Source organism: Lactuca serriola, chromosome 3, assembly GCF_051521515.1.
Source record: "Lactuca serriola cultivar US96UC23 chromosome 3, Lser_US96UC23_V15, whole genome shotgun sequence".
NCBI lineage: Eukaryota > Viridiplantae > Streptophyta > Magnoliopsida > Asterales > Asteraceae > Lactuca > Lactuca serriola.
The window spans coordinates 35850729-35922817 of NC_136410.1; the positions used below are offsets into that span (position 1 = coordinate 35850729).

Genomic DNA, 72089 nt, shown 5'->3' on the forward strand with positions numbered 1-72089 from the left:
GCGAGATCCAATCCATGTATGATAACCAAGTTTGGAATTTGGTTGATTATGTGCCCGGACGTAAGACCGTTGGGTGCAAATGGATCTTCAAGAAGAAGACCGACGTGGATGGAAATGTACACATATAAAGCGCGATTGGTCGCGAAGGGCTTTACTCAAACTCCCGGAGTTGACTATGATGAGACCTTCTCACCAGTTGCGAAGATAAAATCTATTAGAGTGATGCTAGCGATTGCCACATTTCATGATTATGAGATTTGGCAAATGGATGTCAAGACCGCTTTCCTTAATGGGAAGTTGGCTGAGGATGTTTACATGGCTCAGCCAGAGGGGTTTGTGGATCCGAAGCATCCGAATAGAGTGTGTAAGCTTGAGAAGTCCATTTATGGAATTAAGCAAGCGTCTCGCAGATGGAATCTTTGCTTCGATGAGAAAGTCAAAGAGTTTGGATTTGTACGAAGTGAAGATGAATCGTGTGTATATGTCAAAGCCAGTGGGAGCATAGTTAGCTTTCTCGTTTTGTATGTCAATGACATATTACTCATAGGAAACGACATCCCGACTTTGCAGGAAGTTAAGTCCTGGCTCGGGAAGTGCTTCGCTATGAAGTACCTCGGAGAGGCTTCTTACATTTTGGGAATAAGGATAGTGAGAGAAAGAAGTAAGAGACTAATAGGACTTAGTCAGAACACTTACTTAGAGAAGGTACTAAAACGTTTTAGTATGGAAAACTCGAAGAAGGGAGAATTACCGATACAAAGTAATGCCAAGTTGAGTAAGACTCAAAGTCCGAGTACCGAAGCTGAAATAGCAGAAATGAGCCGAGTACCATACACTTCCGCAGTTGGCTCAATCATGTACGCTATGACTTGTACTTGCCCTGATGTAGCCTTTGCTTTGAGCATGGTTAGTAGATATCAAGGAAATCCTGGTAGAGCCCATTGGATTGCGGTGAAGAATATCCTTAAGTACCTTCGGAGGACGAAGGAATGGTTCTTAGTCCTCGGAGGGAGTGATGACTTGAAGGTGCGAGGGTATAGTGACGCCGGCTTTCAGACCGACAGGGACAATTATCGTTCGCAGTCGGGCTGGGTCTTTACCCTAAATGGAGGAGCAGTGACTTGGAAAAGTTCCAAACAGGAAACCGTAGCTGATTCAACGTGCGAATCAGAGTACATTGCAGCGAGCGAAGCGTCGAAGGAGGCAATATGGCTGAAGAACTTCATCGGTGATCTTGGAGTTGTACTTGCCATAAAGGAGCCCATGGAGATTTTCTGTGATAATGAAGGAGCGGTTGCCTTGACCAAGGAACCGAGGGATCATGGTAGATCTAGACATATCGACAGAAAATATCACTTTATTAGACATCGTGTAGAAGAAGGACATCTCGTAGTGAAGAGGATATCATCAGATGATAACCCAGCAGATCCGCTTACGAAGGGACTGAGTAAGGTTAAGCACTTGCAGCATGCTAGGAGTATTGAGCTAAAGGATGATATTAGCATAGATTAGATAGTAGTAGAAACGTGTAATAGATAAATGTAATTAACATTTGATGATTAAATAAAGGAGTTTTATTTATGAGTAATGTTACTGCCTTATGTTAATTGTTTAACTATTGTTTCATTTTGCATGTTTTGACTTCCAGAATAATTGAATTTATTAAGAATAATCGAATTATTCAAATTGTCCACAATCGTTCATATGTTGGAAGTAGATATGAATGAAGATTGTCATGAATTGGTACGTAGATTGTCTAAATGGTATTAGACATGGCAAAAGATTTCTACGACGTTCATGAGTGCTTATGAACTAGTTTTGAGCATTGAAACAAACCCGTGCTTGCTGGAATCACCTTATGGAATATGATATATAAGAGGGTGATCGCAAGACGATAATATCATATAGTCTTAAAACCTAGATATATGGTTTGTTATTTGTTAATTGATTGTACATTGATAATGCGAAAACGCATCAGTAACTCGGTGTTATAAAACGCATTGTTGTGTATAGTTGATTAATGAATAAGTAAATGCATATAAGTCGAAGTTTATCTGTAACTTTTATCCTAAGTAGGTAAAAGCGATATCTCGGCCGCTCGATGATTTGATTTGACTTATGTGTCGGGCCCGGTCAGAACTGAATTGATGTGTTCGATTAAGTTCTATGTCAAATAAATCAGAGATCGAGAAACCTAAATGCTTGACTAATCATTCCGTAGAATTGTAAGCATGATATCTAACAGAGGACTGTACAATCCCTTATCTAAAGGACAAGATTGATTAGATCAGAGTTTGACAGCGTCTTTGAGAGCTACGATTGCGAATCAGATTGTACTTGTGCATATAGTTACTAGACTTATCCAAGTGGGAGACTGTTGGAATAGTGTCTAAGGCTGCAACTATATTAGGTAAGTATTTGACCCGATTGTGCATGGTCCTTTTGGGTTGCCTTCACCATAGCAACTTGATAGGATGATTTATTATGAGAGAATAAATATTATTAATATATTATGAGAATAATATAAGGAATAATAATATTGTTATTTGATTAATATAAGTCATAAATTAATTAGAATTAATTTGGTGATTTAAAGAGATTAATTAAATAAGAGGGTATAAACTGTCAATTGTTTGATAGTTACACTTTAGACTGTAAATCCTTATTGGATGAAGGGTGGATGGATTCTAGGGCTAGGGATAGCCTCAAATCGTCCAATGCTTATCTAAGGAAAGGATTTGGATTGCTTTAAGGAAAGATTATCCAACTAGGGTTTAAGGTGAAACCCTTAAGGAGTCTACAAGTATAAATAGACCCCATGGCCAACGGAAATCGGCATCTCATCTAAAGTAGAGAACCCCTAGCCGATTTCCTCCTAACCTCTCTCTCAAATCATCTTCTTTGCTATTTGGTGTTTGTAAGCCATTAGAGGAGTGACAATTGTGACTCTAGAGCTCCAAGACAACAAGATCAAACAAGAGATTCAAAGGTAAACTTCTAGATCTGATTTTGTATTGTTCTTATACCTAATTAGTTATTAGAAGTCTTGGATTCAAAGCATGTTTAATTAGAGAAACCTAGATCCAAGCATTAGGGTTTTGCATGCGCACATAGGAAAGTTCTTATGGCTAAAACTCATCAGATACATGAGGATTTTAGTTTTATATGAGTAACATTGTACCTTAATAACAACCACAATCTGTTATCTGTGTGAGGTTGTTGGCGCAGGTTAAAACCAATCACATTCTAACAATATGTAATTTATTACATTGGTTTTCTCGTCCTCTGTATCAAAAAAAAAATAACAAGAAATAAAATGAAGATATGACATATGAGTGTATGAAATCAAACACAAGGTTTGAATTATACAAATAAAAAAAGATAATGGGGTTATAGGGATAAAGTGTTTAAGAAGAGACAACAAACATGATATACATTCTAACAATCTTATGAACCTCATTTGAAATAAATTTCAAATTTAAACAACATTGGTGCTTGACCGAGCAATCCGTTGTGCTTCCTCAAGGTCCTTAAGAAACCTACAGATATGAAAATATATAGGATTATCTTCATATATATATATATATATATATATATATATATATATATATATATATAGATTTGTTTTTTGTATAAAAGAGATAAATGAAAATAATTGATATATATGGTCCCACCAATAATAAAAATCACAACCTCTTGTGGCCTGCATCAATAAACAATTTTTAAGTAATAATTAATAATTGCAAATTATAAATATAAATATGTTTAATTACAAACCTGCTAAAGTGTTTAATTATGTGACAACCGTCAATTTTCGGTCAAGTCAAAGTCAACTAAAGTCAACAAGTCAAACCGGTCAACTCAATTTGCCCGTAGGTACTAGAGTTTACGTTATGTAATTTCTAAACAACTCTCTATTCTAATGAGAGATCATAAATCGAAAAGTGCGTACATCTAGATCTCCTTAACCTAAAACGGTGGTACGTGGAGAGCCAAACCGATAAAACAATGTTACATACTCATCGGGAGTATGCAAGATCCTTAAACAAGGCTTAACGGGGTTTACGGACCTTGCATTGCGAAGCCGGACACTCAAAAAGGTCACCAATGAAATCTCTCCCAAATCTCTCTTTGTATGAGAAACCTCTCCAAGAATGTCAAATCTCTCTAAGTATGTGAAATCTCTCCCAAATCTCTCTTTGTATGAGAAATCTCTCCAAGAATGTCAAATCTCTCCCAAATCTCTCTAAGTATGTGAAATCTCTCCCAAATCTCTCTTTGTATGAGAAACCTCTCCAAGAATGTCAAATCTCTCCCAAATCTCTCTAAGTATGTGAAATCTCTCCCAAATCTCTCTTTGTATGAGAAATCTCTCCAAGAATGTCAAATCTCTCCTAAATCTCTCTACGAATGTGAAATCTCTCCCAAATATCTCTTTGTATGTGAAATCTCTCCAAGTATGTCAAATCTCTCCCAAATCTCTCTAAGTATGTGGAATCTCTCTCAAATCTCTCTCAAAATCTCTCTCAACTTTCTATAATCACTCGGGGCATTCCGACCCTCAAATTTGGCGAAAACAGCCCAAAAGCGGAAGTCTACGCGAAAAACGGGCTTGAGGAACCGAAACCCCTCTTAGGACCCGAAAGTCCTCTTAGGAACCGAAACCCCTCTTAGGAACCGAAAGTCCCCTTAGGAACCGAACCCTCCTGATGAAGAAGGCTACTGAACCGAACCGAACCTCACTCAAAGAACCGAACCGAACCTTCGCTTCTGACCCTTCGGACCGAGCCTTCGTACTGAGCCCCTCGCCTTCGCTTCTCGCTTCTGGTTCGCACCGTTCGCTTCCGGCTCAGCACCAGCAGGGACCGAACCTCGGCCTAGGACCGAGAGGTCTCGCTGGGAACGCTTTTTCTCCCGGTTTTCGACTAAATTCGCATTTTAGGCCCGTTTTTAATTGTTTTAACATGCGATTTTCACCCAAAACTTTATTTTAACATATAAGGACCCTTAACTATTAATTAATCACATTTTTAAGGATAAAACCTTATCCAAAAGAGAGTGGGTGAAGTACAAAGGTAGAGTGTTGACTTTACTTATTTCTATGACACAAGCAACCACTCCCATACCCACTCCATGTCACTATTCACCACCAGCCCATCCCTAGTCACTTCATAGGTCCTTTCTCACTATTTTCAACTATTCCCACGTTCTTAGGGCTGGAACATCCATCCTCTCTCCTCACACTTTAATCATTCTCTCATTTTTACCAAGAATCACACTCCAAACTCTCTCATCTTTTTCTCTCTAATTCGAGAATTTCAAGGCATACTCCAAGACTCTTCTCCTACAATTATTAAGTATCATCATCTTTCTTACGATTATTACACATCATCCTACTCAAAATCAAAGATTGCTTACACAAACATCATCACATTCTTGTTAGATCTTCGAATCTTCAAGTGTTCTTGGGTTGAACACTTCTCTTCTTCAACACTTACCTACTGAAATCACTCAAGGTGAGTTCATACCCCTACATTTTTATGTTTTCTTAAGTTTTTAGGGGGGGGGGGGAATACAAGTTAAAACACCAAGAACATAACTAAAATTTTCTAACAACTTTTATCAGAAAAGTTGGACTCCATTCACGGACTGTTTTGGACAACTTAAACATTTTTGTTTGAAAAACTGTTTTAGGTGTAAGTAGTTCCAGTTCTTAGCTTTAAAATGACTACTTGCACATCTCCATACGATTTTTCTACAATTTATGGTGATTTTTACAAAACTGCCTATCATTTCAAACACCAATCCGGACCAGTCTGTGATTATGGACTTTTTCACCCAAGTTGGAGGTCATTAAAAATCATGATAAAAATTATGAGTAAACTAGACCCATTTTGGGAACTCTCAGAATTTACGAATTTAGTTTTCAACTTCGTATGATTTTTCTATGACTTTTCAAAAACAGTGTAAAAAGGTTGAAAATTTGTTAACAGCTTATAACTTTCATAACACTTTGTATTATGTTGAGCAAAGTGTATAACGATAAGTTCTAAATATTGAATGTGTTTCCTTGTTAGTTTATCATCATAAACTGAAATATAGTCATTCATGATAAGATTATTCATTCATTTAGAACACGTATATTAGGCTATAATGAGCATAGTTTATGGATTCATAGCATTAAAGCATTCATAAAAGAATTCTTATACATTACAAACGTTTTGGATAAACTATAATAGGTATAGTTTATGTATCATTTACTTCTCAAACTTATTTACCAAAGGTTTTCAGTTTAGTTCACGTAAATCTGTTAATGAATAAGTTTGTGAGTCATTCCCTTCGGGTTACTTCCAAAGTAACAAAGTCAAAAAGTCCTGTAAATTGTAACCAGAGTCTCTTGTAGGGAGAACGTGATAGTTGTGTATAGATCTATATTGGGTTTGACAAACCCACACCAGAGCTGCTTGCAACAGCTAGACCGGCAGGTCTGTGGTGACAAGTGTCATTTAACGGCGACGCCTGAAGAACGTCGTATTACGAGGCCGTCTATGTCAAGTATGGTTATGATAGCTCACATGTGGTATTAACAATCATAAGATTTACGGGTTCTAACTTTAAATTAGCGAGTTATGTCTATTTAGCTCACTGAAATTACTTTAAGTATGGAAAAATACTTGTACGCCTTCATATCAAAAAGGGTTTTATGTCGATTTAAAATCACTTTTTACATCAACAATTACATACTTTATTGTATACTTTTGGTCTTGGTATTTAAGACTACACATCATTCATTACGGAATTTTTCTCACATCAGAAAGGGTTTTATGCCAATTTAAAACCACTTTTATATCTTTAAGTATGACAAATAGTTGTTCATTTTCGGTCCTGGTATTTAGGACTACATAACTTTTGTAAGGAAAATATTGGATTTTTCTTGGTATCATACATCTCTTTACAAAGATCGATTTTCAAACTCTTACTGTCAAAAGCTTATGAACTCACCAACCTTTGTGTTGACACTTTTCAAAACTACTTGTATTCTCAGGAATTCAGTGAAACAGGAAATCAACCACGTTTTGAGGATGAGACGATAAATCGTCGAACAATTCATTTTGTATCATAATGTAATTGATTTGAATCATGTAAACATATACTTTGGTGTAACTTTTTCAATTATATTTATGATGGTTGTATTTACTTTGAGCACTATTATACTCATTGTTGTGATACTCTACATGAAGTCCTCCACCCCCGGACGTTTCCGCCATCCTTGGTTTGGGGGTGTGACAAATTATATCACCAATGAACTTATTTCTTATGTTATCAGTTTCATAAACTTTGTATCATTACATTGTTGAAACTATTACTTACATACTATTGTCTTTGTGCAGATACCACTAAGGAAAACTACAACATCCTACAGGTTCTTATCACAAGTTCTCAACCACTTCTCTTCCATTCTGCATAAATCTGTTACTCATGAAATACATTCAATGATAATTTTTCTGCTTAAACAGCATGTACTCATCTATCTTGTTGGCTACAACATACTACAGAGTAGCTAGATAAAGTAGGACCAACGATTCTCATTGTTTTCTTTATATGGACTATTAGATTTTGTTGCTAGTTTGCCATGGTAAACAACAAAATGGACTGTTAGATTTTTTTGCTAGATAAACAACATGTTCTCATTGTTTTTTTTATATGGACTGTTATCTATGGAATTGGAATTCAATTCCATTCCAATCTCACATTTGATATAATTTTCTAGGTTTAAAATTACCCGACTCTTCTATGCTTGTTTTTGCTATTCTACTGTTGGCATCTCAATTATATGAAATATCTTTAGAATCAACATTCATAATATATCAATTAATGATTTTTCTTGTTGGATAATGGAGGAGCTTGGATCTCGCTTTGTTGATTCTTAAAAAGAATATTATGAAAGTAGGTCTTTCTTTACTAACAAACAAACATGCATACACTTTTATAGATAATTTTGAATTTTTGGTCCTATATCTTGTTTGTGTATTAACACTCTTGTTTAAAATGACCTCATTTCTTCTAGATGTATGGCATTTTGAATGCTATAATGAGCTAATGTGTATACTATCTAGACACCCCTTTTTCCATTCCTAACATTCCTTTGAACTATGTTATAATGTGCTAAGTTGGTGAAGGGTAAAACAGTCATTTATCATACTTAAATAGTCTTTATGTATGTAATATTAATTAAAGGCATGAACTATTTCAACTTTTTCTTTGTTCCAGGTTCCAATCCACTCCACTCCACTCCACTCCACTCCACTCCACTCCAGTCCAGTCCAATCCAATCCAATCCAATCCAATCCAATCCAGGTGATAACAAAAGCATCATGTTTAAGTTTTGTGCTTTATCTTTTATACTTACTATGACATTGTAAGTTGTTGTTTTTTTTCATTTTTAAATGCAAAAAATAACAATCTACTTTCATTAAAGTATATGCATTATACTTTTAGTTTTTATATTTTTCAAAGTAAAAAGTAGGACGCTAAAATAAATAAGCAAACAAAAGTACATTGGTATTTTAAAGTAAAAAGTAGTATGCTTAAATTTTTAGTAAGATATTTCTATAATATTTGTGATCTAACAGATTTATAACTTCCTAAGTTTTTAAAATTTTAGGGAAGATGTCACAATTCTTCTTATTAAGAGACACATTGAAACGAAAGCAATATACAAGTGTATGTTTCATAAACAAACGCACTGATGATGCAAAATCTGTTGGTAATATATCTGCCCCATTATATACACCAGCATTGTCTTCATCATCATCTCGTACCACATTATCATTTGTTGGTATTGTATCTGCCCCAACATTTGTTTCACGTGTTGATGCCACATCATCAACACATGCATCATCCATACCTACATCATCCAACCAGTATTCCTTACCTACATCATCTATCCAATCATCTCCACCTGCATCTACTACATCATCTGTACCTAGATCCACAACAAATTGTAGTGAATCGATTGAGGAAAATGTTGGTGTTCAACATCAAGGGTATTTACTTGGATCTACAGGACTGGATGGGCGTCTATATATTGGAGTGCGAGATAAGGAGTAAGTTAAAATTCTTACATTTTTATCAACATTGAGCTTCATGAATTTTACAATGCGGTTGATTTTTTCTTTTGTAGGTTATTTCCTTCGGGCCCATGTTCTTCCATTATCTATGAATCTTTTGGTGAAAGAGCTGATTTAAACGGGTATAGCTGGGCAACTTTAAGTGATGAGACAAAACTCCTTTATTGGGACGAGTTTCATGTATGTATCTCGTTTATGCAATTATTTGGTACTCGTTAACTAAAAAACTCATCTATATATTTTGTATTGTAGAAAAAGTGCCATTGGGATGATGCAAAAACTCCGTTAGTCCAAGCTTGTTGGGAAAATAAGGCAAAGGAAAGGTATAGACAATATATCTACAATATAAGCTCAAAATGGAAAAAGTCGACTCTAAAAAAAACAACTAATATAACATCAGAAGTGTGGACATCCTGGACTGCAAGATGGAATACTGAAGACTTCAAGCAGAAATCGGAACAAAAGAAAAAAATAGGCGTAGATGTGTAGCTGATGGACAAGCCCTTTCTACGCATACCGGTGGATCGGCTTCTCATTCCAGGATTGCTTCTGATTTAGTAAGTACTCATTTAATTTTATATTATAGCAATCTACTTTCATTTAATTTTATCTAGTTCTATTTTGATTTTTATAAGGAATAAGCCTAAATGCATAAAATAGCAATCTACTTTCTTTTAGTTTTATATTATAGCATTCTAGTTCCATTTTTATTTTTAAAAGGACTAAGCATAAATACATAAAATAGCAATGTACTTTCATTTAGTTGTATGTTATAGTTTTTCTAGTTCCATTTTGATTTTTAAGAGGACTAATCCTAAAAAGTATGTTATTTTATTTTTCATTTTTAAAGAGTGGAGCTTAAATGCAAAAAATAGCAATCTACTTTCATTTACTTTTGTATCATAACAATCTAGTTCCATTTTGATTTTTAAATGGGTTTAGCCTAAAAGTAAGTTGCTATTTTTTCATTTTTAAATATCTAAGCCTAAATGTAAAAATAACAATCTACTTTAATATTGATTTTTTTGTATATATGTAGAAGAAGCTTTGGGGACATGATCCGGCACACTATGAACTATTCTTGTATACACACACTAAGAATCACGATGGAGTGACTTTTTTAGTTGACAAAGCTAAAAAAATTCATGTAAGTTTTATTTTTAATAATTTCATGTAAGTTTTATTTTGATTTTTTGTATAAGTTTTATCTCTACCCAATTATAAAATTATAGGATGATTTTATGGAACGATGTGATCGGTTGGAAGCAATAGGAGAGGAAATTGATGAGGACAAACTATTTTATGATGTTGTTGGGGGACATGATCGAAAAAAGAGATTATATGGATTTGGCTCATATGGAAAGCGCATTTGTTCTAGTAAAGGATCTTCTGAAATGCATCGCGAACAATACGAGGATAATAATGCTGAGACAAAAGTCGAGATTGAGAATTTGATGAAGTTAGTTGAGACGCAACGCGAACAATATGAGGATATTCAACAAAAATATGAGGATGTTCAGCAAAAATATGAGGATGCTCAGAAAAAGAATGTGGAGTTCAGCAGAAAAATGTGGATGTTCAAGCAAAGTTTGAACAACAACTCGCACAAGCAATGAATGTCATTAACACATTGAGTGAACAGGTCAAAATTTTTATTAAACAATGATAGAATATTAAGTATCGAATAATGTTTTACGTTAAATTTGTAGCGACTTTTGATTTTGAAATATGTATCTTTTGATGCATTGGATATTTCTTTTAGTTTCTATAGAAATACTTTGTTATTTTTGGTTTTATATTAATTGTATTTTTGTAAATTGATATAATAAGTCAAATTAAATAACCAAATTTTATAGAAAAAAATGGTATGGAACGATTGTTATGGAATTGACTACAAAAAAGTTGTTACGAAATTTGCTACGGAACAAATAGCTACGGAATTTGTTACGGAACGAATGGCTACAGAACAATTAGCTACGGAATTTGCTATGAACCAAATGGCTACGAAATTTACTACGGACCAAATGGCTACGGAATTTGCTACGGAACAATTAGCTACGAAATTTGCTACGGACCAAATGGCAACGAAATTTACTACGGACTAAATGGCAACGAAATTTACTACGGACCAAATGGCTACGGAATTTGCTACGGAACAATTAGCTACGAAATTTGCTATGTACCAAATGGCTACGAAATTTGCTACGGAACAAAATAGATACGAAATTTGCTACAGAATTCATTATTACGGAATTGTGATGGAAGTGTGTTGTAGTTGAAATGCTACGGATAGATGTCATAGCAATGGCCATAGCAAAATTGCTACGAAACTATAATTTCGTAGTTAAACATTTTGCTACAAGAAATTTTACTATGGAATCTCATTGGCAAATTCCGTAGCAACTTTCGTAGTTATTTAGGTTTAGCTACGGAATTACATCATTTTGCTACGGAATTTTTCCGTAGTTAAATCGAAATTTTCTTGTAGGGCAAATCTCATCCATCCAGCAAACTATTTAATTGACAAAGTTAATTTGGGAAAACCAAGCAAAAGTGGTCATGATCCGATATGATAATATATAAGCTTGGATGTTATTGTTACAGGGGAATCTTCAAAGGTGCTATATCTCGACAAGAACATGGATGGGTGATCAACAAGGATAACTATTAGTAATTATAATATTGAAGATTTTGTTCACACTCGACGGAAGTGTTAAAAGACAAAACAGTTTAATGTCTTTTATTATTTTCTTAATATATCTTTTTGGTAACATATGAATGCATGTAACTGGCGTTGTCCATTAGCTTAGGAGTTCAGATCTAAAATTTCTTAAAAATAAGCTTGTTTCTCGCCACCTTTCATTGACGCCACCTCCTGGCGTTTGACGGTCAAATTTGGTTATTTTATTTGGTTATAAAAGGTGTAACAAAGCGATGAACTTTGTCACAAAACACATACAAACAGAGACAGAAAAAGAGAGATGGCAACAGCAACATGTGTACTTTCCAGCATAAAGTGTTCGACTAATAATCATCCCAGAAGTGTTAAAGTAGGAGATCTTAAGACTGCACTCTCAAGTATTGTTATGGTATTTATATACAAAAACTCAAACTCAACTTCATCTTCATCTTCGAATGTGTTGTAACAAGGATACGCATCAACTCATCAAGATCTTCCAATCAAACATATTATATGATTCAAATATTGAGTATTAATTTGAGCACACTGCAATTAATGCATTTATATATATGTTTGCTTGTATACTGATTAGCCATCATTACAAAGGCTGGAGAAGTCAACCCTCAAAACTGAAGTTGGTGAAGCTATCAAGAATGGTTCATTGGCAATGTTAAACACCCTCGTAGATTCAATCTTTCAGTTTGTGGACCAACCCATGCTTTCATCTCAGGTACGTATTATATATTCACTCCTCTCTTCCCACCAGAAATTTGTTATTTGAAGTTTGTGGACCAACCCATGATTCCTTATTTCTTCTTGTCATTCTCATTTTTATTGCACACATTTATCGATTTTTAATCTATATATTTAAAAAACTTATTGTTTATTAAACATAACATTGTGATTTAAGAAAATATATAGTTAAGACCATTTGAAGTTATTCGTATGTGGTTTATGATTATTTATATATGAAATTAACTTGTAGGAATAACCACAAAAAATAAATATTAAAACGGGAGGTGTCATGCATGACCAATTTAGAAAGAGAATATCACAAACTAACTTTTCATATGGTAAATCGATATTTGCAATTAGCTTTGCCAAATTACATTTTGGATATTAATTTCCCATGAACACTTTTCATTTGCTATTTATATTTTCAAAATAATAGGTATGTTTGCAACCACAAAAACTTGTTGCGTCTCTTTTGTCACTTTCTCATCTTTATTAAATGATATAACATGTGTCACTTAATTTCTCACGAGATTTAAGAGATTGAATGCTTCGTCTTCTTAGACCAGAAAGGATGTACTCACAACTCATCATTCACTTTTTATTTTTCCCATCATTTTGGTTTTTTCTTCACTTTCATTTCACTTTTCAAAACCCAACCAAAGAGTCATCTTTCGCTTCCTTTTAGTTTTTAAAATTTGTAATATATATATATATATATATATATATATATATATATATATATATATATATATATATATATATATATATATATATATATATATATATTTTGTCATATTTATATATATAATTATTGTGTTTATTATGTTACTATTGCAACTCTTACTACGAATGTCATATTTGCATGTCTTCTCCCATGTTAGTTCAAAAATGTTCAAGAATGTCATATATTAATTTTAGTTTTATTCTAGTAATTTATTTTAAAAGAACAAAATTACATACTTTTGATTGGATGCATTTTTGAAAGAATGTCATTTTAATTTTAGGTATTTAAAATATACATATTTTTTTATAGAATATACATATTTGTATAATTATTATACAAACATTTTTAAACTAACACGAAGGAATAAAAGTGCAAAATATAACATTCTAGTAAGAATTGCAATAATAACATAATGACACAATAATTGTAGGTAAGAATCAATTCAAAACATTGGGTCAAGTTTTTTGTCTAAAGAAAAATGGATATACTATTGTTCATTATTTTTCGTCTCCTTTAAATAAAAATACATATTGCTGTATAAAAAAATGAATTTCTTTTTTTTTTCAGAAAAACTCATTCGTTTTTTGGTTTTTTTAAAAGTTAAGATATATCTTTTATCGAATATATATATATATATATATATATATATATATATATATATATATATATATATATATATATATATATATATATATATATATATATCGAAATTCATTTTTTTTAATTCTTTAAATATAGATTCATATTCTTGAAATAAAACATTTTTCTTTTTGAAATTTTAACTCAGATTCATATTGTGAATCTAATGAAAATTGAAATATTTTAAAATTCACAATCTTAATAATTGTAAATCAATTTCACATTGTAAATCCTCAAAACTGAATATATACATCTCCGATTCATAGTGTGAATAAATTCACTTGTGAATTTTACTAAATTAATTTACAAAAAAAAAAACTTACTTTGTTTTGTTGTTGTTTTTTAATATTTAGGTTTATTTTTTATAAAAATTATATATATATATATATATACACACACACACATACACACACACACACACATATATATATATATATATATATATATATATATATATATATATATATATTCATAATTTTTTGTACTCATAAAATAAACATTCATACTGAAGTATAAAAAATATATATTCTTTTCGAAATTAGCTCAAATTCACATTGTGAAATCTATTGAAAACTGAATTATTTTCAATTAAGATTCACAGTATAAATAATTGTAAGTCATATTTACATTATGAATTTTAAAAACCAAATTATATATAGTTCAGATTCACAATGTGAATAAATTAAATTATTGATTTTACAAAACTAATGTATGAGTAATCAAAACATTAAAATATTACCTTCTCTGTCTCATATTTATTGTTTACTTTTGACTTTTGAAGTTTTTATTCTTCAAATTTGACTTTAAATATTTTTATTTGTGTTATATATTACTTGATGAAACTTATAAAATTGAAAAGACATTTAAAACACAATCCATTCATGTAATTTGCATCAACTATTATATATCAAATACAAAAATATTTATGGAAAACTGCAATAAAGCCCCTACATATTGGCCTCATAATCGATTTAGTCCCTATATATTTTTTTATTCAATTAAGTCTCAAATACCAGTAATCGTATTTAATTTAACCCTTTGACCCGGTCAACAGGTCATCCAACTTTCAAAAATTACATTTTTGGCCCAGATTTCAAAATTTATTACAAACTTGGTCCAAAATTTATACTTTCGGCCCAGATTTTAAATTTTTTTACAAATTTGGTCAAAACTTTACCCTTTTTGCCCAAATTTTAGAATTTTATTATGAATTCATCCTAACTTTAGTTTTCTTTACAACTTTTTTTCTCAAAGAATTGTATCTAATATGTTTTTTCTTTATAAAATCATATTTATACAAAAAATTAAAACGTATTTTCACATAAAAATTTAATAATTTCTATATATAAACTTTTTTTAAAAAGTTTTTGTATATGAAATACCTAGTTATAAAAATATATATTTATTAAGTATATAAATATATACAAAACCATTTTTATAAAAAAATGTATACAAATGCCTATCACATATATATATATATATATATATATATATATATATATATATATATATATATATATATGCACACAAATAGGTGTGTATCTATATTTTTTTATAAAATCGTGTTTGTTTATATTTATTTGTATAAAAACGTGTTTGTATACATTTTTTATAAAAACCGATTTGTATATATTTATATACTTGATAAATATTTATTTTTATAATTAGATATTTCATATACAAAAAACTTTTTAAAAAAAGTTTTTATATAGAAAATATAAGATTTTTAAGTGAAAATACGTATTTTTGTATAAATATGATTTTATAAAGAAAAAAGATGTTAGAAATAAATCTTTGAGAAAAAAAAGTTGTAAAGAAAAATAAAATTAGGATAAATTCGTAATAAAATTCTAAAATTTGGGCAAAAAATGTAAAGTTTGGACCAAAATTGTAAAAAAAAAATTAAAATCTAGGCCAAAAGTGTAAATTTTGGACCAAACTTGTAATAAATTTTGAAATCTGGGCCAAAAATGTAATTTTTGAAAGTTGGATGACCTGTTGACCGGGTTAAAGGGTTAAATTGAATACGATTACCGGTATTTGGGACTTAATTGAATAAAAAAAATATATAGGGACTAAATCGATTATGAGGCAATATGTAGGGACTTTATTGTAGTTTTCTCAAATATTTAAGGTCAAAGTTGAAGAATAAAAGACTAAAGTCAAAACTGGAAAATATGTTTGGGACGGAGGGAGTATAAAATTACAAGGAAATATATTTTGATTCATATGTAAATTTCACTAAATTAATTTGTGAATGATCAAAAAATTGAAATAGTAGGTCATATTCACATTATGAATGTTAAAACTGAAATATTGGAGTTCAGAGTCATACTGTGAATCTGAATAGATCAAGAGTATTTTTTATCGATGTTAATGTATATTTATAGATGGCTAAAGTTCGAGAATTCTATTATATTTAGTTTTTTTTTTATAAAAAATAAACTTAAATATTGAAAAAAAACAACAAAACAAAGTGATTTTTTTTAGAAAAAAAAAAGTATTTTCATATATAAATATGGATCTCTATGGAAAGAGGATAAAAATTTATGAATTTTGGTGTATTCGATTTTTTCGATAAAAAATATTGTCTAAAAAAATTAAACGAAAAAAAGAAATGAGTTTTTTGACATAATTCGGTACATATCCGTCTAATGTAAAGTCTACAACTCTTTCATTGGTCGTTGATCATTATATTTTCTGAAGCTCGGTTCATTGGTTTCTTGTTAATAATGGTTTTCTATTGAACTTCACGCATATATATATATATATATATATATATATATATATATATATATATATATATATATATATATCGGCAAAAATTCAACAATGAACCATTTTAAAACATGGAACTAAGGAACCATTTTCATCCAAAGATTTTTATCACTTAAGCGGACGTGAATGCATCAGATCATAACAAAAAAAATTCACTTCTTTTTTTGTTTTTATATTTTATATATATATACACACACACATACACAAAAATTTATAATTTTTATCTTTTTTCCACAGACATCCATATTGATATACAAAAAACCAACTTTTTTTTCAAAAAAAAAAAGCTCACATCATTTTGTTAGTTTTTTTTAATATTTAGGCCTATTTTTATTTAAAAAAAATAAAATATATCAAAATTCATAATTTTTGGTACTTTTTAAATAGTCATTCATAAAAAAAAATTGAAAATTTAGCTCAAATTCACGTTGTGAATACTGAAAACTAAAGTTTATATATATCTCCCTACCTAATAAAAAAGTAGCACATTTGCCACGTGTCAATCAATTAGAGTTTCACATTAATTATTTGTCACTTGTCATTCTAAGGTTTTTTCTCATTAATTAAATTTCCACTAATTCACTCCTCCATTTTACACATATCAAACACGTCAACAAAAAATTTATTTGTAATATCTATTGCCTAATTTATTAAATTATTAATTTTTTTATCATTGCTCAATAATTACCTTATAATTTAATTAAAATTATTTTTACCTTTCTAATCCGTGTTGCCCACGGGTTATAAACTAATATATATATATATATATATATATATATATATATATATATATATATATATATATATAGTTTAAATTCACAGTGTGAATAATAGTAAGTGAGATTCATATTGTAAATGTTGAAAACTGAATTATATATAACTCAAATTCACTATATGAATAAATCCATTTGTGAACTTTACAAAACTACTTTAAACACTTCATTTTGTTGTTTTTTTATAATATTTAGGTTTATTTTTTATCTGGTAACAAAATACATACATCAAAAATCATAGTTTTGTGTGCTCTTCAAATAAATATTTATATTGATACTTAAAAAAGTTTTTTTTTTTGAAATATCTAGCTCAGATTCACGTTGTAAATGTTGAAAAATAAATTATACTCAATTTAGATTCATAGTATGGATAATATTAAGACAAATTCATGTTGTGAATCTTAAAAATTGAATTATATATACATTTCATATTCACAATATGAATAAATTTACTTGTGAATTTTACAAAAACAATTTATGAGTACTTAAAACGTTAAAATATTATAAAACTACAAAAAAAAAATACTTTGATTCAGATGTAAATTTTATTAAATTAATTTGTGAATGGTCAAAGTGTTTAAATAATAAGCCACATTTACATTGTGAATGCTAATAACAAAATTATATGTAGTTCAGATTCACAGTGTGAATTTGACCAACAAAATAAAAATACTTATATTAATATGAATGTCTATCTAAAGAGTACTAAAAATTATGAGTTTTGATATATTTATTTTATTTTATTTTTTTATAAAAGAATAAGCCTAAATATTTATATTAATAAAAAAAGAACTAACAAAACGAAGTGGGATTTTATTAAAAAAAAATCATTTTTTTAATATCAGTATGGATGTCTATGGATAGAAGATAAAAAACTATGAATTTTTGAATATTCGGATTTTTTCGATAAAAGAATAGTCACAAAAATAAAGAAAAAAATGTGAGTTTGTTGTTATGATCTATTTGTGTCCAACCTCTTAATATGATCTTCTATTTGACCCTTAATCATTATCTTTCTAACTGTCAAGATTAGTTTCTTATTAAAATTCTCAAATAAGATTATTACAAATAAATAAATAAGAATTCTTTATATAGGATATGTGTTTATAAATTGCTATTTGTATATAAATAATATTTGAGTTACTTTTATAAAAGAATGAAATAATCTATATAAAAAGTTGTAGTAGACATGAATACGAACATGTGGATATAAAGAACGTTGAAAACATTGCTTGTATAAAAAAGTTATGATTTTTCGAAGTTACGCGTTACAACACATTGCATTAGTATTAGTTAAAAAATATAAAACGAAAATATATTACTTTTTAGCCAAAGTAGTCTTGATAAAAGTTCTAGTGCACGAAATTACAAAATTATGGATATAAAGAATGTCGAAAATGAAGCTCGTATGAAAAAGGTACGAGTACCCGAAGAAAAAAATAGCTAGCAGCTGACACGTGGCAACACCGGAGCCAATCATTGCACCAACCTCAAGGACACGTAGCAAAACCGAAGCCTTTAGATCCAACAAACCATGATGGTATGGCATCACAGACAATGCCATGTACGGCACGGTGTGCTTGTCGAAAAAAATCCTATAAATAGCAAATCGAATCCTCATTCATGCCTTGCTAATTTCGATCGAATTCTCTCTCTACCCTCGTGATTTGATTTATTCGTTCTTTAGAATCACTTAGCGAAGCGTTGTAGAATCTTTTTAAGAAAAAGGATTCAACGTCAAAGTCACGCTCACGGAATTTCAATTTTTCGTAGACGATCATGTATGGTGAGTTGCACTTACTATGCTTGTTAAGTGTGATTTGTATTATGTTCATTGTCGTTGTTATGAACCTATAAATAAGATTTATCAGTAATATCAGTTATAAGACTGATTAATCTACATACGAGCGTGGTGTCTAGGAAAGATCTTAGTAAGGTGTTTAAAGTGGATTTTCCAAACAATATATTTATATATCAAACGGATCCTACCTCAAATATCATCTTACTTGGTCATTCCTTATTAGATAAAAATTGGTATCTTCTGGGATTAATGAAGAGTCTAGAAAATAGTTAATATTATCCTAAATAATATAAATGTAAATGAAAACTAAAACATAGTAATATTTATATTTAGGTCATTTAAAAGAGAAAGCTTTGTTTTAGACAAAAAGCTAACTTACCCGCAAATCTTCCATCTTTAACAAGGTGAGTATGTAGTTACTTTCATGGCACATATTTATATTAAGGTATTAAATGTTAGCTGAATGCTTATATATGTATTGAATGTTCATTATCTGGAATATGTGTTAAGTGTATGTTTGATAATACTACATGACATGTACTATGTGTGCCATATATGGTTATATATTGTGTAGTTAACATGCTACATTTATTATTTTGGTTATCATGCTTAGATTACATTTACGTTGGATACTGAGTAATCTCATATTAGGGGTGTGTGAGAGATTTGAACATATAGGAGAGCTCTGTTCTATGGGATTATTACGTGACAGGGCACTATTACGTACCAAAGTGTGGTACACACTAAGTCATTTAACGGAGTAAGATGACAACCACTGACTATTTTAGACAATCTTGTGGAATATTATCCAGTGTTCATTCTTGTATATGTTGTGTACTCTATCCCCCCATGGTTGTCTTTATTGACTTATACTTTCCAAGGATTCCCCGAAGTAGTATAGTCTACTCATTACTTACAGTAATCCATTAGGATAGATCCCATAGGATCATTGTTATAGGATCGGTGTAAGAATCAACGGGTTTGGTAACTAGTGGCGTATTATCATAGAGATATATCATATATTTATTGTTTGATAATGTTTGTATTTGCAGGATAAGTATAATAATAATTATGGATTGAAAACCCTATGTGTATCACCAGGTTCTCAAACATGACCCACTCGAACTTTATGTATCACAAGTAGTAGTATTAGGATTAGTGGAAAATTATAAGAATGTGTTGAATGAATAAGAGATTTGTTATGTATTATGACTTGTAAAATATTATGCTTGAAACATATGTTTGTGATAATTATTATGACATCCTTAGATGATTTGATATCCAAAAATGTTTAAGTTTATCTGAAACTTTCCGCAACAGAGTTCTATAAAAGACTACCATTTTCAAAGCATAAAAGAATTTTTTTTTTCAAGCATGAAATTAGGGGATGTCACCGCAACATAGTTCTAAGCATGCGCCACAACACCCCTACCTTGTGCTAAGCATCTCGCCAAGAAGAGGTTGTCATGCAGGTAGCGACAGGAGAGCAGAGAGAGAAAGCAAAAATGTAACGTCCCATTTTCACAACCAAATTTTTTCATTTTTATTAAGATAAAACTTTCCAATATATTAATCCCTTATTTAAGAAAAACCATTTATTCGAAATTACATTTATTAAAAATCATAATATCATAGAAAACACGGAATCTCCAAAGTTGTTGATGAGTGTGTACAGTCCCGCCTTCGCCTTCCCGCAATCACCAATGATACCTGAAACCATAAACAACTGGGTAAACATAAAGCTTAATGAGTTTCCCCTAAAATGCCCCATACGATAAACATACTAGCATGCATAACTGCCGCTCCTTCGCCTTCGGCCTGACTGGGACGCCTCGCAGACCTTTAGTCTACCCAGGCTAGAATACCAGGGTTTGTTGGCCCACCCCCTCAACCCAACCGCTCCTCCCGAGCCTTCGTGCCTTCGGCTTATAGCCGAACTGCATAGGGTATCTTGTCCTACATCACAAAACTGGACCGCCTTAACCCACCACTACCATATGTCGATATGTAAACAAACAAGGATCAAGCAGGCACATAAACAGGCGAACAACAATCACATAACCCACTCCTACCTACTAGTCCTCTCACAACACACAGTCCAGCTACCAGCTAACCTCCATGAAATGTGTAACCATAAGTAGAATGAGGTGAGATAGCCACCCGAACAGATGATCCTACTCTATAGCCACAATCAAACGAGGAAAAGGCAAGAGAGCCTAGACCAAGAGTTCTCATGCTATCCTACATAACCACAGACAGTCCCTAGGTCACTCCACCAAATGATAACCAGTAAGTACAGATAACATACCGATCCAATAGTGTACTATAGCATAGCAACATCTTACATACCAGGATACCGATCTAACATATCGCTACAGCATAGCAACATACTCGATACGAGGATACTAATCTAACAGATCACTACAACATAGCAACATACTCGATACGAGGATACCGATCTAATAGATCGCTACAGCATAGCAACATACTCAATACCATAATACAGATCTAACCGATCACTACAACATAGCAACATACTAAGTGGCAACAATCTAAGAAATGCATGACCGCATATAATCAGAGGTGAGATAGCCACCCGAACAGATGATCCTACTCTAGAGCCACAACCAAACGAGGAACAGGCAAGAGAGCCTAGACCAAGAGTTCTTAGGCTATCATACATAACTATATATAGTCCCTAAGACATCCCTCTACTAACATATAACTGAAAATTAGTGGGTCGACATTGGTTCCTTCGACCCACAGTACAATGAGGCAAAACTCACCTGAAATAAAGAAACCCGAGAATACCATGATCCGCTCCCTGCTGTACTGCTTGCTCCCACGGATCCACTAACATTAGAACAAGATAGAATCTCAATCAATAACCCAAAATCTTCAAGTTTGACCCAAAGTCAAACTTGGCCAAAAGTCAACGGCCAACGGTCAACAAAATTCAACGGTCAGCAAGCCCTCACGTCGTCACCATTTATGGCCCATGTCGTGAGCCACTACAGGACAAGATAATTGAAGCTTTCAACCCTCACAACATGACATGCATCTCCCTTACGTCATGAGATCCTACGTATGCCATTTTGATCCAAAAACCTCTTAACCCGATAAGCTACCAATTCATCTATTCCACAAGGCTTCCTAGCACTCCAAGGGTCATAAAAACCGATGCTTTAAGGTCTTGTATGTCCAATACAAGACATAAGCCAACTTTATGGAGTCCTAATGTAACATCCCAAAAATCAAGGATAAAAAATTAATTTTTATTATAATCAAAGCATAGATGTAACTTGATCCAAACATTTAAAAAACATTTCTAATTAACACAATTATCAGAGTTGAATCCCAAAATCACATATTGCGGAAAACACGGGTGTATGCGCTGCGATCGAGTCGGGCCCTTCACTTTCAAACTGGAAGTACCTGAAACCAAAACCACAAACTGTAAGCACGAAGCTTAGTGAGTTCCCCAAATACCACATATAATGCAAACATACTGTCAGGGATATCTAGGTCGGGCATATATGGGTGCTCGACCAACCCTTGTCAAGCATATCTGGGTGCCCGACCTACCCTTATCAGGCATATCAGGGTGCCCAACCCACCCTTATCAGGCATATATGGGTGCTTGGCCTACCCTTTAGTCTTATTTCAACCAATTACGGGGTCTATCCCACCCCTACAACTACCATATAAAATCATGCATATCTCACATAAACATCAAACAATACATACCACCTTAATAATTATCATAAAGAAAATCATTAAGCTATATCAATACTAGTGGGTCGGCCTTGGTGCCTTCGACCCGCAGATTCTACGAAGGGAGACTCACCTCGAATGCAAAAGCTCACTGAAAGAAATCCTTAGCTATTGCCTTGATGAATTCCCAAGCTATCAATACCAAAATATCACCCAATTAGCAATTAAGTTCTAAACCATGATCCATAATCGAATCTTGGGGAAAAATGACCATTTTTCCCCTGGCCCAACAAGACTATCAACTAAGACCCAAGCTCGAAACCAAACAAGCCCAAAACCATAAGATCCATAAAAGCCCACTAATAGCCCAATTTTCCAAATTGGGCCCAAACCCTTACATGGGCATTCACTAAAGCCCACTTGCTTTTTCTAAACCAAACACATAAGCACTTCAGCCCTTGCTCCAAACTTCTTCGATAAGCACTTAATCACTTCATCCCTTGCTCCAACTCTCCAGTCAGATTCCTATGGATGACTTTTCACATAAAGTTGGCAACTTTACTAGGTTGCATGTCTTAATGGGACTCTAGATCTCAAAAGAGCTTAATGAATGGTCTTAACTCATGCATGAACTCAAAAACTCTACAAAGCTTGCATCTTTATGAATGAGGGGCCCTTACAATGTCCAGATCTACTAGATTGAGCTCCTAAAACAACCTTAGCTCACCAAGACCAAGAAAAGGGACTAAAATGGCCAAAACCCAGACCAAAGTAGATATATGAAATGAGAAGATAAGATCAAAGCTTTTTACCTCCAATGGACTGCAAAAAATGGAAAACCTCAAGATTTACAAGCTCCTTTCCAGGTGGTGATTCTTCAACAAGCTCCAAGCTCTTCAAAGTATACAGAAATTCTCAAAAATCCTTTACAGTGACTTAAATGATCCAAGATATGGCTAAAGGTCGTCTTCTAGGGTTTAGGAGGATGAGGGATGGATACAAGATGAGGCTCATGAAAGAAATGAGTTTTAAATAGGGTCAAGGGTCTTAATTTAAGGTTTCATGGCTGAAGGGAGTACACCCCACGTACCCCTTGGTACACTGAGCGTACTCAAAGACCACCCACGTCCATTTTCCATAGCTACGGCAGGCGTACCCCAGCTTACGCTAGGCATACTCACGCGCATGCCACTTTACATGCATGGGACTAATTTGCCAAATGTTTCCATTAAGGTCCAAAACTGTCAATAACTTCAAAATACCATAACTCCCTCATCCTAGGTCCGTTTCTAACGAAACTTATATCTACAAAAAGGTAGCGAGAATCCCTACGCTCCTAAGAACACACCCACGCCTTAAAACCTCCTGAACAAAACCCAAAAAACATAAAAGATCGAGATATCCAATTACGATTATATCATTGGCCTTTGAAGACACAATCAAACACTTGGATCACTTATACTATGACACCCACATCCGAATTGGGCCAAATCCTTCCTTGCCCAAGGCCCTAAGCCTCATGAAAACTGATGATTGGGCCGCAACACCGATCAACGAAGCAAATCTAAAACTGAGTGTTACACCCAACCCTCCAACTCTTTAAATCTTGGATAAATATGCATAAAACCTTAGATCTAGCAATAAGGAAACATAAAGCTTAGATCATGATTACTCATATTGGTCTATAAGTGTAGCTAAAGGTTGCAAATGAAGCTTCCAAACTGTAACTATGCTTCCATGGTGATCTCTTCTTCTTCAAACCTCCAAAATTCCACCAAAAGCTCAAGAACCACAAGGAGAGACTAATGTTAGGGTTTTACTAAGTTTAAGGACGGAGGAGGTTGGTTTGGAACCCTAAAATAAAGGTTATGGAGTTTAAATACCATGGAAACCCTAAAAGATCGTGGGCTTGGGTTGCAGCGTATCTCACGTCATGAGCTCAGTTTAAATCAAAGTCTTTATTGATCACCCCTCATGTCGTGACCCTTCAATGGTCACGTCGTGAGCCCTGATTTTTCACAAAAAAAAGGCCTGTGACTCCTTGAATCCTAAAGTCGATGATCTGGAAACGGTGTGTTACAGTTCTCCCCCACTTAAATTTAATTCTGTCCTTGAAATCTCTTCGCTTGTTCCTATTCTAGATATTACCTTGCGAGGGTTCTTCCCGCCCGATTTCATAGATATAGTCTGGAATTGCCAGAAGCCAGGACTTGCACCTTTAAAAAAATCAAAATTCAAAGCTAGGATCATAAGTCAAATTAGCAGAGATTCATTGGCCAGAGACACAATTAATGTAACACCTCAACACAATTGTTCACCTCCCAATATCCATGCAGATCTTACAAGGAAGAAGCAACCTGATGTCACACCCCCGAACCGGAACGGTGGAGATGTCCAGGAGCGGATGATGTCATGTACATTGAGTTCAATTCATTGTTTGACTCCAAAAACATACGACAAAAATAAAATACATGACACTGCTACGCTCCATCTTCACAAAACATGTGTGAGTACCTATCTACTAATTCCCTAAGAATACAAGTGGTTTTGAAAAGGTGTCAACATTTAAGTTGGTGAGTTTATAATCATTTTGTATGAGAAAGATATGTCATTGTTCCTTGAAAATGATGGTGTGTTCTTCCAGAAAATCCAATATTTTCTTTTAAAGTGAATTGTAGTTTTAGGAACCCTAAGATTGAAAATGTATAAGTATTGTTGTACTCTAAAGTAATATAATGTAGTTTTATATCTTTATAAAACCATTTGAATGCATGTCTCCAGAAATGTAAACTGTATTGTACTGGAAAATAGTGTAATGTAGTTTTATCTAAGTAAAACTATTTGAAGGTATGTACGTATTCGTAAACCAAATGTATTGTTAATACCCCTTGTGAGTTATTATAACCATGCTAATGACCTAGGTGGCTTGTACGGCGTTCTTCAGACGTCGGAATAGTACGACATTTGTCACCCCAGAAGTTTAGGTGCGGGATTTTCAGTCCTGTATAGATCTATACACAAGTGTCACGCTCTCTTACGGGAGATTCTGGTTATAATACAGGAACTTTAGTATGTACTTTGATAAGTACGGTGAAGGTATGTCTCACAAAGCCATATTGACAGTTTACATGTCGTATAATGAAAACCCATTTTGTGATGTGGAAGTATTATCCTTCCATAGTAATTACGTGGTGTAAAATAATTATGCCTTTAAATAGTTATTTTTGTATTGTATTCCGAAATGGTATTTTTATATACCTATTATAGTTTATAAAAATGTTTCGTTGTATTGAAGAATCCTTTGTATGTACGTTATCATTTTTACTATGATAATAAAATGGAATTAAATAATTATATATGTATTTTTATATAATTATACCCTTTTGCTCAACATATTATAAAATGGTTAAAGTCTTACAAACTATATTTATAAAATTTACTATTGTAATCTAATTTGTACCCATATATATTTTGTAAGAACAATATATGTAATGGTTTGTATATTAACACAAGTTTCTTGTCTTTTACTTGTATTCCTCCCCTTAAAACATAGAAAAATCTTGAAAACTGTAGGGGTATGAACTCACCTCGAGTGTGTTCTTGGCTGGGTAACGAAGTGATAGCGATGATCTTCGTGTTAGAACACGTGAAGATAGTTGTATCCTAATAGTCTTAAACACATAATAAATTGTGTAAATTAGATGAACTAACAATGAAAGCGTTGTATAACAATAGATTATGTAAGGAATACTTACAAAGATTCCTCATACTCAATTGAAGAATTTGTTTTCTGGGGATATTTGAAAGTGTTTCTAGGCAAATACATGAAGATTTGAAGATGTTCTTGGGGATAAACGTATGAAGTTGAGTTCGTTTCTTGAAAGAAAATTGAAGGAAATTTTGAAGTGTAAATGAGAAATGTGATAGTGTTTTCGGCCGTATAAATAGAGAAGGTGAAGACTGATGTGATGTTTGCATTGGTATGTGGATTATATCACATTGGGAAAAGCATCACCATTTAAAACTAGTGATTTCGGCTTATCTTCTCCGAAATCACTTTAATTTTGGTCCAAGTGAAACTGAGAACTCCAAGTCTTCGGTCTAGTGTGTTTTCGGTTCAAAGAGATTTCGGTCTAGGTGTGATCTCGGTCCTAAATGATTTCGGTTCTATCATGATTTCGGTTTTCTTCCACCTACTAAAGGGTGATTTCGGTTCTTGACATGATTTAAGACTCAAGGTTTTCAGTCCTAGCTACTTAGCCGAGAACCTAAAAAAGCAATGTATAATTTGTTGATTTATGTCTTAATTATTTGACTTTCATTTGATTGCTTGACTTTTATTGACTTGGTTGACTTTTGTTGACCCGAAATAGCTAGTTGTCACACCTTACGATGACAATTCCCCACCACATCGTTAATCCACAAGAGAAAAATTCACTCTTTCGACCAGAACCTTCATGCAATTGATCCTCCCCGCTGATACTCATGCTACACAAGACTTCCATCCTAACCCGACAAAGGTCTCCCGACCTTGCATCGGTCGACAATATCTTAAATAAGAACTTCATCCCACATTGTGGTTGCCACCCACACATACTGACGCATCAGAGAGAAATCCTAACACAAACCCAACAGATAAGGGTAACCCATGATCCTATTAATTATGTTGTCCGAAATCCACAGATTGATCGGTCCTAATTCTACTCGGCCAACTGCCGCCCTACTAATCCCGCATGAAATGCACCAACATAAGGGAACCAAACAATCCCATACAAAACTAGATCGGGCTCCCATTTGGCTCTAACAGCCCTACCCATCTATCTACTGACCATACTCAGGTTCACCACTGATCCACTAGTCAAAGACAGCACTCGGGCTTACCCCCGATCCCCTAACCAACATTAACACGCATACAAAGCCTTCAGCATGACTAGACCGCCTCACCGCGCCTACAGCCTATCTGGACCACTCTCTGGGCCTTCAGCTTGACTGGTTCGCCTTGTAGGCCTTCAGTCTATCTGGACAGCCATGGGTATCATGGCCTTCGGCACATACAGATGATCAAATAGATCCAATAAGACTTAGCAGGTCCTACCAGGTCTTCAGGCCGTGACTCGGACTTACAAGCCCTAATCAAATAAGAACAGGCAAGGAAGCCCTCATCCCCACCCTCAACTTGGGCTTCTAATATCCTATAGCCTAAAGCCCAACACGACCTACGTACGACGCCAAAACTAAAGCTAATACGACTTGAAGGGAATCCAATAGCCGACAAGGATCTTAATGCGAAACCTAAAGATTCAGCAGCTGCACGGAAATCTTGAACCTGGAGAAATTCAACTTAGAACCGAACCTTTGCACAGGGCTTTCCTAATATGAGGTACCGCTCTCCCCCACTTGAGATATGCTAGAGTTTGACAACTTCACAATCCTTCGATATACATAGTAACTTGAACTCCACCGCTTGATCCCAACCACTGATGTCCTGGTACACAAGAAGATCTAAATCCTCACTACATTCATAAATTTTAATCCGCATACACTCAAGGGCAGAAATGATGAATCCATTCATAACAAGAAATCAATTTAAACAAGGCTAAATAAAATAATTCCTTACAACTGAGCATCCGAGATTACAACTGAAATTGAAACATAAATGGAAATTACAGATGAATACCAATACTACCCCGAATGCTAAGAAGAAAAACTAGCAATCTCAGCTCTCGGTCTCTAGTACTTCGTCCGCCCCATGAAGACCATCGGGAAGCTGCCAAGCTAAGGTTGTAGGATTCAGCACCTTAACGAACGTAAGAATAGGACAACTTACTCTGAAGTGGCCCTCCTGGCTACAATGGAAACAAACTCATGCACCCTGCCTGCAATCTCTGCCCAAATGGCCCTCCCTGCCACACCTGCGACACACAAGAGATCTATGCCTCCTTTCAAACGATTTTGAACTCTAGCCGGCGAGCCTAAACCACTTCGATGTCGGATATGACTGGTCTGGAGTTTAACATTGCTCTGTCGTCTAGGTCTCTATCTCAATCTCTCGTTTCCTTGTGGCATCTTGCAGCCCAGCGAGAGAACCATAAATCTGGGTGGACACAAACTATCGAATATCCGACTTGAGCATGCTCAAATACCGAGTCATCTGAGTCTGCTATGAAGCAGTAAACTCAAGACTGAACAAAGCCCTCTCAGTAAACATATTGGTGATCTCTGTCACCAACTCGGTCGTCTGTCTCAGATCCATGTACTCTTGGGCCAGTCTCTCCTTCTCTACCAGGGGTACATACCTTACCCAAAACATCTCCGAGAACTGCTCCCAAGTTATTACGGCCATCTGTGTAGGAGTATAAAAACTAGCCACCAGTCTCCACCAATCCATTTTCCCCAACCTAAGAAGGTTCAGGGCGCACTTGACCTTCTGGTCATCTGGACAAGAACATGTGAAGAAACAACCCTCCACATTAGACAGCCATCTCATATCCATAATCGGGTCCGAGACCCCATCAAACTCCGGGGGCATCGTACGATCCAAGTCCCGATACTGGAAATCTCTCTCTCCTCGAATCGTAAAGGCAGCAATAGTTGCGGTGGTTGCAGCAACAGCAACCTGATCAGAAAGGGTGGCATATCGGTCATCGAAGTACTCCATCATAGCGACCTTGACCATCCCGAACAACTATGGTATCTGCTCCCGTACAAAAGAAACAACCTTCTCACGAATGATCTCCCTAACCCGGTCCTCAGTCAATCATGGCCCATCCTGGCCACCAGCTCCGACTCCTGATCCTGAAACTCCAATAGTCGCTATACTGAAAATATATCAAGGAAAGATCATACATCAAAACACAATGTTCAACACACCAGGCCCTAATCCTATTAGTCACTTATCAACCTTGAAATTCCTCCTGAATTTCATATGGATCTTGTGCTTTCAGTAGTACGGGCTCATACTACCTTCCACACCTATCCGTAGTCGATCCAGAATACCTCCCAAGGTCCTAAGTCACTACACTAGACCATTCCTAGATATGCTAATGCCACCCCCACTATGAGCTACAACTAACTTCCTAGGTACTCTTCCTAGGATCACCCACGCTCTCGCACCATCAGTTGCTTTTGTGCATGCTTGGTGTACACAACACGAGATCAGATAGACTGTCGAATAATCGACTCTGCCTTAAGTCCACAACCAAACAAGGAACAGGAAGAAAGGCCAAGTCGATCATTCTAGGGCTATCCAATTCGGCCATATACAACTAATCAACATACACGCGACAATCACAATCAACTAATATACATCAAACAAGTAACTACATATCTCATAAGGCATCACAGAAATCAAGAATTTCTATCTAACAGTTTCTAAAGTAACCTTATCTACTAGCATGCTTTTCTAAAAATTCACATGTCAAACTTAGAAAACATAACCAGATGGGTATTTTGGGAGCCACTCTCCTGTTCGGGCTCTGACTGATTGTACACACCGCATCCTCCTGAAAAGTCAAGGTTAAGCAAAGACCCACATTCTCGATCCCAAGCCAACAATCAAACAAGAACATGAAAAGAGACCGAGCCCATGTCCTTAGCCCAAGACTTTTTATTACAAGTTATTTCTTTCAAAAACTTTGTTTTAAATTCTTGGATCCTAGTTTGAGACTGGATTCACACGAGTGTTCCTCCAATTCACTCAAACCAGGGCTCTGATACCAACTTGTAACGTCCCATTTTCACAACCAAAAATTTTCATTTTTATTAAGATAAAACTTTCCAATTTATTAATCCCTTATTTAAGAAAAACCATTTATTCCAAATTACATTTATTAAAAATCAGAGTATCATAGAAAACACAGAATCTCCAAAGTTGTTGATGAGTGTGTATAGTCCCGCCTTCGCCTTCCCGCGATCACCGATGATGCATAAAAACATAAACAACTGGATAAATATAAAGCTTAATGAGTTTACCCCAAAATACCCCATACGATAAACATACTAGGATGCATAACTTCCGCTCCTCGGGCGTCGGCCTGACTGGGACACCTCGCAGGCATTCAGTGTACCCAGGCCATAATACCAGGGTTTCTTGGCCCACCACCTCAACCCAACAGCTCCTCTCGAGTCTCTATGCCTTCGGCTTACATCCAACCCGCACAGGGTATCTTGGCCTACAACACAAAACAAGACCGCTTCAACCCACCACTACCATATGTCGACATGTAAACAAACAAGGATCAAGTAGGCATATAAACAGGCAAAGAACAATCACACAGCTCACTCCCGCCTACTAGTCCTCTCATAGCACACAGTCCCGCTACCAGTTAACCTCCATGAAATGCGTAACCATAAGTAGCCAGAGGTGAGATAGCCACCCGAACAAATGATCATACTCTAGAGCCACAACCAAATGAGGAACAGGCAAGAGAGCCTAAACCAAGAGTTCTCAAGTTAACCTAAATAACCATAGACGGTCGCTAGGGCAACATACCGATCCAATAATGCACTACATCATAGCAACATCCTACATACCAGGATATCGATCTAACAGATCGCTACAACATAGCAACATACTCGATACGAGGATACCGGTCTAACAGATCGCTACAGCATAGCAACATACTCAATACTAGAATACAGATCTGATCGATCACTACAGCATAGCAACATACTAAGTGGCAACAATCTAAGAAATGTCTGACCGCATATAATCAGAGGTGAGATAGCCACCCGAACAGATGATCCTACTTTGGAGCCACAACCAAACGAGGAATAGGCAAGTGAGCCTAGACCAATAGTTCTCAGGCTATCATACATAACTATATACAGTCCCTAAGACATCCCTATATTAACAGGTAACCGAAAACTAGTGGGCTGGCATTGGTGCCTGCGACCCACGGTACAATAAGGCGAAACTCACCTGAAATAAAGAAACACGAGAATACTGTGATCCGCTCCCTGCTGTACTGCTTGCTCCCACGGATCCACTAACATCAGAACCAGATAGAATCTCAATCAATAACCCAAAATCTTCAAGTTTCACCCAAAGTTAAACTTGGTCAAAAGTCAACGGTCAACAGTCGATGAAAGTCAACGGTCAGCAGGACCTCACGACGTGACCATTTATGGCCCATGTCGTGAGCCACTACAGGACAAGATAATCAAGACTTACAACCCTCAAGATGTGACATGCATCTCCCTCATGTCGTGAGATCCGTTTGTAGGCCATTTGATCCAAAAACTTCTTAATCTGATAAGCTACTAATCCATCTTTTCCATGAGGCTTCCTAACACTCCTAGGGTTATAAAAATCGATGCTTTAAGGTCCTATATTTCCAATACAATACATAAGCTCAAAATGGGACATTCATAGAGAAAAAGAGGATCAATTCTCATGCATGAACTCCAACATCATCTAAACTTCAGATCCATGACATATAAGCATCTAGGGACCCTAAGGACCCGTAAAGTTGCCAACTTTATGGAGTCCCAACACTCCAACTCTTTAGATCTTTGATAAATATGCATAAAACCTTAGATCTAGCAACAAGGAAGCATAAAGATTGGATCTTGATTACTCACATTGGTCCAGAAGTGTAGCTAAAGGTTGCAAATGAAGCTTCCAAGCTGCAACTATGCTTCCATGGTGATCTCTTCTTCTCCAAACCTCCAAATTTTCAGCAAAAGCTCAAAAAACACAAGGAGAGACTAAGTTTAGGGTTTTACTGAGTTTAGGGACGAAGGAGGCTTCCTTGGAACCCTAAAATGAAGTTTATGGGGTTTAAATATCATGGAAACCCTAAAAGCTCGTGGGCTTGGGCCGCAGCGACCTCACGTCGTGAGCCCTTAATGCCCACGTCGTGAGCTCAGTTTAAATCAAAGTCTTTATTGATCATTCCTCACGTCGTGACCCTTCAATGTTCATGTCGTGAGCCCTGATTTTTCCCAAAAACCAGGCCTTTGACTCCTTAAAGCTTAAATTCGATCCGATTTGGAAATGAGGTGTTACAAGAAAGGTGGGTTCTGATTGGTGCTTGGCATATGTTTTCGTTTTTTTTCTTTTTTTTCCTCCAAAATCAAACCTGATAAACTAAAACACCATCACTTTCCAACTTTTACAAGGTAACACGCTAAGCTTATGTAGCATCAAACATTCTAAAAATGCTTATGTGGCGCTAAAGCTGCTACCACTCCCTCCATTATTGGAAAAAAAAAATCAAGGATCAAATGGGCTTTAGACAGTTAGGAAATATGTTTCTAGGTGCTTTCATGGATTAGTAAAAAATAAACAAAAACCACGTCTGATAACAAAGTTTGAAGGATTTGTGCAGAAACGCCTTCTTTCTTGACTCAAGTAGTAAGTTGAAAAGGGATCTCGGAATACCCAAATTTTTTCTCTAAAATCTTTCTTTCTATTGAATAAATCAAAATGGTAGTTTGTGAGATGGATACTCTTTTCGATTCATTAAACGATTTCGGGAGCTCCTTGAGGACGACTTTCTTAGAGCCGGTAAATATTTTGAATTGACTGGAATTATTAACAATAGATTGTTCGAATTTAATTATGTTAGTGCTCTAATATAATATACTCAAATGTATAACTAAATCAATGGTGATTTCATTTCAATCAATGTATATTCAAGACAAGAACATCATGGATGACCCACTAATTATTAAACAGGCCATTTCTTGGAAAACAAAATAAATTGCAATATAATGTTATCAATTTGATTATGGCCCAAGATATAGCATAAATGGATACTTGTGTACCTCTCCTTGTGCTTAAATCTTGGTCTTACTGAATTGTTGCGTCGTAAGAGGGGAACAACAAGATGACCCATTTTCACTATGTCTATTCATTATAATGGATAAGGGTTTTAGTTTAGATATAGAGAAAGTTGTAAAAAAACGCCTTCAAACGACTCAAGCTTCCTCATAAATGGAAATATTCATCATTTATAGTTCATGAACAAATTTATAGGCGAATTCTCTACATAATGATGCCAATTTGATTAGAATCAGTTTGTGCTTCTACATGGCCTTTGGCCTTAAATTTAACTTAAATAAGAGTAAAACTTTTAGGTGGGGGTAACATGTTTAAGGTTCCACTATGTTGTTGCCCAATAAAAATATACAAGTACAATCCTTCCTTTTTAAATAGTTAGGTCTTATAGCATATACGTTTAGGGCATCCACAATGTATTAAACTTTATAGAGTTCAATAGATTGTCACAGTATATTTTTACATTCCATACAACCTTATCATTTTTTCCACAATGTATTGAACTCTACAAAGTTCAATAAAACATTAAAAAACTAATCTATAGTATTAATTTAGGAATTAGAAAAATTCATTTTTTTCCATTGAAGAGTTCAATGGTCATTGAACTCCAAATCCATTAAACACCATGGTAGCATCTCACAATGGTATAATTTCATTCATCGATTGAAAACTAAACTTGTCACCCCCATTCAACTCTACAATTAAATTACGGATGCTCTTGTAATGTACCAAATTCCAGAATAAATTTTTTATTTTTAAAATAGAATAAACGTCTATTTTTAATAAAGTTACATTGAAGTCAAATCACTTGTTCATAAACCATTATTCAAAAATAAGAGTTATAAGGAAGACAATGCGGAATCTCGAATCATAAAATTGTTGATGTGTATATACATTCTCGCCTTCATAATCCGATAAGTACGTAAAAAACATTTAATCCACAACTATAAGCACAAAGCTTAATGAGTTCCCCAAAATATCACTTACAACACAACAAAAAATAAACAATTATGGGTTATCAACAACTATGACGACTATCAACAGTCTCAATGGGCTAACAACATGCTCTATAGGCTAACAGCACGCCCTGTGGGTTATCAGCAACCCTGGGGACTATCAGCAGTCCCAATGGGCTAATAGCACCCCCTGGAGCTATGAGCAACTCAGTAACACATAACATCAATCAGCAAATAAGACTCAAATGGTCAACATGCACATACTATGCTATAAGTAATATAGTGAGAAGACTCACCTGAACGAAGATCTGAAATCCGTTACTCAAAATCCCACAGAAACAACTACACAAACATCCTAAACCAAACACAAGCAAAACCTCATACTATAGCTTAACATCCCATAAAGTTTGACCAAAAGTCAAAGTGGCCAAAAGTCAACGGTCAAAGTTAACCCCCAGATGATACCAACGTCGTGGCCACCTATTGGTCACGTCATGGCAGCTTCATGACAAAACAGTCACTATGAAACCAGTTGTCACGTCATGGCAAGCAGACTGACACTTCATGAAAACTGAGCTCTCACAGCTTAATAGGTTAAGCTTTTAATCATTCAAGTCACTCATTCATACTTTCCAGAAGGCTTTCTTACTTCTATTCCAATATAAAAATCGAAGCTTTGCAGACATGTATGTCCAATGCAAGTCTAGAACTCAAACTAGGTCAAAATGATGAAATAATACCAAAATCTCATTCATGGAACTCAATACACAATCAAACTTCAGATCCAATATATATATATATATATATATATATATATATATATATATATATATATATATAGAGAGAGAGAGAGAGAGAGAGAAAGAGAGACCAAGGGACCAAGATGAGCTATAAAGTTGCAAACTTTATCTCATCAAACCAACTCAATCTCGAAGATGAGCCAATAAATGTAATAAATCCTAGATCTGTGAAGAGAGAACCAAAAAGGTGGAAGCTTTATACCTTCCTAAGCTCCACTAGATGCAGGAGATGCAAGATCTGGAGTGATACACTCTTTCAACTAGCAAACCCTAGCCATCATTTCTCTTAAATAGGAGGGTAAAGGGAAGTGATGGAGGTTGAAGGTGTGCAAACCCTAGCCCTCACTTCTCTTAAATAGGGTTACAAACCCCGAAATTAGGGTTAAGCCTCCAAGCGGCCACCACGTCTTGACCATAAGTTTGTCATGTCGTGGCGCATTGATGCGTGCTTATACATCCATTTCCACGTTATGGTAACCCGTGTCCCACGTCGTGACATAGGTTTTTCCCAAAAAACCCATCATTGATCCCAGTAAGTCTTTAGCTGATCCACTCTGGAAAACAGGTGTTACAGCTCTTATGAGCAAACTATCATCATAGATCCCTTAATTGACAGATTCAATAGAAAAGTATCAATTAGACTGACTAAAACCTATCATTTGGTGGTCATTTCACAATGCGAAGCGGTTTTAAGTAACGATCCTTCCTAAAACATATTCATGAGTACTTCTTGAAGAATCATTCCTAATTGGTTTTAGGTAGTAATCAATCCTTCATTTTCTTATCTTCAATCCAAGGAGATTGAGCTTTAGCTCCCAACAAATCCAATGTATCACCATAGTTAACTTGATCCAAAAGAGCTCTCATAACATTTCCCTAGAGAAAACTCGATGTCACAATCCAAAGATGGAAGATCGTACTTCATGGAATTCATGAAATAAGTCGATTATAACTTGTAAAAGGTTAAAAAGAAAATTGAAAGTAGGGTGCAACTTTATAGGATAAAAATTATTTAGCACTTAAGAAATTCAAAGTGCGAAAATCGATTAGGGTAAGGAAGTATAGTGTGTGTGTGTGTATGTATGTATGTGTATATATATATATATATATATATATATATATATAGAGAGAGAGAGAGAGAGAGAGAGAGAGTAAAATCGATTACGGAAGACTCTTTGTAAGGTTTACAAAAACCGATTATGATTGGGAAGAAAGACGACCAAGAAAGAACCATGTTAGGGTTTATGAACTAAAGTCGACTATGTGATTGTGGGTTTTTTGGAGTTTAGATTGTGATACCATTTTTTTGTATGTTGTGAATAACTGATCTCTAACGTAAGAGAAAGAAAAAAATGAGAGAATGAATGCAAATTTGGATTCCAACATTTTTCTTGAACAGAAAATATGACAACGGATGCGACACTTACTAATGTAACACTTTAGAAAATGTTGCCTAAAACTAGAAAACAACTTGACATACAAGTTAATTAAGGTTTTTGAGCATCATTCAACATATACTTAACAATGGTACCTGTCAAAATTATTTATTTGCAGAAAAACTTCGCTCCGGTTGAGGAGATTGGGGAACTTGTAAAGATTGATTATTGTCAAGGCGAAATTCCAGAAGATTTTCCGGAGGGCGTTTACATTAGAAATGGTGTTTACTTCTTAACTTCCTTTATGTGCTACGCACTTTCAACAATATTTTCTTATGCTAAGTTATGTATTTTGAACTTGAAACTTTTTCAATCCTAACTTTTTTCAAATCAATTACCAATTGCGTAATTGTTTTGTATTTTGAACTTGAAAAAAATTTCAATCTTAATTACGAATAAAAATGTTTCCATTTTCTTATTAAAGATTGCAATGCTCAATGAACTCCAAGTTGGCATCCAATAATGGTTAAGTATCATTCATTGAATGTTAACTAGGCATTCCATGTCATTCAACTTTGATCCAAAAATGAAATTGTATGCAGGTTCAAATCCTTTATTTGGTGGTTTAAAATCCACAATATCAGTTTTCGGAAAAACAGACAACGTATGGGTTGAAGGTGAAGGGATGCTTCATGTTCTACATTTCACCAAAGACACAGATCGAATTTGGAGCTTTTATTATAAAAATAGATATGTGGAAACTGACACGTATAAGATGGAATCAAAAAGGAAGAAACCTGCTTTCATTCCTGTAGCAGAAGGAGATGCTCCAGCTACATTAGCGGGATCATTTTTCAATGCGGTAAGATTTCCAAAATTTATCAAGTCAGTGCAATGTTCGACCATGCATCTCCTAAAATGCACCAACCATAATTATTGTATATATCATACCACCTAAAATATTTAATGGCAATTATTTGGTTTAGTGGTGATAAACCATGATGAATGAGATTTTTTTTTTTTTGAACGGCTAACGCACACCCTCTAAATCCTATTCCTAACTACTCATTTGTCCACGACGGGACTTGAACGCTTAACCCTTAAGGAATGAGCATATTTTCATACACCTTAAGCCAAAGACCCTTTGGTATGATGAATGAGGTTCTACCTTGACATGTAACTTAGTAATTGATAAGATACGTTATGTTAGCATGGCATTTCCATTCCTCCGAAAATAAGTTAATTAGAAGTAGTGGATTTTGAAAAATATGACATAACGTATCATGATAATAACTCAAATCTATGGTTGCAATAATCTAAAAACATTATCTAAGTTAGGTTAGCAGTTAATAGTTTGGGGTTATAAGATCAGACTTCACTTTGCAACTGACAAACATATTGTAAGGGTATCATAAGAGAAGTATTATTTGTAAAAACCATAACAGTATCATTTTTCAGCTTAGTTGGCTTTATAACTATGCAGATGAGATTCGGCCAAGCAAACAAAATTTATAGCAACACCAATGTCTTTGAGCATGGTGGAAAGCACTATTCTATTGCCGAGAATTATATGCCACAAGAAATAAATCTAATAAGTCTTGATACTTATGGTAATTGGAACCCCAGTGGAGTTTGGTCTCGACCTTTCACATCACACCCAAAGGTTAGCCTACAGATGCACTAATGTACCATTCCACATAATCCATACATAATGGACCCAACACTTTCAGAAATATTCTCTTCAAAAATAATATGCTCAGATCAAAATTCTTTCCTGTGTAGAAAGCACCAGAAACTGGGGAACTTGTTGTGGTAGGGATTGATACGACAGAACCGCATTGTGTTGTGGGTGTCATTTCAGGTACTTCAGTACATGGCTAATGATTTATGGTGTTTGTATGATCTATATTTTCTGACAACTTCGTATCAATAGCCGATGGAAAAGAACTTGTTCACAAATTGGATCTACAACTAGATCATTGTTCGCTTTTCCATGACATTGGTGTTACGAAGAAGTGAGTTACATAATTAGTTTGTATTAGCAATTTTGGTTACAGAAGTCATAATCATACGGATAAGTTGTATGTGTGATATTCAGGTACACTATACTGATTGATTTTATGCTCACAATGAGGCCAGAGAGGGTAATGAAAGGAGGACAGTAAGTACCTTTCCATATTCACAAGATGTACCCCTCTCAACAACCCATCGATCCATTTCTTTGATGTTAGGGAAAAGGAAAAACCTAAAAGTTGTAATTGTTGTTAGGTTATTTAAGTACGAGAGGGAGAAAGATGCAAGGATTGCAGTGATTCCTCGCTATGGTGAAGTGGACTCAATTATGTGGTTTCATATACAACCTTGTGTTACTTATCACCTAATTAACTGCTTTGAAGATGGAGATGAGGTGCTTAATTATCTTGTTTATCAATGTCGTGTTCTTCATTGATTTAATTCGCCAATTTTTTGTTTCAGTAGGAAAAGTTGCACTTCTGGACTATAATATGTTTTGGCTTTTAACTTGTACCATGAATAGGTTGTAGTGAGAGGATGCACAGCTAACACCACCATTATTCCAGGACCTGTTTGGGGCGAGGATAAACTTGAATGGTTCTCTAGAGGATTTAATTTTAAAAATGTCGCCTCAGCCTCAAATAACGACAATGATCATAAAACGACTGGAGATGGAATGTTGTTTACTAGTGTTAGGGAATGGAGATTAAACTTGAAAACTCTAGAGGTTATGGAGAAAGATGTAACTGGAACTGAATACTCAATGGACTTTCCAATAATCAATGAACATTTTACAGGTCTTAAACATAAATACGGATACACCCAAGTTATCGACTCCCTTGCAAGCTCAAACTCAGGTAACTAATTCACGATTCTCTTGCAAATAACAAGTATTCAAAGTACGTTTCGGGTTCCTAAAAAAGTATTCAAAATATATTTTAGGGAAATCTAAATATGGAGGATTAGCAAAATTATACTTTGAAGAAACAGATAGCGAAGGAAATGTAAAGATGGAGTATCATTGGTTACCAAAAAACAACTTTTGCACAGGATCTACATTTGTGGCCAAGACAAAGGCTGTAGAGGAAGATGATGGTTGGGTTGTTACTTTTGCTCATGATGAAGACAGTGACACTTCTTATGTACGTACCATTAAACACCCTCTTTACATAAACACCCAAATGTAACGAGTTGTCTCTTTACATGTGTTTTCCTTTATGGTCACAGGTACTAGTTGTTGATGCTAAGAACTTTGGGAATGAGCCTATTGCTATAATAAACCTCCCTCAACGCGTGCCTTATGGTCATCATGGATCTTTCTTTTTATCTACATAACCAACCAGCGGAATCTATCAAGTCTTATAAAGTATTTTATATTTGAATATAATCAGCTTCTTTTAATGTATTTTATTGTTGAATATGATCAATTTCTCTTAAGGATGCAGCATAACCAGTGCTAGCATTATGGTCGTTTGTTATTCAAAACTTGAATGAAAGATGTGATGATTAATAGCAATTTCATTTCTTCATAAGCTTGCTAATAATATATGGGAAGTGATTCGTACACAACAATTTTTTGCCATACACAACAATTTATGCATTATAGAGTTGTACAGTACAACATTTTAAAGCATCAATTGTTGTGTATGGAGAAAAATTGTTGTGTACAAATCATCTCCCATGATATATACACATGCTTGCTAACAAGAAGATGACGTTATAATTAACTTGGATAACTTTCTAACTTCTCTAACAAAAAAATAAATTAAGCACCTGATAGTTTTGCATACCACTAGCGATAGTTTTGCATACGAAAGGGAGAGTTTTATGTTTATCCAATTCAAAGGTGTCTCTAAAAAACTCTTTATATAGGGGAAGGTAAATTTAGAATTTATGACCAAATTTTGGAAATTAAATCTGACATCAATTTTACTAAAACTAATTAGCTACCTAATCACGCCAATTTCAGAAATTGAGGAAATTATGTAATTTTCATTTAAAACGAATATTTTTATTTTGGAAATTGACCAAATTTGGAGAAAGCTGAAATTAGGAGGCCTAAACAGCGAAATTTTTAGGGACAACCTTACATGGACAAAAATGGCCCATTAAGAGATTTACGTCCGTTTAAGATGGGCCTCAAAACTCCATACAGACTAACATATAGTACACATAACATACTTTAAAACCCATAGACATGTTTTTCAGCAATAGATATCATAAAGATTCTATTTACAGTGTTCAATTTAGACCACCTTTTACTTGCATTTAAATCATAAAATAAACTCCACTTAATGGAAAACACATTTAAACAGAATAAAGCAACTACTTTTTTAAGTTTTAAGCACTGCCCTTGATGACTGCATCAGCATCATCATAATCATTGGTGACACCATCAGCTCCTTTAACATCATCAAAGTAGTCTTCTCTTGCATTATCAGCCAACATAAGTGAAACCAACCAGAAAAGAGCCGAATCAAGAGCTAAAAAAGCACCTCCACCAAGCAACCCGGTTTTGGCTGTAGGGCAGCTTGTTTCAAGGTTATAATGGACATTACTCACAAGGTGTTTGTGTTCTGTAATCGTGGGCCACAACAGCATTGTAGCTGCCAATCCAGTTGAACCCCTGTGCACATGTCACAAATTTTATAAAAACTATATATGTTGCTATTTGATTTTATGGTTTTAATTTTTAATGTGAAAGTAAGGTGTAAGATTAGGGTGATGTGTACTTACAAAGCTATAAGGAAAAATACAAAGAAACTTGTGCTTTGGAACAATGCAGGCCATGGGATTGACTTCCCTTTGTAAGGGTAAAATAGAGATAACCCTCCAGCCAAAGTTGAGGCAACAAGAAAACCAAAGGACAAATACCCCAAGGCAACTGTGGGGTCCGCTGGATACTTGCAGATAACTACGTCTTTCCCTGTTATTGGAGTTCCAGATGCAGGCTGCATAAAGAAATTTTCAGCATAAATCTCATGGAAGTACATTGTTGTTTCTTGTTTTATGCTAATGGCCTATTGAGATTTTATAAACATATTAAAACAAAGAATAATACCTTCTTGTTTTCAGCAATAACACCAAATATGAAGGACAAAACGCCAAGGGCTCCCACAATCAATGACATTTGTTTTGTAGTAACTGCCATTGCACCTTAAAGACGTAGATTCCCTGCAATTAAAATTGAATGAAGAGATTAAACAAAGGGAAAATTCAAGAAATCAAAAGCTTATTTCAAGAAAGGCTGAAACTTAAGGATAGTGTTATTGTTGATCAATTACTTGTATTTCAGATCTCTATATTGGAAAAAGAACCAGAAAAAAGACACCCGTGTTTGTTAAAAAACCACCCAAATTTAGTCTCTAAACGTGCTGCAATTCCTACACCTCGAAGCACATGGATGAACCTACCTTAACTTCAAGTAAAATTGATAATGCGAATTAAATCAGAGAGTGGTTTTTCACAACCACAAATTTGGTTACAACATCCGTCGATTTAAAAGTTTAAGAACTAACAATCCAAGAAGTTCAAGGGTAGCTTGCTTTTGTGAATGGAATGAAGATCCAAAAGGATAACAAGAAATAATAATCCTCAAACCACATAACGCATACAATTGAGTAAAGATTCTGATTTCATGATCCAAGAAACATCGTAATTAATTAAAACTTGACGAACGATTTGCACTAAAAACCACATAAACATAGGTTTAAAGCAGATTTTGAGTGATCAAAACAATTCGGGAGAAGTAAAGAGTAGCCCGTTTGACATCTAAAAAGAATATCTAAACCTACTTCTTTTTCAGAAAAATGTTCACAGCACGAACTAATGATCAAACCACGCAGATTATTACATACATATGCATATAGCAAGAACCAAAAATTCTCATAAAAATATACAGAATCCAGAAGTCAAAGATGCATTAATATGTTCACAAATACACACCAATTTGACTAATTAAAATTCGAAAATTGACACTCAAAGATGCATTCCCATTCTGAAGAGTAATATCTAAATTGATAACACGAAATCCCTATTTATATCTGCAAAAATTCATCTCAACAAACAAACCACAAGCAAGATCCACATATCAGAAAGCTTACCAGAGTCAAGTTGAACGAACTATTCTCTGAGAATTAAAGTAGAATTGATTTTTTATAGGACCCGGATAGATAACAAGAGAAAAATTATCAAAACCCAGAACGAATTCACATACCAAGAATCTTTCGAGTTTGATAGAAATCAAATACCTCAGATACGTACCTAACCGATATAAGGGAACGAATCTCGGGATGGGATAAAAGATAAAGCAAAATCAAAGGAATCAGCAATTGGGATAATTTAATAGTCAACGATAGTAGAAGCCCACGAAAAAAATGGGATAATCACCAAGATAAGAATATTGTAAAAGAACTATTTTTCATATTTTAAAATACGTGACGGGTAGATTAAAAAAAGTTATATAGATAAGATATAAATATTAAGTAATTTTTAAAAGAAAATGTTAAATATAAAAGATATAAATATTAATTATTTTTTAAAATAAAATTTTAAAATAAACACAAATAAAATGATGAATAAATAAATATTTGAATGTATACTGATATAACAACAACAAAGAAAATAATTATATTTTGGTCATATTTGTGGTTTAACCACTTTATTTTTAGTTCTATCAACCAAAAACAACAAAATTTGTTTTTTTTTTTTTTCTATGTAGACCATTTTGGCTTAAAATGACAATGAAGTTTGAAAATTAAGGAAACAAATTAATGACATATTAAAATATATATTGAAGGAAAAATAATAAAATATGAAAATTAAGGAAACAAATTAATGACACATTAATTATTTTCTATAACCTAAAATTAGAATATTTAATTGATAAAATTGAAAATTACCACAAAATGACAAGTCAAAATTAATGTCTAAGAATTAACCATAAAATTATGTATTAAAATATATGAGAATGTGACAAGTGACAGAATTTATTTTTTATTTATTAGAGTAGAAAACTCTTAAAAATTTCTTCAAAATGTATGGCAAACTCTTAAAAATTTGACAAGTGACAACAAAATGAGCATTATCTATTAAGATAAGTTTAATACTTTACATATGTAAATATTTTGTATTTATTATCGTATTTAATATTTTACATATATAAATATTAGTATTATATGACAGTTTAATTTATGAAAATTTATTTTAAAAAAAAAAAAGATGACATGTTGATTTAATTTTATAAAAAAAACCCATAAAGTTACATGTTGTAAAACTCATGAAAAATTGACAAATGGCAACAAATGATATTTATTTATTAGAATAAATTTAATATATGTAAAAAAAATGTTCGACGTTAGTTAGTCGGTGGACTGTGGTTAAGCGATTAATCGGTTAGGTGAAGATTAATTGGGGAACATTAATTGCTAACTCGTTAAATTTTCAAAAATTAAATATAACTAATATCATAACAAAGTTCATAAATAGAACTATTATCTTAATAAAATAGGTTAATATGATTAATACAATATTAATCATTCCTCAAATGGCTTCTATTGAGATAAAAAATTTTCAAAATGTCAAAATTTCATCGTTTTCTACTATTTCAGTCACATTGTAGGTAAGGATTAATCGTTGGGCGCCCTCTAATCGGTCGGGTAACGCCTAAGAATTTATCTGAGCCTAATCGGTATTTTTACAACACTTATATATATATATATATATATATATATATATATATATATATATATATATATATATATATATATTATTTATTATCATATTTAATACTTTACATATATAAATATTAGTATTATACGAAATTTTAATTTACGAAATCTAAAAAACCCACAAAATAACATCTGGATTTAATTTTATTTAAAAACCCCACAAAATTACATCTGACAAAACTCTTGAGCATTCGACGAACACTGGGTCGAGGCATCGGCATGCTGAGCTCGACTCGACAACTCAGTGATATTTCACCGATAAGAGAGAAACTATTTTCTTTTTTTACCCGTTAACTCACATTCCTTTTTTTCAAAAAATACCTTCTTTCAAAAATATAACCGTTTTTTTTTTAAAAATTTGAATTTTAAACCATCAATCTTCAACTATATATACCATCATCCATATTCATTCTTCACCCCATTTAAATCTTCATAATTCAATTCTCGTAACTTTCTTATTTTTCATCTTCTTCTAAACATCATCACTAAAATGGCTCGTGTTTGGTCTCATGGAAAAGAGATGTTACTCGCTTGTTTATGGATTGATGTAATAGAAGATCTAATGCACATTAACGATAATCCGCATAGTTTTTGGGGGAGAGTCAACGAAGCATACGACGGTCAAGCCCATGTTCCTCCTAGTAAATATCAACATTATTTGTCCAATTACATATGATCCTCTCTCTCTCTCTCTCTCTCTCTCTCTCTCTATATATATATATATATATATATATATATATATATATATATATATATATATATATTAGGTGTGAAACCCGTGTTTTAACGGGTGTTCTTAAAAAATTAATGTAAAGTTTAATATTTTATAAACATATTGTTTTAGTAATACTTTTACATATGATATAATTATCAAAGTATTTCAATATATCTACTAGGCATCTTATTGAAGGTCTTTTTATCCCCAGATGATTTTTGTTTTTTTATCAAAATTTTGTTCTAATTTTTAGTTATGCAATTTTGTTGGTGACATTTAAACAAATTTTTGGACAGCCAACAATGAAAGCTACTCAAGAAGTTGGGATCTATCTTCTATATCAATTTTAGGGTTTTTTATTTTGAGATTTTTTATTTTTGTGTTTTTTTTATTGATAATGCTAAAGAAAACTAAAAATGTGTACAAATTTTAAAGATATCACAAACAAAGCCACAGTTTTTAAATTCAATCATGCAAAATATGTAAATTACTATATCCAAGTGAAATAAACACATCAAGGTGGAAAGATCCGGGTACTCCTTTTTCTGTTAGTCAATCCCAACTTTCATTTAACGTGTTTAGTCTTTAATTAATAAACAAAATGTCCTTTATGGTTGATAATTATTTTCGATATTAATGCAGTTCTCATATTATTATCGAGAGCTTATTCGGTTCTTATATAGTAGATAAAATAACAGAAAAGTCACTATATTACCATAAAATTTTGATTTTGACACCGAATTTTTTTCGTAATTATGTTACTATATTTATAATTTTGTTGCAATATCAATCAAATGATCGGTTCTACCTGTTTTCCCGCTAACAATTTTTCCTGGATTGCAATAAAGTCACTATGTTTATCAAAATTGCGATTTTGACATTGTGTTTTTTCTCAATTATATCATTATATTTACAATTTTGTTGTAATATCAACCAAATGACCATTACCACCAACATAACACTTTAACAAATAAATGATATGATAATATTGTGACATGGAAGCCACATCACACCATCAATCCAGCATTACGTGCACGATAGAAAAGCCAATATGACCCATGGCCACGACGTGACCCTCTATAGGGCGCGAAAAACCAAAAACCTCCCTATAAAAGGAGGGTCGTCCTTCCTCATTTCTTTCCACAAATTCTTCCAACTCTCTCTCTCTCTCTCTTTCTCTCTCTCTCTCTTTCTCTCTCTCTCTCTCTCTCTATATATATATATATATATATATATATATATATATATATATATATATATATATATATATATATATATATTCTCCCCTATAGCGTGCGTCAATTCTGCCCCTCCCCTCCCCCCTCCTCTATTCTCTCTCTGCCACATGTCAAGCCCTCATTCGGTGGGGGGGTTTTCCGCCAACTTCGTTTTTTGGCTATAACTATTTTTTATTTGAAAAAAAAATATGAAAAATCAAAGTTCTTAAAATTTAGTTCTCTACAATATGAGCACAATCATGAAAATTTAAAAGAAACACATTTTTTTTTACTTTTTTTATAAAAAAAACCCCAAAAAATTCTCTAAAAATCATAAATGTTTAAGGGATATTTCTACTCAATATAATAGTGACTTTGTAAAAAAGAATTTTTTCCAAAGTTTTTGAAGTATTTATTTTTAATTTTCATTAATTTAAAAAAAATAAACATAATATGATTCAAAATATTTAAGATTAAAAAAAAAAACTTTCGATTCAACTTGTTTATAATCCTTAATTTGTTATGATCTAAAAATATTTAGACTCAAATATTTTTTAATTCTTAATATATCTTTTATGATTCAAAATTAAATGATTCAAAATTAAATGATTCAAAATATATAATGATCCATAATTTTTTTTAACAAAAACTATATTTAATTGGAAATGGGTGGTGGAGAATTGTTCTCGCAGTCCTTACCATTTTTTGAGTACTCACCGAAACCGAACTCTCTCTCTCTCTCTCTCTCTCTCTCTCTCTCTATATATATATATATATATATATATATATATATATATATATACACACACACACACATACTAGGGGTGAGCATTTGGAGCCGTGGACCGGACCGAACCGGTGAATCGGACCGAATCGGACCTTGACCTGGACCAGATTGGTTTTCTTACCGGTATGATACGACCGGTTCAGGGTAAAAACCGATTTTGGACTTAATTTAAATTTTTGTATTCTGTGAAATTTTTTAAACAAGCATATCTCATTCGTTTTAAATTGGATTGACATTCGGTTTTTACGAACGTGTACTTTTGAGTTTATAGATGATTATAGACTATAATTTGTTGTTTTTGGTGTTATATTGAATGAATTACAATCCTTCAAAGTTAGGATATCAAAGTTGAAATATTTCAGTTTTTCAATAAGAAATTTAAACTTTTGTATTCTGTGAAATTCTTTAAACAATCATATCTAATTCGTTTTAAGTCGGATTGACATACGATTCTTTCCAACGTGTAGTTTAAAGTTTGTAAATGATTTTAGACTATAATTTTGTTGTTTTTAAAGTTATATTCAATGGGTTATAATCCTTCAAGGTTGGGATATCAAAACTGAAATATTTCAGTTTTTCAGCAATAAATTTAAATTTTGTATTTTGTGACTTTTTATAAACAATCATATATCATTCCTTTTAATTCAGATTGATATGTGGCTTTTTTTCAACATATAATTTAGAGTTTGTAGATGAATTTAGACTATAATTTTGTTGTTTTTTTGTGTTATATTCAATGAGTTACAATCCTTCAAAGTTGGGATTTCAAAGCTGAAATATTTTAGCTTTTAATTATATTTTTTATTAAAAACTAACAACATTTTCATTGTGTGTTTATGTAGAGATTGCACAAGTTTTAAACATGTTAGATTTAGATGACAATGATATGGAAAAGAGGTCAATGGAAGATTACATTATGACGTTTGTTAGTTAGATTGATTTTAAATTTTAAACTATGATTTTTGGTGTTACGGTAATTACTTTTTTTTGTATGTTTGTGTTAAGATTGTTAACTTTTATTTTGAAAATTTAATTTTGCAAGTTATAATATTATAGATAAAGTTAGATTGGTTATGCATGAAATATGATAAACTCATTAACTTATTTGATTCGAAGTCCAAACAAATGGTATAAACAATCAATGTTTGACCTGTCCAACGGCTGCAAGAAACAGAAACATATTCTTTAATTTTTACGAGTTGTATCGTATCAAACCCAAAAACATATTCATTTTAACGAGTTGTAATGTATCAAACCCAACAACATATTCATTTTGACGAGTTCTAATGTATCAAACCCAACAACATATTTGTTTTAACGAGTTGTTTCAAACCCAAAAACGCATTTTAACAACATGTATTGTATGCAGGTAAAGTTGGACCGGTCCAACCATGTCCAAGAACCGGAAAAACCAAACCTTAACCCAATAAGTCTCATAACGGTCCACAATATTCTTCAAGACCAATCCGGTCCAAAAGTCAGTCCGGTCCAGTCCAAACGCTCACTCCTAATATACACGACAACAAAATATACAACTTGATATCTATGTAAAATATGATTTTATTGTATTGGATTTTGAGTATTAAGTAATGTACATCTTGTTTAAGTAGACATTTTATTTTTTTTTTGACATATTACTTTATTGTTTATGGAACACATAAAAATTGTAAAATTTTAATAACATAAAAGAGCCGAATTAACGGGTCGGGTATTTGTTGATTCAGTGGATACGAATATGGATTCGACTATGCAAGACCATGAGATTATTAGAGCAGGAGAGGTCATGGTTTTATTTTCTTTAACGGGTTTGAAAATAGACGTCCCTAGGTTAACACTAAATTTCCAAATAAGTATTACCTTTGTATATCTACAATGCCTAATATCTATTAATTCCAAAAGTAAAGCTTATTAAAAGATATTATAAATTATTAATAATATATAACTAATCTATACCTTAGACGATTAATTTACAAACTCTTAACCCTGGACAAATAAAGAGCGAAATTAACAAGTACTCCAAACAAGATCTCTTGGAGCTCTTGTTAGACAAAAACTAACAACGACATGCTAACCCAAAATAAACAGGTTGACACGACATGAAATTAAATTAAACCTGTAAGGTTAGTGTCAAATTTTTTCAACCTGTCATGACATGATACACTTACCAGGTCTACTTAGGATCAAACAATACCCACAACATGAGCCTCCCTCCCTCAGGTTACAACTTACATGATCTTTTCAAGTTACAAAATCTTTTGATCAAAAACATCTCAACATTCTTAAAAAACCAACACATCCTACTTCACCCAATTTATCACATTTTTCCTAAAACAAGACAATTTTACAAACCGGGGATCGGGAATTGAGTTGTGAGTGCCTCAACTCTCTTTCTCAGATCCGAAACTTGACCCGTGAAACCAAAATCTGAAGAAGCTACATACTTGATAAAATCTTGTACCTTTGACCCACTAGTCACAGCCTGTTTAATCTCACGTGTGAGTTGCACCCCTTCGTGAATAAACTCAGCAATATTAACAAATTCCTTTTCCGTGAACCCACGTGTTGTCATAGCTGGCGACCCAATCCGTATGCCACCTGGCACCAGTGCGCTTTTGTCACCTACAACATTAATTTCAAAACAATGTTAGTGCCAAGACTCAAGCCCTTGACCGTTTCTTTTTCTTTTACACCCCAGGGGTTGTTTTGTAAATAAGATCAAAGTTGGAGGGTGAAATACAAAAAAAAAAAAAAAAAAAAGATAATAGAATTATACCAGGTACGGAGTTCTTGTTTAAGGTGATAGAAGCCATGTCTAGAACTTTCTCTACCCTAGCACCATCAAGACCCTGCATTTATTCAATTTGGGTTAGAGTCTATTTATTTTTATCCTACTTTCTGTTCTTCCTATTTTGTTTTTTTTCTTATTAACGCATCATGCTTTGAAAAATTTTAAAGAAATTGGATAAAAATTCAAAGTAAAATTAAAGTAGGATGCTATAATAAGCAATATCTTACATTTTCAATGGTACTCAGTAAACTTTTTGACTTGATACAGAAAGGAGTTATCAAAGAAACCAAGTTTTTACAGTTTTAGCCTCATTTATTATTATTTTGAAAGAAAAAACTAGCTTACTAATGGCCTGAGATCCACAAGAACCAAGTGGTTATCACTTCCACCAGAAACCAATGTGTACCCCAACTCCATCAATCTTTTAGCAAGAGCTCGACAATTAGAAACAACCTGCAACACCATGTTATGTTATGTTATGTTATTGAAAAGATTTAATGATAAAATGTAAAGAAAAAGACCTGGTTCTGGTAGGCCTTGAACTCTGGAGACTGAGCATGCTTCAGGCAAACTGCAAGTCCTCCTATTGTATGGTTATGTGGACCACCCTGTTATATTATTTTATTTTTTAATTATTTAAAAAAAAAAGATTAATGAAAAAAAAAGTTGGAAAGAGATTGAGTGGAACAAACTAACCTGCAAACCTGGGAAAACAGCATTATTGATGGCGGATTCTAATTCAATGCCTAAAACAGGATCTTTCTTGAAGAATATCATGCCGCCTCTAGGCCCTCTCAGAGACTGGAAAGATGATGGAATGGAATAAGCAACTTTTATATGATGTTTTTGTATCACGTGTAATAGCAAAACACAACGTGCTTTCACCATTTTATACTCAACTATTATCATCATAATCATATCATATAAAATATCATACTTGCACTTTTCTGTAGTTTGTCCCCGAGGTAACTGGAAAAATGGTTTTGTTAAACAATTAATAGTTAAGTGGTTTTAATCAATTCCATTCCTTCCCTGATTCTATCATTACTAAACACTACCCTGACAATAGTAGTCTGCTACATTATTGTTCAACAATAAGAAGAAATAGTTAATTCTGTAATTACCATTTTATCACTAAAAAGTAAAACTAGGAATTTTTTTTATCAACTCAGTCAGAAGCAATGCAACATTACCTACCTTGTGTGTTGTGGTAGTGACAATATCACAATAATCAAAAGGATTCCCAACCACAGAAGCAGCAACAAGTCCACTAATATGAGCCATATCCATCATCAGAAAAGCACCAACACCATCTGCAATCTTTTCAAGTGCAACAATCATACATTTCATTATTATACAAGAAAGAAAAAAAAAATCAATACTCAACATTTTAAAGTCAACATTCAAAAAAGGTATACCTTTCTCATACGAGGATAGTCAAAATCTCTGGGATAAGCACTAGCACCAGCAATTATAAGTTTTGGTCTAAATAAGGTAGCAGTTTTCTCAAGCATCTCATAATCAACCAGGCCTATCATATGGAAAATAATTACACTAATATAAAAATATTATATTTTTGTTGGAAAAGAAAAAAGAAAGATATACCTGTAGATTCATCAAGACGATAAGGCATAGATTCAAAATATATGGATGTTCCTGAAACCCGTCTTTTTGGTGTCATGAATCCATGAGACAAGTGTCCTCCATGAGGCAAGTCCAGCCCCTGTGTTTTTTTAAAAAAAAATAATTAAAACCAATATCCATCTGAATATAATATTAAAAAATAAAAAAATACACACCATTATACGATCATGAGGCTTCAGAATGGCTGTATAGACCTCAAAATTAGCAGGGGAACCAGATAATGGTTGAACATTTACACCCCATTTTTCTTCATCCAAGTGAAATGCTGCTAATGCCCTCTTTTGGCAAAGACTTTCTAGTTCATCAATGTGCTCGTTTCCACCATAGTATCTGCAAATTAATGTATATTATAAACAATTTAACATTATTAGCAAAAAAAAAATTATTTATATATTGACCTTTTTCCAGGAAGTCCTTCAGAATATTTGTTTGTAAGGCAAGAGCCAACTGCTTCCATAACAGCTCTGGATGTGAAGTTTTCTGATGCAATAAGCTCCAAGCTTCTAAACTGACGTTGCTTTTCATTGTATATTATTGCACTAACTTCAGGATCAACATTACTCAGTTCATGGTCAACAAACCCATTTCCATCACCTATACAAGTCAAATTTCATTCATCTTCATTCCATTATAAACAGATATATTCCATCAACATTAAAATCGTTGAAATTTGAGTCAGTTACATGTTTGGTCCCTGAGTTTAACTGCTATCTGTAACTTTATCTCTTGCAATTTTGGTTCGTATTTGAGATTTTTACAGCTTTTGGTCCTTGTTATACCATTTTCAGGTTTTTTTTATAAATACTTGTTATTTAATTATTAAACAATTATTTTGTTAGATTAGTCCACTCCGCCTCCCTTCTTCATACCAGTAGAATAATTCAAAATGAGGACAAAAATGGTTAGAATACTACAGCTAAACTCAGGGACCAAAAATTTAATTTACTAATAAATTACTTTGTGGTCCCTGGGTTTAGCTTATCTTTGCAATTTGGTCACCTCTTGTAATTTTTGTTCTTATTTGTAATGTTTTGGTCACTGTTCCAAGTAAGACGAAAATTGCAAAAAATCAGCTAAACTCGGGGGACAAAAATGTAATTTACTCAATGTCTGCAGATCTAGATATTCTTGCAAGCACTTCTATCAATTTTGTTAAAGAGCTTCCTTCGATATCCTCAAATATTTACTTTTATATATTCTGATTTATAATCTATTATAGTTAAGTTATTAATTTATTTGGACTCTTAAATAAATATCACTATAGATCTCTTCTTTAGGTGTCTGTCTTATCATCATAACATGTCTATCAACAACTAAAAAGGTGCAACAATTTATGACTAATTACCTCCTTCAACAACTGTGATTGGAACAGAAGTAGTGGATGGCTTTCCAGTAACCAAGCTAGCTTCAATTTTAGATGATTTACACGGATTGAGTGATCCAAGATTCAGCTGATGTGGAAACTTAGTGAAACCAGGTCTTTTTGGGAGGAATGTTGATTCCTTAATCCATACAGGCTGTTGAAGGGAACCCATGATAGCTCCAGAGCAAGTATGCATACTGCATAACATATAATGAATCACAATAGAAAACAGCATTAGCTCTTTTAAAAGATTCATATGCATAGTTTAAGTGTATGTAAAATAAATAAGCAAAATACTAATCACCTAAGCATTACAAGTTTACAACTTGTTTGATCTTATGAAACAAACGGATAAGGGTAAGGGGTGTTTGAAATTTTGATAGTTTGGACAAAAGTAATTATTTTGGGTTAAAATAATCAGATACGGATATATGTATGTCAGTATGTGCCTATATTAACCTTTATTAAGTGATTATTTAATTTGATTCTTCAACTCTGTAGCAATCACTATCAAAAGACAACATCCATAGTACAAACGCCTCTAAAACCATGGAATACATTTTCATGCATTGCAACATCCCATGTATCAACATTTCTTACGAGCCCTAATCTAACTCCACTTTCACCACAACCATTATCCAATTTTCAACAGAAAAAACACTGTAAAGTAAGCTTCGAATCCGCAATTAAGATTAGGCATGAACAGAGTCTCCAAGTACAAGCTTCATAAATACGCAGAAGCTATAACAACAAACAGAAACTCCAAATCTAATACTAACAAATAATTTCCACACACTCCATAGAATCTCGATTGTAGATAAGGAAGTATACGAACGATTCCAACCAAAACCTAACAAACAGAGGCATAATTGTGAACACAAACAACACTGGTGCATGCTGTCGGCGGAAACTAACAAAAAAAGGAAACATATTTACAGAAACTAAGAAACTACAGAAGCCAAAGCGCAAAGCTACATTCAAAACCAATTCAGAAAACAGTGTTCGTTTAACTCACATATATATATATATATATGCATGTGAGTACCAAATGAGCGAACGACAACAGATTGAGTAGAAAAATACCTGCGCTTGTATATTTATATGTTATCGAACCGATTATCGGCGATTGAAGGTGTCGCCGATTGCTGGTGCGAACGTGATTATCGGCGATTGATACAGAGAAGAGTGTTGTGTGCTGTGTGCGAGAGACGAGAGCGAGACAAATTTCTGTGTGCGGGAGGAGTGCGCGAGCGAGACAGATTATGTTTGTGAATTGTGAGTTTGTGATGTCGGCGAAGATAGAGGTTACACCTAGTCATAAAACAAAAAAACCCTACTGTATTTTAATTTTGTAAATAATTTTTTTTTTAATATATATATATATATATATATATATATATATATATATATATATATATATATATACTATCTTATAAAAGAAATCTCACTGTTTTTATAAATAAATTCAACATAATAATAATATTTTTTAAGACGTTCAAACCATTAAGCTAATAGTACAAATAACCACCAATAAAATAATATTATAATGTATATCGTCCAAATGATAATACAATTAGTACAAACATCCACTGCAGTATGCTATCTTATTTCAGTGCGACGCGTCTCATATTTCGTTATTATCTAATTTTAGCTGAAGAAGACACTTTCAAATTCCCCGAATTGTAGGTAATACAAATTATTCAAATTTAAAAACCCATGCAAATCCCGGAAGAAACCACAAATATTGATGTGTTCTCTCCCATTTTCTAGAAACCCTGATCTCAAAAGCCGCCTTAACTACCATTACACATCCATCTTCGCCTCTTCGCTACCACCATATATCCACTTAATTGTTCAATATGTTGTTCTAAAATGTTCTATGTTCCACCACTCCTACAACTAAGTCCAACGCACCTCCAGCAACCCTATCTGTCACAATCATCGCACCTCCATAAAACATAGTTGTCAACCACATAACTTATTTCCACTCTGCTTCTTTTTTTAAAAACCCTAAATCCTATCTCTCTCTTTCATCTGACCAGGTAAAAGCCTAACCATTAGACAATGGATTAGTATGCAAGAGGAGATGAGATCGGCAATGTCTACTATTGTTCGTTACTCTTCTACTTATTAACAGTATTATCTAATTTAGCGTCATCATCACACACCGTTTAGGTATTCGTTATCTCTTCCACCACCACAACCACAAGCTTCCTGTCAAAAGTTAACATCTACAACCCACCATCGGTACCTCTCTACCTCAATTTATGAATTTTTTATGTTTCGTATAATGTTTTGGTTTAATTTTTTTTTTCTAGATTTATGTTGTTTGATATGAAATTATGATGCTCTGCTTATACATTTTGGATTGATTTTTGGGGTTTCTTGGAAGAAGACGACTTCATTTTCGGATCTTAAAGCAAAACAGAAAGCTTAAATTTGTTTGCATTCTTAGGTACATTTTGTTGATTTTTTTTTAATTTAAGCCGTTGAAATTTATTTGGAGTTTTGTGATGTTAAATGATGTTATTAGTAATGAGATGTTTATACAATGAAACACTAAACATTTCGACACAAGTTAGTCATCCATCCTTTCCTACATGTATTGTTTACAAATTTTGAGAATATGAACTCTTATAATTCTTTATGTCGTTGGTTCTTAAAGCAGGGATTTACTAGATGGTGTTGACTTTGGTAAGGATAATTGGTGTTTGTTTTTAAAAAAGTTATACTTTACTTATTAAACTATATAAAAACATTAAGATGCAATTTTTGTTGAGATACATAAATGGTTTTCTAATGAATTGTTTTCATGTAGGAAGAAGTGGGGAAGATGATTAAGAAATGGAATCAAGGAATATGTCTTACATAGATTATGGGACCTTCTGAAGTAGGTTTCCTTGATTTTGTTTAAACAGTTCAAAGTTCGCTACCTATTGCTTGGACTGTTGAGTTATCTATTCAATTTAGAAAAAATCTTAGATTTTGTTTAAACAATTCAAACTATTCAATTTAGAAAAATCTTAGATTCTGGTTAGAGGTTTGGATATGTTGTGGAGCTGGGTGTTAATTAGGATCAATTATCTTCACTTTTTATGTTAGATGGGGATCTAAAGGACTCATTAATTTTATATTTGGTGCTATTTCGTTGCTTTTATTGGTAATTCATGATCCTTAAACTATAATCAAGTATTGATTTTGTTTTATGCTACAGATCTATCCAACTAAAAGTGAATAGCTAAAGTTCAATTTTCTTGGAATGTTTTGGAGGCTTGTGGAGTTCAAGCATTATGGTCAGTGTTCTAATTTCTTCTCAAGCTTTTTTCCAGCTATTGATGTTTTTAATGGTTGATGGTTTCGGTTGTCGATGATTATTATGAGTTAATATTGCTAATGAAAGATGGTTTCAGTTGCACTTAACACTTATTTTTGTGAATTGTGTCTTTTAGGGCTAACAAAGAAATGAAATAAGAACTTTTGATTAAAATGGATGTTGATGATTGTGGAGGTGTATGCTCAAATTCAACCAAGGTATGCACTACGAACCCTTTTAAAATTTTGAATATTATTTATATTTTTACATTAGATTTAACGATTACACGTGTCCTAATATGATATTGAAGAGGAATTATGGGATTATATAGACATAAGAGCATCTGATTTTGATAGTTCACAAGAATTGAGAAAGATGACCATCACACACCACCACCACTACCATTTATATCCCTCGACATAGTCATCACGACCCACGGTCACCATAGCTCCACCACCTTATGTAAGTTGTCTCATCCCTGTTTATCGTATCTCAGTTACAAGCTTATTTAAAAATTTTAGTCAGTAGAGAGGTTTCATCTATGTTTTTTAATAAGTAAAAGGAATTTGGTTCGATTTTAGTTTTTAAGCTTCATTTTTTTGTATGACTTTTAGCCATATGGGGTTGTATATGTTCATGTTGTTGCTGCTACAAGTTGTGAGTATCTGATTGAAACCGGATTCAAACTTTTAGTTGTATGCGTGATTGTGTGTGTCTATCTAATAGTATGAACTTAATTTGGATCATTTTTTTTCCGTTAACCGAATATAATTGTAAATTGGGAAACTATGGCATTGAATTTATTTTTGTTTAAAAAGTTTGGAATACTCAACTTATAATGCAAAAACTTTACGGGGTTTGGGGTTTCTGATCTTTCTCTTTGATATTGGTTTTTATCCTTTATAGTTTTCATGTGGCTTAGTTTGAGTTATATATTTAAAAAAATATTTAAGGGTTTTTTTAAATAAAGAAATTTCTAACTTTATTTGAAGTTCATTATTACAAAATGGGCCTCCTTTTATTGCTCGTTATCCAAAAAAAAAATTGTTATCAAGGGAATATATCTAGCTAACAAGAGGGGGAAATGGTTAATAGGTCGGTGACATAGTGATCTGTTTGTTAACTATGGTCTTTTAATTAAGGGTTAAAGACTATTTTTTTTATCATTTTGTTAACGTTTAGTAGTAATTTTTTGTATTACATATTTTAATCTCTTTAAGTAGTAGGATGTTAACAATTTATTCCATCAGCAACATGTGTATTTTTAGTAGAACCTTTTTTGAAATGTGTAATAACAATGTATATTATCATATGTTTTATATATGTATATATATGTTTTCGTAATAACAATGTACTTTGATTGTTCATAAGAAAGTGATATTGAGCATTTATTAATCATACTACACTTGACTCAAACTACATTGCAGTAATTAGATATATTTCAAAAATATTTTGTTTAGAAAGAAATTTTGTAATATATAAACAAACTAATTATATAACATTTTTTTGCTTTGAGAAAAATGACAACATCCAACAAATGCAAAACCAACCAAAACAATATTCGCATGTGGTGTGTTGTTTTGTAAGAGTAAGAAATCTTGAACCAAATAAGCTGAAAACCATATCAAACTGAAATTGTTTTCAGATCAAACCATATTCAAATTCAATTTTAGGTTTGGTGCACGACCAACCCGGATTATAACTTTAGTTTCTGGTTTGAGTTTTGGTCTCTTAAAATTTAGACCAAAACGAATAGAAAAACCGAATTTCATTACTAATTAATTAGAAATTATATTTTATAAGTTTTATATTAGTTTTTTTTTAAATAATAATTTTAAAGAAAGACATTTTAGCCCTTTTACAGTTTTTAGCAATTTAGGGTTCAATTTTGATAACCCTATCACTCCCTTAGTCCCTCACGAAATTTTGATCATCGTTGATACCTCATTTGTCATTCCCACTCATTCAAGTTTCACTGCTAATGTTGTCATGAATTGATGCTCTCCAAGAACGTTGTAAAGCTACAAACGACGTTACCGTTGATAGTCTCAGCTCACTACTTGATGAAAATTGGAACTTTGTAATTTACGTTTGGAAAATTGCAACACTAATCTTTTAAGATAATATTTGGTTTCATCGTTTTCCAAACCGAACTAAACCAAATTAGAATTTGGTTTCGGTTTGGTCTAGATGAATTTGAATTCGATTTGGTTGATTTTTGCTAGATATTGATTTTTGGCAAAAATCAAATCATGCTCATTAATTCTTTTTGGCTGTTTTTGAAATTCATTTTTCTTACGATTCAAAATTGAATCTACAACAAAATATAGACGTATGGCTTTCCACGCCCCGTCCCATAGGAAAAAAACAAAGTCATGTTGTCAGTATCAACAACCCATCAAAACACATCTAAAATCAAGAACACCCCTCCCAATAGAAAATAAAAAATGCATAGTTATATTTGTTGCACCACCTCTCCGATAAATTTAACCGAGTAGTAGTTTACACATTAAACATTATATATCAGGAATATAAAATGTTCCCGTATAAAACTAATCAACAAAGAAAATTATTCACTAAAATAAATTATTTGTCAACTATCGAAAAGAAATTAATCACAAATAAAAAACGATACACTAAAATAGATTATCTTTCGACAGGAAATTATTCCACGAAATATTATTCACCGTCCAACGAAAAGAAACGAATATCCAAAAGAAGTTAATCACCGCTATCGTAAAACCGACTAATAACAACATTTGTTTCAAAAATGACCAATACAGCATGAATGTTCCAAGAAATACAACATGTTTCCAGAAGGAAATAACTACCGAAACAAATTATTTGTCGCCGCCACTTTACACGGGTACACCACTAGTATATATATATATATATATATATATATATATATATATATATATATATATATATATATATATATATGGTTAGGTTATTTTTTTCCCTATCTATTGTGTGGATGTATGATTGATTATGGACCAATCATTTTAGTTATTTTAAAAAGTAATTAATGCGTATTACATGTTGAAGATATAATGGATATTAATTACATATTCAATATTTAATATTCATTAATTACTTTTTTAAAATAACTAAAATGATTGGTCCAGAATCAGCAGTAGATAGTGAAAACATTTGAACCTAACTCTCTCTCTCTCTCTCTCTCTCTCTCTCTCTCTATATATATATATATATATATATATATATATATATATATATATATAAAAGACCGGGTAGCCGTATGTTCCGGTATAAGAATTGGAATCAACGGTTACCCGACGGATAACGGTTCCAAAATAATGAGAACCGGAACCACTGAAGGCGGTTCCTAGATTTTAGGAATTGGAACTGACGGTTTCGGTTCCAGAAGCGGTTACCATGCTTCGGTGCTCATCCCTACTAGTGTTTTCTCAGGACTTAGGAGTGTTTGGTTATGGGAAACCCGTGTGATGTGAGGGAATTGAATTCAATTCTAGCCAATTTATGTGTTTGGTTGTACAATAATAGGGAGTTGTATCTTATTCTATGTTTATTTTCGTTTAAAATTAATAAATTATGATGTATGTTGTGTTATATAAAAATAAGAGTTTATTATATGTATCGTTTTACTTTATTCTCAAGCAAATAGCTTAGAGCAATTATGATTATACTTTTTCTCAAAGAGTTTTTGTGTTTGGTTGTAAAATAGTAGGGAGTTGTATTTTATTCTATATTTATTTTTGTTCAAAAATAATAATTATGATGTTATGTTGTGTTATATAAAAATAAGACTTCATTGTATATGTATCATTTTAATTTATTCTCAAGCAAATAGTTTAGAGGTACATTTTGTCAAAAAGTTTTCGTGTTTGCTTGTAAAATAATAGGGAGTTGTATCTTACTCTACGTTTATTTTCGTTCAAAATTAATAAATTCCGATGTTATGTTGTGTCATATAAAAATAAGACTTCATTGTATGCATCATATTCTCAACCAAATAGTTTAGAGGAATTATGACTATACTTTTTGTCAAAGAGTGTATCGGCCTAAATGCGAAATATTGACTTTTAGGGGTGTTTGGGATGAGTTTTGAAGGAGCATATTAACTTTTTGTTTTTAAAAATGGTTTTACTAGGGGTGAGTGTGGTCCAAAAAACGAAACGGACATGGTCAGACCGAAACCAAAATTGGGATATTGTCCAAACGAAAATTAAGTCAAATGTATATATGGTACTGATTCAGTTTACTTTCTTAGTGCCAAAACCAAACTATGACCGAATGATAATATATATATATATATATATATATATATATATATATATATATATATATATATATATATATATATATATATATATATATAGTAAGCATGTGGACCCGAAAAACTAAACCAACCAGAAACAAATAGAGAGATCTCCAAACTATTTGGACCGAAACTGAATTCCAGAAAATTATAAAACCCACTGCCAAACTAAAAATTCAATCCGGTGTTGGGTCGATTCGGTTCTAGTCGGTTTTCAGTTCGGTTCAATTTTTCATGCTCATATTATCATACCTATTTTTTACCACTATTGATAGAGTTTTTGAAAAGTTATTTTTATTTGACTTTTTAAAATTTGTTTATAGTTTGTTGAGATAAAAAGACAATGATATCATCATTATAACCTAAATACTCTTATTAGTTTATATAGTTTTGCTTCCGTACTAATTCAAATATTAATTGTTTGAACTATGTTCTACAAGAGCATAAACTAGTAAACATTTTTCCAAAAACTCAAAATACCCCTTTAATAGATAATTGACAAGTATTAATTTTGATACATTAAATTTTGTTTTTTTTTTTCTAATACTATTTTACATGGGTAAAGATATTATTAAAAACTATTTTGGTTCACCATGATCAATTGTTTCCTTACCAAAAGTGGTAAAAAGATTTTGTGAAAAATGAATTATTATAATGTTAATTTGTATATTTTTAAAAATATTCAAAAAAGTTTTTTCAATGAAAAATTAAAAAATGACATCATTAGTTACATTCAAAATCCTATGAAATCTTTTGACAACGAACTCATATAATTTGTTTAGCTCAAAACACAAACATCTCATCGTGGAGCCAAGTACACCCTCGTGTAATTTGGAGGAATAATTCAAATTATTAATAAACAACTATATATTTGTTCTAATGCTTCTGTAAATTTAAATAAAAAAAATAAATATAGATAACATTATGTATAAACAAATGAATTTTAGATGAAGAGAAACTCATACAAGCTTACACTAGTTGTGTCATTTGGACAAAAAACAACAATTCATAGTTAATTTCCATGAGGATCAGACGTTAAAATATTACTTTCTTTTGTATGATTCATAGAAAACGAATACTAGAATCATATACAAAAACAATGTGATCATCAACATAAAACAATCATCTCAAAGATTACAAAGAATTAGAAAACCATTGACACAATATGTAATGTTTAAGTTTCACAACAAGTAAAAAGATGGTGTAGCATGGAAGATGCAATAATGCAACGATCAAATACCTAGATAATATTTTATGAGATATTTTTCAAGGCTATGTTAGATTTACCTAAAAAAATTATAGAGTTATAGCATTATACTTTAAGTTTTATTTATTGGGATGCTATAGTCTGAAAAATGTACCCAATTATAGCGGTGAAATTTGTTTTGTATTTGCATGACATTGTTAAAATTAGGTAGAATTTTTTGAAGTAAAATTTTTGTAATTAGAGAAAATGTAAGTAGAATGATGTATAAAAAAATCAAGGAAAGTGCATTGCTACTTATTGCATTTAATGATGGTTGCACAATCATATATAATATGTTGGTTATTTATGAAAGGGTTAAATGCAATAAATAACAGCAAACTTTCATTGATTTTGTTACAATAACATCCTACTTTCATTTCTTTCTATTTCATAATTGTGTTTTTGGATTTTTTTTCTTATTAGGACATTATAGTTTGAAAAATCTTCTCAATTATAGCAGTAAAATTTGCTTTTTATTTGCATTACATTGTTATAATTGGGTAGAATGTTCAAAGTACAGTGTTGTACTATGAAGAAATGAACGTATGATGGTATAACAAACAAATCAATGAAAACATGTTTCTTCTTGCATTTAATGATAGTTTTTACAACCATATTTGATATATTTGTCATTTATGAAAGGGTTAAATGCAAGAAATAGCAATTTACTTTCATTGATTTATTAATTATAACATTTTACTTTCATTTCTTCCTATTACAACATTTGGTTCAAAAAATCGACCTATTTATAGTGATGTCATGATTGTCATCCAAATACAAAGCAATTTTCACTGTTATAATCAGGTACACTTATCAGAGGATAATACCTTAATAACAAAAAAAAGTTGAAACTACAATGCTATATTAGATGTTTAAGGATACATACCACAATGGAGCGTACTCTACTTATAAGTTAAGAAATGGGTATGACCACCTGAAAAGAAAGACATTATGACTAAATTAAATCAATAAAGGTTTGCGTTTGAAATATAAATAAAGTTAAAGTGAAAAAAAATACAAAGTTGCAACAAAGACATGAAGAATCCACTGAAAAAGCACGTATAAACTAGTCAATAATAGAAAGTATGAAATTCGGATTCAAGGGAAATCCTGAAAGATGTTTTTTTTTACATTTTAATAGTTTATAGAAGAGAAATTCATTATTAGAAACCAAACTAAACAAAAAAATGCATAAGAAATTATAGAAGAAAAGTTACCAACCTATTCTAGGTTGTATCCCCAAAAAGCAAAACAAGATTAAGTGAATGTGCAACAACCCCTAACTGGTGTAAGTAAAAAAGAAAATTTATAAGGGTATAATCGCTAAATAGCAACAAATTTTCAAAAATGTTACAACTAAGTACCTCAAACTTTTTTTTTCAAAAGGTTTAACCCTCATCTTTTAGTTTTGTTATATTGTTGTGAAATTTTGTATTTTTTGCTCCTTTGTTATTTTTTATTTTAAATAATGATTCTATAGTTAAAAAAGTATGATATGTTTTTTATCTAGTTAATTTCTAATAAGAAGAGTTCAACTTCTTAAACGAATGAAGGTGGTTATTATCCAAGAAAGAATAGAAAAATATTTGTGGAAAAAGTTACCCTATTTATTTATATATAATGAAGTTAACCTAAATCTACAATCTTTTTCTATTCTATCTTTGGAAATATTTTTATTCATCAAAAAATTTCAATGTCATTACATGTCGACCACTATAATAAATACCAATAACATCATTACAAAACTTTAAACAATGGACTCATAGTGAAACTTGGTCATTGGTTAGTGAAATCAACCCTTTAATGTTATAACATTACACAATTGTGGAACAAAAATGAAACTTGATTACTATTTAGAGAACTTTTCTTTATTAAACTTGTCATGTCATATATCTAGATGAGTGCCATAAAATTTCAAAACAATGGAATAAAAAGATATAATAATGGAATTTTTTTTTTTGAAAATTATTTGGTTAAAGTGTCATCAAAGATCATCATGAATGACATAATGCAAATAATGCAAAAAAATGGAAAAGGGTGAATAAAGTATAAGAAAATTGTAATATAAAGAAAGTTTGAGTACTTACAGAACCCATTTCATAACCTACGATGGTAAGGAATGGAGCAATCACTATCCAATAAACAGAATATGTTAGCATCATTGCCCCAATAATCATATGTGTGTAACAAATAGGTAAATTATAAGAAATTATGCATTGTGTATTGTGTATAAAGTCGTCCTGTTGATATACCTGGAACATAATTTGAAATACGTAGCCCCAAAATGATACAGTCAGCAGGAAATGACTTTTTCCTTGCTGACTCTTTGTATTCTCCTCATGGGTGAGACTTGAGAGGCAAAAAAAATTCTTCCTCAACATCCACATCATATTTTTTATGTCGCCTCAAACATCCATAAGCCGAGAGCACCGATCCAAACTACAAGCAAACTTCAAGACATATATAAGAACAAGTGCATTCAAAGTCATGATAAAATTGACTTGGCAAACACAAATACTTGTAACTTAATGCTTAAAGAACAAAAGAAAACGACTCACAAAACTTTTCATGTCTTCTTAGAGCCGACCCTAACCCTATTTATTGACTCTTTCTAAACTGATAATAGGAAACTATACTCATAAAAGGAAACCCTGATTGCATAAGGAAACTAGAATCAACTAGATAAATACTAAATAATAAAGATACTAGAATAATCATAAACAACTAAACAACCCATGTCTTATTTTTATGCCTCTTGTAGACCCGACCCCACTTATCCACTCGATTCATATCAATACCAATCAATGAAAATCCACCTTGCCCTCAAGGTGGAAATATGGGAATTGTTGCATGAAAAGCTCCTTTTCCTCCCAACTACAAAAGGTGCTTTATGTTCTCTCCAACGATACCATGTTAATGTTTGATTTGGAGTCTAAGCCCATAACTATAACCGGGATGCACTTGACCCGATTGTAGCATGGTCCTTTTGGGTTGCCTTCACCAGTGCAACTTGATAGGATAGACTTTTGAAAATAAGGTTATTTATGATTTATTAATATATTACAAGTATAATATATTAATATGAAATCATATTATTTAATTAGTATTTGGTCAAGAATTAATTTGGAATTAATTTTATGGTCAAAAGAGACTAATTAAATATATGGGGATTGATTATGTAAATCAATGATTCTTATAGTGTGGGCCAATGATCCATGATTATGTAGATGAGCTAAACCAATGAGATAATACATGGATAGTCCATGGAGGATAAACCCATGGAGCATAAGAATGTGGAAGGTCATGGAGCATTAAGGTTTACATGAATGTAACCCTAGCTTAACAACACTATAAAAGCACACCCTTAGAAGCCAAAATTCGTGACACCATACTTTCTAAGAGGGCAAAGTTGATTTTGTGCAAGTAACCTATTCTCTCAAGCCTCCTCTTGCATATTGGTGGTTGTGAACCATTAGAGGAATCACACTTGAGGTGCTCAAGCTTTCAAGGGTCGAGAACTACAAGTCCTTCTAAGAGGTAAGTCATCTAACTAGTTGTATCATTCAATTGTTTAAATGTAAGCTAGTTAGGACAATGCTTTGGAAAAATGATAATATGCATGTATAATTAGAGAAAACACAGATCCTAAGCATTTAGGGTTGTATGTGGACCATCATAGTGTTATAGTGCTCAAAACCCAACAGTTAAGACAATACCCTTTAAACATAGTACATATGCCTTTAATATTTCCAGGGATATTATCCAACCTTGCATATTGAATAACCGTTCCACTTTGTACACCCATCCAAGATGCATCTTCACCCTCGAACAATGGCATTTTTAACTTCCTAAGACAGTAGTCAGTGTCCGGATTCCACCCTATTTTGTCGCTTTGAAACATGGGAGGAGATTCGTGCCTACTGGAAAAGTTATATGCGTCACTCTCGTTGTTGTGTGGATGAAACCTGTCTCCCTACATCCATAAGTCTTCTGTTGGAGGCTTATTATTTCCATTAGAGGCACTGGACCCATGGTAGAATGATGACAATGGTAATAGGAATCCCTCTTGGACGGTGGTTTGCATAACTGAGAGGTGGTGGGACGGTCGAGATAACCTGTTGGATGGTGGTTTGCATGGGCTTGGTATCTTTCATGATTGTCATGGATGGGATGATCGACGTGTGTTCTGTCAAGGATTATGTTGGAGGTAGCGGCTACGGTGGTGTGTGATTGAATTGGTGGTGATGACATTTAGGGATGAGCAACGGGCCGAACCCAGACTGGACCGGCACGAAGACCGAAAATCATGAATTACCTTACCCAAAAACCGGACCGTTTTTGGGTGTAGCAGGTCCGGGTTTGGTCCGGTCCGGTTCTAGATACTAAACCGGGTTTCGGGTTTTGGACCGAATTAGACTTTAGTAGTGTTGTTTACAGTTTCGGTCCAATCATGTACCAAACTAGGTTTCGTATGTTTGTTGTTTACAGTTTCAGGTTTTGTTTGTCATGTCACTCTCTAGCATAGTATTTCAAATTATAATCTTATTACGTAACATTCATCATTCGTATCTTTGTTGTTTGCACAATTCAACTAAAAAAATACATAAAAGATGATGAATACGTACAAATGAGGTGGATGCAAACAAATAAAAACGTTAGTAAAAAGTCACACTATTTTATTAAAAAAACCTACACTATTTATATATAAAAAATTTGCACTTAACATCACTATTTTTATATTAAAAACTGCACTATTTTTATAAAAAAAAAATTACACTTAACAACATTATTTTTATTAAAAAATACTGCATTGTTTAAAAAAAACTGCACTATTTTTATTAATAAAAAATATAGTAGGAAATAACTTTTGGTTTTTCAAGAAAAAAAAATCGACACTACAATACGATCAAGAGAAGAAGCCGAAACCAAAAAAATTTGACACTATAATGTGATCCACATGAGAGACCGAATCAATTCAATTGGACAACATTTTTTTTTATTTTGGTAATTCTCGCTTACTGTTTGTCGATCAAAAAAAAAGAAAATAATTTTTGGTTTTCCGGTCCGGTCCAGGTTAAATCATTTAATTCGGGTACGGTCCGGTCCAAACCCGAAACCCGATTATTGATAAAAACCAAACCTGAAAACTGGCCCATTAATATGATAATTTGGTTCGGTCCGGGTCCGGTCTCGGTTTTTTTCCGGTCCGGTCCGGTCCCACGGGTCGTATGCTCATGCCTAATGGCGTTGGGGATGTTTGTGACACTTTCAACAAAAGTACCATCAATTCTGCATGGCGTTGATCGGTGATCTTCTGCCATTTTTCATATTTTGGTCGCATATTAGCCAAATCTTACTCTATCTTCTCAAAATGATCAGTTAATTGTGTCTAGAGTTGCTCCAAGTCTGCCTCTAAATCGGTTATCTTAATTAGTATGCTTGAATCCACCTTGGGTGCCATGGTTAGGACTTAGAATAAAACGTGAACAATATCGCGTGAACAGTAGCATGTGAATATTGATTTTGATGAACAGTAACATGAATAGTGATTTTGATGAATAGTATTGTTGTCATAATTGTTGCTCTGATACCAATTTGATAGAACCGAATTAGCAAACACAAATACTCGTAACTTAATGCTTAAAGAACAAATGATATGTGTCTGATATTCGAGACTCAGGGGATCTCCAAACAAAAGAAACAAATCACAAAACTTTTCATGTCTTCTTAGAGTCGGCCCCAACCCTATTTATTGACTCTTCTAAAATGATAAAAGGAAACTATACTCATAGAAGGATACCCTGACTGCATAAGGAAACTACATTCAACTAGATAAATACTAAGGGCATGTTCGGCAAAACTAGCTGGTAGCGGGTAGCTTGTAGCTTGTAGTGTTTTGTTAAACGCTACATGAAGTAGCTTTTTGAATTGGAGTGTTTTGATTAAACTAAACGCTAGAAGCTTTTAGTGCCAAACGAGGTTTTTTGTTTTAAACGGAACGTTTTGTCAAACGCTAAAAGCTAGAAGCTTCCAAACACTCCAAAACGCTCTGTGTCGAACACGCCCTAAACAACAAATGTACCAGAATAATCATATATTACTAAACAACCTCTGCCTTCTTTTTATGCCTCTTGTAGACCCGATCCCACTTATTCACTCGGTTCATATCATATCCATTAGAAAAACAAGGGTTAGTGACTTATTTATGCAACAAAGTGGATTTCTTACCAAATTATAGAGCCATGTTTCAACTTCTTACCAAATTATTCGGTAACAAACTAAACATGTTTGCGCGATTGGTAAGATATCCAATTCATTGCATGAAGCAGTAAAAATATGTAACTTTGTTGCTTAAATAACTCATTAGATCTAAACGCAATGAAATTTTGTCATAGAAAAGGCATATGGAAGTATTGATAAATGCATTAGAAAAAGAAAAGTTGGATAAAGAAACAACATGTAGCGCTGAAATAAAAGGTTACCAAATACAAGGTCCACATACACAAAAGCATAATTGTGAAACTAGAAGAATCTCAACAATCAATCTAGCTTGGGAGTTTCAATTCCAATGTGGATTGAGCTGCTTATGGAACACTCAACCACCAAGCGAGCCACCGTGTACCTATGCTTTAAGGCAGTGTGGACCAACTCGAGGTTAGTAGAATAATAACTTTTTGATTCCAGAAACTTAACTCCAATGTTATCAAGAAAGATAGAAATGAGCTTACCAAGTATAATAGAAAAATAAACCAGTCTCACGAATGGCAACATCAGTAGTTCTAGCTGCTAGAAGCAAACAAAAAGAAATGATTCCGAAAACCAATAACCATGCAGGATGTAATCCCTTTATACATAGCATCCATGATTCACAATCATAATTAAACCGCACCATTTTTTGTTGTTTCACCTCTTTATAATTTTATGTTTTAGTAGAACCTTCATATTTCCAAATTAGATATGATGTTATAGCCATGGAAGTAAAGACCCATATTGCACACAGTAAGAACTTCCAAATCAACCAGTAACCCAAACTAGTAGTATCTCTAGTCAAAGTAAGCTCCATCATGTCAAAAACAAATGAAGATACACTCTAAACTCATAATCATTTGTTTCTACAGTAATCCTAGAAATAAAGTTAACAAATGATTGAGAATTCAAAAAAAAAACAAGAACTCGAACTACAAACACAAAATATAGAACATGAGCGACGATAAACAACATTGCATACAAAAAAGAAACAATAGATAAACAAACTCGGATGAAATTAAGTGAAATTATTTTGATAAACTTACAGAGGACTTTAAATGTTCTTGTTATTACAATATAACAAGTGAGGTAATTTTCTAACCCTAATATATATGTGAATTTCGAATTGTATATACTAGATCTAGGGTTTTGCTTTGGATAATTGATTTGATGTATAACTTGAGAAAAACCTAGATCCAAAGCATTAGGGTTTCATGTGCATCATAGGAATGTTGTAATGCTCAAAACCCATCAGTGGTATCAGAGCCTAGGGTGTTTTTCTGTTATTTGATGCATTTATAAATTGTTCAAAGCAAAAGGAAAATCGTTTTTTGTTTATGCCTGATGAACACGATGTGTTCATAATGGAACACGACGTGTTGGTCCTCCGCGACGTGTTATGGCATGACACGACGTGGACACCAGTCAGTTGGCAGATTTTCGGATTTTTGGCCTAAATTATATTTGGATAATTACCATAAGTTGTTTTAATAATTAAAATTCAAATTATCTGATATGATAATGGATATCCTCATCTAATTGAAAGATAATTGTCAAATTTAAAGATAATTATGAGATTTTGTGATAAATTAATTATTCGTAAAAATTGATTTGAATTTTCTTGCCAATTAAAATAAATCAAATTTATGATAAAGATAAAATTATATGATTAATTTATTTTTTTTAAATTTGATTTAGAAATTTTGAAAAGTTTCAAAATTTGCCCTCAAGTTTTATGATTAAAAGTTTTAATTTGAGATATTGAATTCTAAAACCCTAGTATTTTAAAAGTTTGAAAATACACCCACATGGATTTTATTAATTATTTAAATTAAATGTTTTAATTTAAAGACTATTAATAAATCCATAGATAGGTTTACTTTAATTAAATTAAAAGATTAATTTATTAAGAGTTAAACCACTTAGTATTTTAAATGTATAAAATACACACTTATACTATATAAGATTAAAAGTTTAATTATATATATAAGTTTATATATCTATATATATATATATATATATATATGTGTGTGTGTGTGTGTGTGTCTGTATGTATAAGAAAAGGTCAGTCTTACCGTTAGTAGGCCTCATTCCCGAAGCTGGTCTATAAGGGGTGTTTAATGAAGCGGCCTGTAAAATTACCGACATTGGGTATTCAATCTTACTCATCGCACCCTTGACTAGTGGAGGGTCGTTAGCCGAACGGGTAGGATAGGGATCTAAACTCTCATTAAAAGTATAATGAATTATAAAGTAACTAAACACTTTTATAAATTCTCAATCCTAGTTACTTTAGAAAAAATGTGAATTTGATGCTAACCCATGAAACTGCACATTACACCTCATTGGTTAGTTAGTGGAGCGTGTGTGGTTAACCAACACACTAATGTGGACTAATGATGGATGGCAATGGGTAACTCGTAAATTATCATAGATCGATGGAGCATGTGTGGCAAACCGACACATTGATTTGGTGATAATGACATCGAGAGTACCACGCTAATTCGCATGGTTATTCACACATTGTTTGTGATCATCGGTATCCCAGTCACAAACTTGAATGGATTAATCGAGATTAAACGTGTCATTGAAAAGTTCAATGAATCTCAAAAGATATAGGAATATCATCTAAAACCTAATTCATTTAAAATTTTATTTTCGTGGTAGAATTGGTAAATCGTCATTTACCTACCTTCAAATAATTTGCAATTGGATTACGGCATCCATCTTCCGAATTGTGAATTATTGTGTTGGGTCCTAGCCCTAATATTTCATTTGGGTGTTATATTAAGGACTTAAATCAACTAACTTGAATTTTCTCCCTTTGTAGAAGTCTGGTTCTGACAAATATGGTCTTCCTCATCCTTTTGGAAAAGGCTTTCCTTCTGAAGATGATGTTCCAGGTGTCGATCAAGGTGAAAGATCATTACCTTCTTCGATCATTGGTGGAACTGGAAATCATACTTCTCTACCTCTACCTCCTCCAGTGATTCTCCCTGACCCATAGTTTCATCAACTTCAAAAGTTCAAGGTTACTCAAGCCCTATTGGCATGCAAGCATGAAGATGGAAAATCTGTATATGCGCATGTTCTAAACATGAAGTCACACCTTGACAGACTGGGAATGTTGGGTGTCATTTTCCCAAAGGAACTGGCAATTGACTTGGTTCTTCAATCATTTCCTGAGTCATATGATTAGTTTGTTAAAGACTACAATATGACAGATCACGACGTGACCCTTATTGATCTGACTTATTTGTTAATTGTCGTTGAAACAACAATGCTTTGGCGCACTCGTCAAGCATATTTGTTTGGAAGATCTACCTCTCAAATTTCCATGAACATTGGTGATGGCAAAGGTGATAGTCCGGAAATGGTTTCTCCTCCTAAAGGAGAGAAATCGGCCATGGTCGAAAAATTTGATCATAAGAGAAAGGAAAATTTTGAGATAGTCCCACGTGTCATTCCCAAAGAGTCCATATGTTTCTATTGCCAAGAGAAGGGGCATTGGGAAGTTGTCGTATCTACCTGAAAGATCACAAGGATAGTAAAGTCAAATTGTATGACTCTAGTTCAGGAATATCCATTATTTAACTCTATTAAGTTCCTATTTATAGATTCTTAATACATGAATTACCATCACATGACCCTTGCACATATGATGCAACACATGAACATCCCTCGAATGGATGATGTTCCCGACTACCCTCACCTTAGGAGTTCGGAGGAAAGATGGAATGCTAGGCAAAGTGGGCCCAGTGGTAGTGGACGCGGATTTGGAGGAGGAAATGATGGGGAAGACGAGTGATTATCCTTTGTGCTTTCATTTATGTTTGAA

At 33.0% G+C, this 72089-nt stretch overlaps 3 protein-coding genes across 9 annotated transcripts; 1 reads left to right on the top strand and 2 right to left on the bottom strand.

The window, feature by feature from the left end:
• The first annotated feature begins 12066 nt into the window (after nucleotides 1–12066).
• LOC145091895 (carotenoid 9,10(9',10')-cleavage dioxygenase 1-like) lies at nucleotides 12067–40435 on the top strand. Of its 2 annotated transcripts, none has more exons than XM_079029711.1 (12): nucleotides 12067–12220; nucleotides 12404–12541; nucleotides 37069–37171; nucleotides 37493–37752; nucleotides 38374–38553; nucleotides 38673–38751; nucleotides 38824–38905; nucleotides 38989–39051; nucleotides 39159–39297; nucleotides 39427–39760; nucleotides 39846–40045; nucleotides 40131–40435. In XM_079029711.1, exons 1-12 carry the CDS (start codon nucleotides 12113–12115, stop codon nucleotides 40236–40238), a joined length of 1794 nt encoding a protein of 597 aa, XP_078885837.1. In that variant the 5' UTR covers nucleotides 12067–12112; the 3' UTR covers nucleotides 40239–40435. The 2 variants fall into 2 exon arrangements, with proteins under 2 accessions (XP_078885837.1, XP_078885838.1); XM_079029712.1 differs by having other exon boundaries at nucleotides 12082–12220; nucleotides 12418–12541.
• Nucleotides 40436–41081: 646 nt separating this feature from the next.
• On the bottom strand, nucleotides 41082–43318 carry LOC145091896 (keratin-associated protein (DUF1218)). 6 transcript variants are annotated; one of them, XM_079029714.1, is made up of 5 exons: nucleotides 43165–43239; nucleotides 43007–43065; nucleotides 41965–42077; nucleotides 41640–41854; nucleotides 41082–41529 (listed from the first exon to the last, which is right to left on the bottom strand). In XM_079029714.1, the coding sequence occupies exons 3-5, from the start codon at nucleotides 42052–42054 to the stop codon at nucleotides 41244–41246; spliced, it is 591 nt and encodes a 196-aa protein (XP_078885840.1). In that variant the 5' UTR covers nucleotides 42055–42077; nucleotides 43007–43065; nucleotides 43165–43239; the 3' UTR covers nucleotides 41082–41243. The 6 variants fall into 6 exon arrangements, with proteins under 6 accessions (XP_078885840.1, XP_078885842.1, XP_078885841.1 ...); XM_079029716.1 differs by lacking the exon at nucleotides 43165–43239 and adding an exon at nucleotides 42188–42321 and having other exon boundaries at nucleotides 43007–43147; XM_079029715.1 differs by lacking the exon at nucleotides 43007–43065 and having other exon boundaries at nucleotides 43167–43318.
• Nucleotides 43319–49453: 6135 nt separating this feature from the next.
• LOC145091898 (serine hydroxymethyltransferase 3, chloroplastic-like) lies at nucleotides 49454–54441 on the bottom strand. The gene is made up of 12 exons (XM_079029719.1): nucleotides 54230–54441; nucleotides 53129–53343; nucleotides 52182–52377; nucleotides 51939–52113; nucleotides 51745–51862; nucleotides 51558–51670; nucleotides 51337–51459; nucleotides 50836–50940; nucleotides 50661–50747; nucleotides 50485–50592; nucleotides 50125–50197; nucleotides 49454–49970 (listed from the first exon to the last, which is right to left on the bottom strand). The coding sequence occupies exons 2-12, from the start codon at nucleotides 53340–53342 to the stop codon at nucleotides 49693–49695; spliced, it is 1590 nt and encodes a 529-aa protein (XP_078885845.1). The 5' UTR covers nucleotide 53343; nucleotides 54230–54441; the 3' UTR covers nucleotides 49454–49692.
• Between the last annotated feature and the right edge of the window lie 17648 nt (nucleotides 54442–72089).

Coding starts and splice junctions, on each gene's coding strand:
- LOC145091895 (XM_079029711.1), top strand. CDS start 12,113: ATGGCAACAGCAACATGTGTACTTTCCAGCATAAAGTGTTCGACTAAT. Junction 12,221..12,403: donor CACTCTCAAGTATTGTTATG/GTATTTATATAC, acceptor TATACTGATTAG/CCATCATTACAAAGGCTGGA. Junction 38,906..38,988: donor GACATTGGTGTTACGAAGAA/GTGAGTTACATA, acceptor TGTGATATTCAG/GTACACTATACTGATTGATT.
- LOC145091898 (XM_079029719.1), bottom strand. CDS start 53,342: ATGCATACTTGCTCTGGAGCTATCATGGGTTCCCTTCAACAGCCTGTA. Junction 51,863..51,938: donor AGCCTCATGATCGTATAATG/GTGTGTATTTTT, acceptor AAAAAAACACAG/GGGCTGGACTTGCCTCATGG. Junction 51,671..51,744: donor TCGTCTTGATGAATCTACAG/GTATATCTTTCT, acceptor TCCATATGATAG/GCCTGGTTGATTATGAGATG.
- LOC145091896 (XM_079029715.1), bottom strand. CDS start 42,054: ATGGCAGTTACTACAAAACAAATGTCATTGATTGTGGGAGCCCTTGGC. Junction 41,855..41,964: donor TTATTGCTGAAAACAAGAAG/GTATTATTCTTT, acceptor TTCTTTATGCAG/CCTGCATCTGGAACTCCAAT. Junction 41,530..41,639: donor GTATTTTTCCTTATAGCTTT/GTAAGTACACAT, acceptor ACATGTGCACAG/GGGTTCAACTGGATTGGCAG.